The sequence below is a fragment of the Anas acuta genome, chromosome 11, assembly GCF_963932015.1.
Source record: "Anas acuta chromosome 11, bAnaAcu1.1, whole genome shotgun sequence".
NCBI lineage: Eukaryota > Metazoa > Chordata > Aves > Anseriformes > Anatidae > Anas > Anas acuta.
The window spans coordinates 15,973,193-16,043,374 of NC_088989.1; the positions used below are offsets into that span (position 1 = coordinate 15,973,193).

General features: G+C 49.7%; 1 protein-coding gene, 1 long non-coding RNA gene and 2 pseudogenes across 2 annotated transcripts; 3 read left to right on the forward strand and 1 right to left on the reverse strand.

Annotated features, from left to right (window-relative positions):
- Window positions 1-2,405: 2,405 nt before the first annotated feature.
- LOC137862598 (maestro heat-like repeat-containing protein family member 6) lies at window positions 2,406-4,461 on the forward strand. Its single transcript, XM_068694833.1, has 7 exons — window positions 2,406-2,540; window positions 2,758-2,936; window positions 3,019-3,156; window positions 3,342-3,456; window positions 3,601-3,738; window positions 3,923-4,099; window positions 4,273-4,461. The coding sequence occupies exons 1-7, from the start codon at window positions 2,406-2,408 to the stop codon at window positions 4,459-4,461; spliced, it is 1,071 nt and encodes a 356-aa protein (XP_068550934.1).
- A 304-nt stretch (window positions 4,462-4,765) lies between these two features.
- LOC137862259 (uncharacterized) lies at window positions 4,766-5,378 on the forward strand. The gene is made up of 3 exons (XR_011100151.1): window positions 4,766-4,910; window positions 5,002-5,061; window positions 5,202-5,378. It is a non-coding gene; the product is annotated as an uncharacterized lncRNA (long non-coding RNA).
- A 10,146-nt stretch (window positions 5,379-15,524) lies between these two features.
- LOC137862423 (zinc finger CCCH domain-containing protein 11A-like) lies at window positions 15,525-29,229 on the forward strand (annotated as a pseudogene).
- Window positions 29,230-48,395: 19,166 nt separating this feature from the next.
- On the reverse strand, window positions 48,396-67,220 carry LOC137862377 (zinc finger CCCH domain-containing protein 11A-like; annotated as a pseudogene).
- Window positions 67,221-70,182: the final 2,962 nt, after the last annotated feature.

The following is a 70,182-nucleotide window of genomic DNA, read 5'->3' on the forward strand; positions in this document are numbered from 1 at the left end:
CTAGTGGCCTGCCCACTTTTCCAAAGATTATAAACCCTCTTTTTTCTCCTAAGCTCAAGCCACAATTCTCTGTTCAGCCAGGCTGGTCTTCTTCCCTGCCAGCTCGTCTTTGGGCACGTGGGGACAGACCGTTCCTGCACCATTAAGATTTCCCTCTTGAAGAGCTCCCAGCCTTCCTGGACCCCTCTGCCCTTCAGAACCGCCTCCCAAGGGACTGTACCAACCAGGGTCCTGAGAAGCTCAAAGTCAGCCCTCCGGAAGTCCAATACAGCGGTCTTACTGGTCCCCTTCCTGGCCTCGCCAAGAATAGAGAACTCCACCATTTCGTGGTCACTCTGCCCAAGACAGCTCCCGACAATCACATCCTCCACCAGTCCTTCTCTGTTTGTGAAGAGAAGGTCTAGCGGGGCGCCACCCTTGGTAGGTTCACTAACCAGCTGTGTCAGGAAGCTATCTTCCACGCTCTCCAGAAACCTAGACTGCTTTCTCTGGGCTGTGTTGTGCTTCCAGGATATGTCAGGGAAGTTGAAGTCCCCCACGAGAACAAGCTCTGAAGATTTCGCAACTTCTGTCAGCTGCCTGTAGAACTCCTCATCCGTCTCCTCATCCTGGTTTGGTGGTCTATAACAGACCCCGACCAGGACGCTAGCCTTGTTGTCCCTGCCGATCCTAACCCAAAGGGACTCGATCTTGTCATTCCCAGCCTCGAGTTCTACAACATCGAAAGACTCTCTAATATAGAGAGCCACACCGCCACCCCTTCTGTGCTGCCTGTCCCTTCTGAAGAGCTTATAGCCAGGCATTGCAGCACTCCAGTCGTGAGACTGGTCCCACCACGTCTCCGTGATGGCAACCAAGTCGTAGCCTGCCTGCTGCACGATGGCTTCCAGCTCCTCCTGTTTGTTACCCATGCTGCGTGCATTGGTGTAGATGCACTTCAGCTGGGCCATTGCCTTATCCCCCGGCCTTGCTATTGTTCCCCCTGGCACAGCTCCAACAATCCTTGCTTCAGCCCCATCCCCCTTCTTACCTAGTTTAAATCCCTCTCAATGAGCCCTGCCAGCTCCTGGCCCAGGATCCGTTTTCCCCTAAAAGATAGGGAACTGTGCTCTCTTCTGAAGTCCTTACTCTTCTCCTCTAGGTACAGTGCACCCTTCCTCTTCTAAGTACCCTCTCTTCAAGATGGGCCAGGAGGGACATAACCAAGTAGAAGGCATATAGGAACCAAAACATACACAATTTTCACATTTGTCTGTTGGAATATCTCAGAGCCCAGGTCTGTACATTTTCTTCACCCCATCATCTACCAGCATGCACACTTGCAATATTCATCTGAAATATTACCAGATTTGGGGGCTATTTCTCCATCCCTAACTCCTCCATTTCACCTTGTTTTATTGGCTTTGTATCAGGCCCACGAGTACTGTCATGACTAGCGCAATGCTATGGGTAGGTGTGAGGCAGATTAATATGGCAAAGCACAACAGCCCCCCCGCCGACAGACACTGTGTCCGCTTTTCTCCAGGCACAAGGCTGTGCGACCAGGATGCCGAGCAGCCGCAGGGCTGGCAGAGCTGGCGAGCTCGCCTGTCCTTGCGGCTCTCCGAAGACAGCAACAGCAACAGGATGTTCATGGTGAGAAGCGCCAGCCCCGAGCCCTGAGCCCTGAGCCCTGAGCCCCGGAGGAGAGCCCGGCCCTGCGACGGCAGCAAGAGGACCGGCGCTGTCCCCGACAAAGCCCGGTCCCCACGGGGCCCGCATGCGGCCGCACCCCAGCCGTCGCCCAGCCCCTGCTCCCAGCTCTCCTGGGGCGCTGGGAGCAGCAGGGCTGAGCAGGGCCGTCGCAGCCCTCGCGGTGGCTGACGTGCTGCCCTTCCTCCCACAGATCTTCATGAAGTACCTGCAGCCCTCGGAACGCCTGGGCGTCTTCCTCGCCGCCGTGCAGAGCATGAGAGCCCCGAGTCCCCACAGCACCGAGCTGGCTGCCCACATGGTGGACGTGCTGGCGGCAGAGACCGACTTCCATTCGGGACAGGTGGGTGCCCGCCAGCACCCCCGGCCACGGCCACGGCTCCAGCCTCCAGAGCTCCTCGGGGCTCTGTTCCTGCCCTGGTGCCGGCCCAGTCTCAGCCGTGTCCCACCGGCAGGTGCTCCACATCGTGTGGGCCATCTACAGAAGCCTGCCGTCCGTCAGAGCCGCGCTGGCCCTTCAGAGCCTGGACAGGGCCCTGCTGCTGCTGGCCAGCAAGCGCCCCAGGGAGACAGTTGCCAGCCTGCTGCAGTGCTCGCTGACCTGCACCAGGTACGGGGCCCAGCAGGGCTCCTCTCGCACACCCCCAAAGCCGTCAGCCGGGCCGGGGGCGGCCGTGCTGACAGCCCGGGGGTCCCGCAGCGTCGCCGTCACCATGTGGAGGGCGATGGTGTCTGAGCCCCCAGCCACAGAGAGGGTGCTGCGCGAGCTGCTCCGCATCCTCATGAACCAGTCTGGCTGCAAGACATCCACCTCCACCAAGGACCACCCGCGCATCCTGGCCCTGGCCGTGAGTTCCTCGCTTGCCCGTCTGCATCTCCGTCGGGCAGGGGCAGGGGCAGGGGCAGGGGCAGGGGCAGGGGCAGGGGCAGGGGCAGGGGCAGGGGCCCCGCTCCCCTCCCCTGGCCCCTGCCAGCCTTCTCCGCACCCTGGGGCACCAGCCTGGGGGGCTGCGTCCTCCTCTGTCCCTCCCTGCCCACGCCTCCGCCTCCGGGTGCTTCCTGCAGGCAGCAAGGCCCCTCCACGAGATCCTCCTGCTGCCTACCAGCCGGGGGGAGGCGAAGGCCATTTTCCCCCAGCTCTTCCTGGCCCTCCTCTTCCAAGTGTCCTTCACCACGGAGCTGAAGCTGCAGGAGGTGCAGGTCTTCTGGGAGAAGCACCGGCAGGACCTGCTCACTCCCGTCAGGTGCCACATCCCCGGCCCCTGCTGCTCAGAGGAGCCCAGGGCTGGGGCTCCCGGCGTGACCCGGGCCCTTCTCTGCCTGCAGGTCCACGGTGCAGGCCCTGAAAGCGCTGCTCTGCAGCGTGGGCCTGGGGAGCCAGGTGCTGGCCATCGAGGCGCAGGGCGGCTGGGCCGCGCTTCTCAGCGCCGAGAGCCACCTCTGGGGCGTGCAGGTGGTGGCCAGGTGAGAGCCCCTCGTCGGCACCATCCCAGCCCTGGAGGTGACAGGGGCTTCTCGGAGGAAGTGCTGCCACAGCATGGGTGCCCGTGGCCGCTGGGCTGGTGGCAAAAGAGAGCGCTGCAAAGCCAGGAGAGCTGGGCCCGCCCGGCTCGGGGCTGACGGCGCCTGCTTGCCGTTCTCCCTGCCAGGGAAATGAAGGAGTTGCCCAGGAGCCTGCGCGCCACCATCATCCACCAGCTGGTTGAGCTGCTCCGCACGGAGGCCTCCTCCTGGCAGACGGTGGCCATGGTCATCCTCAGCAAGGTGAGCAGGGGCAGCAGGAGCAGCGAGCCCACGTGGGGCTCTGCACAAGCCCTGCTGCCTCGGGGCCAGGCTTGGCCGTGCCCTGGCATTCCTGCCCTGGCATTCTTGCTGCTGAGCCGGCACTGCGCCCCACGTCCTTTTCAGCTGCTGGAGTGCACAGAGCTCGGCGACGAGCTGGACTGCGTCGTGAGCCTCTTTGCCAGCTACCTGCGGAGCCCGTGCCTGGGCATGCAGAGCCTGGTGCTCAGGGCGATCCTGGGGCTCACCGAGAGGCCGGCCACGGTGAGCGGGGGCAGCCGGCAACGCCACGAGTGCCGCGGCTTGGGCTGGGCTGGCCCCGGGCTCTTGTGGCTCGGCACCTTGCCAGGCAGCGGGGAGGGCAAGGGGCGTTGGGCGGGCTGGGAGAGTGTTTTCGCCCAGGGGGCAGTCCTTGCTTTCCCCAAAGGAAGGTGTTTTGTTCACACAGGCGAGGCAAACGCTCGTCCTGCTGCCGAGCATCACGGAGCAGCTGCAGGCTGCAGACAGCGACACCCGCGCTGTCGCTCTGCCCGTGCTCAGCACCATGCTGCGGCTCCTGGAGGGGAGGACGCTCAGCCTCGCGGCTCTGGAGCTGGCCGGCAAGCTCCCAGCCCTCTTTGGCGACGTAAGGCTGCGTCCCCATGGCTGCGTCCCTGGGACAGCCCGCTGGGGGCTCTCCCTGCCCGCTTCCCAGCCCTGGGCGCCGCGAGCCCTTGGGCAGGCTCGTTTGGGAACGCTTTTGGGGGCTCGGGGACTTTGCCCCCAGCGGGACCGACGTCCCCCTCTCGCCCTCCCCAGGACTCAAGTACGGTGCGGCTTCTCTCTATTCGCCTCTTCCTCGACACGCTGGGCTTTGTGGAGGGCAGCCAAGAGAAGCTGCAGCAGGTAGCACACAGGAGCCTGCTCCCGCTGTCCTTCCACCTGCACGACCAGGACGAGAGCGTGGCCGAGGTGGGCATTTTGCTCCTTGGGGGAGGGCGATGCTGACTGCCCTGCCCTGCCCTGCCCTGCCTTGGGGGCCCCCGAGCACCAGGGGTGCTGCAGCTGCTGGCAGCGTTAGTCTCCACTGAGGCCCCCTCCCTGCGGAGGGGCTGCGGGGGGGGGGAGCAGGGTCTTCTGCCCAGGCTCTGCTGCCATCTCAGCTGTTCTGCAGGCCTCCCGGGAAGCCCTCCTTGGTGTCGCGCGCTTCCTGCGCTGGAGGCAGCTGGCGCACCTGGCCGAGACGCTGCAGAGCTGGAAGATCGGCGAGTGCCTGGTACGCACAGTTCTGCACCCGGGACCGGGGCCGGGGCCGGGGCCGCCCTGCGCTGAGCCCGCGCCCTTCCCTCTGCAGCTGGCCCGGAGGAGCAGCGCAGCAGAGGAGTACCTGGCCCAGAGCCTGCCCTACCTGCAGAGCCTGCAGGAGCCCCTGCGGCGGGAGGCTGTGAGGTTCACTGGTGAGCCGCGAGCCTGGGGTCCCCCGTCCCTGTGCCTTCGTGTTGCGCCCCGGGGAGCAGCCGGGGGCGCTGACAGGCCGTGTGTCCCCAGGGCTCGTGGGGAGGCACCTGCTGGATCAGCACCAGAGCAAGAGCCAGGACATCTGCCAAGGTGAGCCAGGGAGGGGGATGGCAGGAGCCTGTCCCCTGCTCCCTCCTGGCTGTGCGGAGAGCTGGGGGCAACGTCTGCGGGGGGCCGGGCGCTCTGTGGTACAGGGCCGTCACCTCGCCTCTCCTTCTCTGTTCTCTCAGTCCTGCGAGGCTTGGCAAACGACCCCTGCGAGTCGGTCTCGTCGCTGGCGATTCAGACGGTGCAGATCCTGCAAGCACCAAGGCCACGCTCGCGCTTCAGCTTTCGGCAGCTGTGCTCCAGGCTGCAGAAGGCGTGGAGGAGGCGACGCTCTTCCCCGGCAGGCAGCTGAGCGTGCTGGAAAGCTCCTGGCATCTCCTCCTGCCTGCAGCGCAGCCCCGCTCCCCGGGCACGTTCCCTCCACTTCTCCGGCCTTCTGCATGCCGGGGGCACGCCCGAAGCAGCTCCTGAAGCCCATGAACAACAGGGCTTCAGCCGGCGCCTCTCCAGCAGCGAGCCTGCTCCAAGACCCCCGCTTCGGCCTGGGACACTGCCAGGGATGGCACAGCCGCAGCTCCACTGGGCCACCCGCCCTCAGCGCGGAAAGTGGCCTCCTCCTCCTCCTCGTTGCCATCAGAGCTGGCCAGCAGCATCCTCAGCTACACGCAGGCTGTGCCTCCCCAGCCCCGGGGGCACTGTGCAGCCCTCCCTGGAGCGCAGCTCTGCGCACACGCCCCACGCCTGGGGGCCTCGCTCTTTTGCCCTCTCTCTGGCCTTTCGTGCGGTCTCCCCCATTTTCTTCCCTTCCCTTCCCTGCCCTGCCGTGCCCTACCCTTCCTGCCCTGCCCTGCCCTTCCTGCCCTGCCCATCCCTTCATTTTTTTCCTCCCTCTCCCTTTTCCCTTTAATTAAACTTTTTGTATCTCAAACCACAAGCTCCATGTGTCTGTCGTATTTTCTCCCCCTGCCTCTTGGAGGAGGGGCAGGGAGAGAGCGGCCGTGCTGGAACTCGGCTGCCCACCTGAGGAAAACCAGCACCCTGTTGGGACAGCAGGGGCGTGCTGGAGTGCTGCCTTTCTCCACTTCACCATTTGCCCGGAGGAAGGATCTGCCCCCTCTGACTCTGGCCAGCACTGAGCGTCCTTTTGGGATGCTGCCAGGCTGCACGAGGACAACCAGGCGCTGTAGCACTGGGGAGAGAGTCTCCAAGTGTCTTCCCTCCAGAGGCCAGCTCTTCTGAAGACAGCAGTTTCCCCCAGCAGGGGGAAACCAAAACCAGTGCTTTGTGCCCCAAAGAAGAGGCTCTGAGCACAGAACCAGAGGCCTTGGGTCTGAACAATTCAAAATAAATAAATAAATAGAAAAAAATAAACGAAACAAAGAAGAGGAAAAAAGAAAGAGAAAAATGGTGTTGGATCCTAAAAGGCTTCTTTGGTCCCTCAAAGCCTCTGGGCTGCATGGTCCAAAACCTGTTTTAAAGTCCAAAGCCTCACTACTTTGAGGACCACCCCTTGGTTAGGATCCAAAGGATCTTCATTAGTAGGTCCCCGTGTTTCCTTGTTTGCCTGCCACAGCCTTCTTTTCAGGGTCCAGCACCTCCACTTGGGATCCAAAGTCGTCTTTTGATCTCCTAACCCCTCAGAACTGAGCCCCAGGCTCTACGTTCTAGTGAACAAATCTTGCTTTTCAGGGCCCTGCAACTCCATGCTGATCCAAAGGGGACTTTTTATGGCTTACCTCCTCAGTTTTCAAGCCCACGCCATCATTTTTAGGGCACAATGCCTTACTTTGGTGTCTCACAGTTTCATTTGAGGCTGCAAAGCTGCCTTTATAGGGTGCAATACCTTAGCTGACAGGAACCCTCTTTCATTTGCAGTTTCAAAATGTTCATTCAAATAGCCAAGGCCTGAGGCTTTGGGCCCAAAGCCTCCTTTTCGGGTCCAAACACCCACCTGGAGGGAGCAAAGCATCGCTCTTGGATCTACACAGAGGAGGGCAGGCTGTGCTGTCTGACATTTTTAGGCCCCGGCCTCACATAGTAGGGCAAAAGCCTCTTCCTTGGGCTCAAAAGCCTTGATTGAAAGGATAACCTCTCCTGGTTTTTTGTTGCTTACACATCAACCTTAGAGACCAGGCTGCCATTTCCAAGGAACAATTCCCTATTTTTAGGATCCACAATTCTATTATAAGATGCAACGCGGCCTTCTTAGATGGCCAGGCCTCCCCCTTAACCTAGCTTCTGGATCCAATGTCAGATTTTTCTTGCTTCCAGCCACACTCTTACGGACCAGGCTGTCCGTTTTTGGGCAACATGCCCAATTTCTAGGGTCCACACTTTGATCGTAAGGTGCAAAGCGGCCCTTTTAGATGCCGAGGCCTTATTTGAGAGGAAAACCCCTCATTCCATATTCCCAAATCCTCATGCTGGGAGCTGAGGCCTGAACTTTAGGGTCCAAAGCCTCCTCTTTCGGTCCAAACACCTAGATGGAGGAAAGAAGCACTTCAGGATCCAGACCCTGAGCCGCAGAGTCCAAAGGCCCAGCTTTCAGCTCCAAAGCCTGACTTGGAGATACAAGACACGCCCTCTCCTCCTCCTCACTGCCTCTTGCCTCCTCCCCTCCTGATATTTTAACACCCCATCTAGGAAGGACGCGTTGCATCTTATAATAAAATTGTGGACCCTAAAAATAGGGAATTGCCCCTTGGAAATGGCAGCCTGCTCTGTAGGATTGACGTGTAAGCAAGAACAATCCTGTCAAAAGGAGGGTTTATCCTTCCAATCAAGGCTTTGGAGCCCAAGGAAGAGGCTTTCTGCCTCAATATGTGACTCTGGGGCCTAAAAAGGATGCTTTGGGCCCTAAAAGTGAGATCCTGTGTCCAAAAACAGAGGGTGTAGGCGATAAAGGCGGCTTTGGATCCCAACTATAGGCTCTCTTGTCCTGAAAACATCCTGAAAGTTGGGTGCTTAAGAACAAGGCTGTGATCTATAAAGAGGAGCCTTGGTGCCATGCCTGTATGCTTCTCAGCTGCAAAGAAAGGGTGAGAAAAAGGTTTTGGATCTGCAAAAGATGCTCTTAGCCCTGAAGAGAAGAGGTAATAGGGTGAAAATGAGACATTTAGCCTTAATGAGGAAGGCCCCAAGAAGGCGGCTCTGAATTCAAGAGGTGGGTGTCCAGGCCCTAATATTAAGGCTTTGGTCACCAAAAGGGAGACTCTGGGCCCTACAAGGGAGTAGGTAGGCAATCAGCAGGGGAATTAGGATCCCAAAGCAGCCACTGGGCCCTGAAAATCAGGGTTTGGAGCCTGAGCATGAGACGTCAGCCATGAAGAATGAAGTTTTAGAGCCTAGCATGGGGGTCTCTGGACACTAAAATGGGGCTTTGAACCCAGAAAATGAGCCTTTGTACCCCAACCTGAGGCTTTGAGTCCCAAGGAGAAGGCTCTGGGTGCTAAAAAAGAGGCTTTGGGCTCTCAGGTTGAGCCTTTGGGATGTGACAGTCAGGCCTTGACTCAGCAAATGATGATCCTGGCACTGAAAAGGAGGGTTCGTTCTCTAAAAAGGGCTTTGAGCCCAAGGAGGATGCTTTTTGCCATAATATGTGATGCTGGGGCCTAAAAATCATGGACAGCACAGCCCACTTCCTCTGTCTGGATCCTAAAGTGATGCTTTGATCCCTCCAGATGGGTGTTTGGACCCAAAGAGGAGCCTTTGGACTCTAACATTCAGGCCTCATCTCCTAGCATGAGGATTTGAGAATTTGAAAGGAGGGCTGTTCCTCTCCAATAAGGCCTCGCCATCTAAGAAGTCCGCATTGCAGGGAACCAGGTCCGTTGTGTCCGTTGGGACAGGACTTGCCATAGAGGCCCTGCTCCCAGTTCCAGAGATGGTCCCTGGGCCCTGATGTGGCAGTAATATGGTTTTAATAAAATTGTGACCCTAAAAATAGGGGTTTGTTCCTTGTAAGTGGCAGCCTGGTCTGTAAGATTAATGTGTAAGCAAGAAAAAGCCTCTAAAAAGGAGGGGTTACCCTTTCAGACAAGGCTTTCAAGCCCAAGGAAGAGGCTTTCTGCCCTAATATGTGATGCTGGGGCCTAAAAATGCTGGACAGTGCGGCCCGCCCTCCACTCTCTGCTTCCTCGAAATGGATGTTTGGACCCCAAAATTCAGGCCTCAGCTCCTAGCATGAAGATTTGCGAATTTAAAAGGAGGGGTGCCCTTCTGATTGCCTTGGATAAGGCAATCAGAAGAAGATTTCAGATACCAAAAACGGAGGGTGTAGGTGATAAAAAGCCTGTTGCATCCCCACTGGCTGCACTGCGCCTTGTCCAAACCAAGGGGTCCCGTGTGGCCTGGTCACAGGCAGGCGGTGCAGCAGGCTGTCACCGTGACAGGGAGCGCGGCCTGCCCTGCGCTGTCTGGATCTTGAAGTGATGCTTTACTCCCTCTGGATGGGTGTTTGGACCCGAAAAGGAGGCTTTGGAACCTAAAATTCAGGCCTCAGCTCCTAGCATATGGATTTGGGAATTTGAAAGCAGGGGTGTTCCTCTCAAAGAAAGCCTCGCCATTTATAAAGGCCGCTTTGCACCTTGCATTGAAAATGTGGACCCTAAAAATCGGGCATTGTGCCCTAAAAATGGCAGCCTGGTTAGTAAGAGTGTGGCTGGAAGCAAGGAAAATCTAGCTTTGGATCCAGAAGCAAGTGTCAGGGCCCTGACCCAAAGCACTCGGTCACTTTAAAGGAGCATCCTGTCTCTTAAATGGAAGGTTAAGGCAATCAGAAGAAGAGTTCAGATACCAAGTGGAGGTTGTGGACCCTGAACATAGGGATTTGGGGTGAAATAAGGAAGCATGGGGCCCTAATAACAAGGTTTGAGACGGTTAAAATTTGAGGAGGGGAGGAGGCAAGAGGCAGTGAGGAGGAGGAGAGGGCGTGTCTTGTATCTCCAAGTCAGGCTTTAGAGCTGAAAGCTGGGCCTTTGGACTCTGCAGCTCAGGGTCTGGATTCAAAAGTGTTGTTTTGCACCCTCCATCTAGATGTTTGGACCCAAAGAGGAGGGTAAAAAACAAGGGGTAAGCATCTTAATATCTTCATTATCTTTTTTATAATATCTTTTTTATAATATCTTTATTATAAATGGAAGGCACAAAACAGGCCAGCAACAGAGACTGTCCCAGAGAAATACTTGGTGCTTTATAAACAAACAAGGAAGTACCCTTAGGTGGGTGTGATAATCCTCCTCTAATGCGTTTTTGGAGTGCAAAAATAGATTTGTTCCTTTCTTGCTCTTCTCTCCAGGACAAAGGCAGAATAGGCAATGGCAAAGTTAGACCAGGGAGGTCCGTTTGTTCCATACTGAGAAAGACAAGCCTGTAAAACAAACTAGACAGATTTTCTTGGTACTATTCATCTTCCTTCAGCAAAGGCAAAGCTTATGACACTTGTTGGTGTGTGTATATATATTTATCCAGTGCTCTCACAACAAAATTTTGATTTGAAGAGGGCACACAGATCTAATTTTTTTTTTCTTTTCCAGTAACTAGTATAATAAGCACTGGTATTTTTGTATAAAAACAGAAAAATACAAAACAGAAGACTGAATATTATGTGGTATGCATGACATTAAAAAAAAAAGGTGGTTTCAAAGCAATATGTACCCTGGTGTGTTTGCCATATCCTAGAGTCCAGCTTAAAGTGCACCTGATCTGTATTGCATTTTGATATTAATCTCTGTGTACAATGTTTTGCATGTAATTTATATGGTTCTTGGGAGAAAAAAAAAATGAATGAATTGTCCCACTTCCTGGGGAGATGGGTTCGTTGGGAGGTTAACTGCAACGTTACAGTGAGGATGAGGAATCCTCTTTAGTCCCGTAGGTATTTGCTGCCAGGCGGCAGCGTTGATTTCAGAAATTGTATTTCAAAAAGGAAAAAGAAAGGAAATCTGTATTCTTTGACATACTCTCTTTTCTCGGAGAGTAGATGTAGGAGCTTCAGCAGTGCCCTTCCTCCGGAAACGATTCCCAGTGTCTGCTCAGACACTGAGGAGGAAAATGGAGGAGAGCCACCCGCTATAAATAAAGGAAAGAAGGGCTCATGGATTAAGGGAGAACCACTCCTTCAAAAATTGGTGCTCTCTACAAACCGGTTAAGGGTTTGGGACCTGCAGGTGCTGCCTACACCTGTGTGCGTTGCAGTCGTGCCTGTTGCCACTGAGCAAAACGGGGAGAGCTGCTTTGTCGAACACAGCGTGTTAAAGCACGTGCCGCTGCCTGGAAGAAAAGCACGGGCTTCCCTCGTGTGGGACTTCTTCCCTAGCGATCTGTGGTTTACCTGATGGTTTCCCATAAGCTGTGAATGTTTAAAAGAAAAAAAAAAACAAAACCAAAACCCAACCCCAGCGTTGAGAGTGGTGAGGCAGATCCTCACCTGGGGACTCAGAGTCAGCGGTGACATCACCATGCGAAGCATTGTGTGCGCTTCGGGTCGGGGCTGCTGCGAGCCTCGCAGCGGGGTGGGAGAGCAGATCCGGGGTGCCTCTGTGTCAGCCCTGTGCCCTGGTGGCTTCGTGAGCACTGAGAGTTTGACTCCTGTGTTCCCAGCTTTCGCTTGCGCACCTGCGGTGTGGCAGAGCCAGCGAGCTGCTTCCTCAGCTGGAGGAGGAAGAGGAGTGACCTCAACATTGCCGAGGTAAAGCACAATTATTGAAAAGATTTGGCAAAGATGTGGGTTGTAGCAGCGCGGCTGCTGCAGCTGCAGCAGATCCTGGAGCATTGGAGAAGATAGAGAGGGGTTTCTTGGTGAAAAGAATGCTGTTAAAAGCGTTTTCATGCCAGAAATTAGGAGAAACGCCTCTGTTGTTTGACATCCTCTATTGACCTGGCACATTGGCATTACAGCGTACCTGGCACGCTGTTTGTATGAAAAAAAAAGGTCTTTTAGTCAGGGCAGGCCAGAAACCTGCCTTGGCACTTCCACATGGCAGCAATGCTTACAGAGCCTGCATCCTGGCTGCCAGGCCAGGATCTAAATCCGATGGTGTTGTTGGTAAACTGAAGCTCAGGAAGCGCTTCTGGGTTTTTCTGTACTTCCATGTGAATTTTTACCCTGTGAAGATGGTGTATTAAGCTATTTTTGTAACAACAACTAGGTTTAAAAGCAGTTTCAGTTTAACATCTACATGCTTGGGTGTTATTAACAGAGCTTTGTATACTGAGCTGGTGCTTGGTAGGAGAAAAACCATAAATCTTCCCTGGGAAACTTGGACCCCCTCAGCTACATACTGTTATGAGGAAACTCAGATGAAAGAACACACTTAAATAACACATCAGCAGAGCTGCTGTGCTCCTGACCACCAAAGGCACCTTTTTCCAACACCGTCGTACTGGAAGTTGATGCAGCTGGTTCCATCCGTAACGTGGGACTGTACAGTGCTGTAAAAGAAATATTTTTTCACAGCTTTGGAGAAAGTGAAGCAGAGAAAACCCCACCTAACCACTGATACCTGGACCCCAAACTGCCACAGACTGACAGTGATGCCCACTGGATATCTCCTGCTGCCCTGCTGCCTTCTGACTGCTCCAGCAGAAGTGCCGTTTGAATTAGCCAGCAAGTCCCTCTGAGTGGCTTTGCTGAAACTCCTGCCGTAGGAAGTATCCTACGGGAGCCAAGTTGCTAAACTGATGTGTGGTTTTCCCTTAACCCCCTCAGCCCTGACTTTGCAGCTCCTGATGACACTGCCAACGTGTGCAGTGTCACCGTGTGCCAGCTAGGTGCCAGCTGCCATGGTTTATAGATTGTAAAATGAGTGATTTGGGACTCGTGAGCACTGAGAACAGGTTAGCAATTGCTTAAGAGCTTTACCTGTGTCGCTCTGGGGCAGGGAGATGGGTGAAACATCTTAGGCTTGAAAGTGATTCCCTGCAGAGGGACGTGCTCAGATCTGCACAACAGATCTGTCGTTTTGGTCACCTTATTAGATCCCTGCTTGAGAGGTTGCTTGCAAGAATCGATTCCTCTTCACCTTGATGTGTCAAGCTAAAGACAAATCTGTGCCGAAGCACTGTCTGATCAGACGAGTGCCTCAGTTCAGGATTGTTCTTGGACAGCTCCAGAAACACCAGGACGATCAGCGCCTTCAGGAACAGATTAATTGGATCTTGAGGCTGTCATAAAACAGGTCCCTGACGTTTGAAGACTCTTCCAATAGTTTGGGCCAGCAAGGAGCAGCTGTAGCTGGCGGCTGCGGTAACTCGGGGCTCAGAGTCTCAGAGAGCGTGCTGAAAGGTGCCCCCCAGCTGGCTGCTGGAGGAAGCTGAGGCAGCGTTCAGCTCTAACCTTTGCCTTCTTGGCTGGCATCTTTGCACTCCTGCTGTCAGTGGGTGTTGAGTGTCCTTCCCCCCAGCCTCAGCACGTGCCCTCAGATGTAGGCAGCGTTTAGCAGCTAGAATTCACTCCAATATAAAGAGTACAAGTCATGCGTTTTCTGCTTTTGCTTTGGAACTCTTAGCTTGAGGTTTTCCTGCAGGCCATGAGGTTTCTTGCAGCAGCAGGGATGAGTTCTGTTAGCAAGAGGCTTTTCTGTGCTGGGTGATTAAAAAGCAGGGGCAGAACAAGGAGTTTCTAGTGTCTGTTTTTGCTTGTCATCCGACTCTCCACTTCCACTGTTCTTTACAAAAAAAAACAAAAACAAAAACAAACAAAAAAAAAAAGAAACAAGGGGTAAGCAAATTAGTATCTTTACTGTAAATGGAAGGCACAAAACAGACCAGCAACAGAGACTGTCCCAGAGAAATACTTGGTGCTTTATAAACAAACAGGGAAGTACCCTTAGGTGGGTGTGATAATCCTCCTCTAATGCGTTTTTGGAGTGCAAAAATAGATTTGTTCTTGCTCTTCTTTCCAGGACAAAGGCAGAATAGGCAACTGCAAAGTTAGACCAGGGAGGTCCATTTGTTCCATACTGAGAAAGACAAGCCTGTAAAACAAACTAGACAGATTTTCTTGGTACTATTCATCTTCCTTCAGCAAAGGCAAAGCTTATGACACTTGTTGGTGTGTATTTCCAGACCCCCAGCTACTGGCACTGTAGCGCATCTCTAATTCTTTGGTACAAAAGGTTCAAAATCTCTTAATGCAAAAATTTTACAGGCACCCTGGAGCAAAAAAAAAAAAAAAAAGAAATCTAAAAGATCATCCCGTAAGAAATCTAAGATCACCCGTATGGTAGACCAAGGGAAACCAGCTGATGTGATTTTTTTTGGACTTCAGCAAGGCTTTTGACACGGTTTCCCATAGGATCCTACTGGACAAAATGTCCACCATACAGCTAAATAAAAACATCATACGATGGGTGAGCAATTGGCTAACGGGCAGGGCCCAAAGGGTTATGGTGAATGGCGCTGCGTCAGGCTGGCGGGCGGTCACCAGTGGGGTCCCTCAAGGCTCCATTTTAGGGCCGGTACTTTTCAATATTTTTATAAACGATCTGGATGTAGGAATAGAAGGCATTTTGAGCAAGTTTGCTGATGACACCAAACTTGGAGGAGTTGTGGACTCGAATGAGGGTGGAAAGGCCTTGCAGAGGGATCTGGATAGGTTGGAGAGCTGGGCGATCGCCAACCGCATGAAGTTCAATAAGAGCAAGTGCCGGGTCCTGCACCTGGGACGGGGAAACCCTGGCTGCACATACAGACTGGGCAATGAGACGCTGGAGAGCAGCCTAGAAGAGAGGGATCTGGGGGTCGTGGTAGACAGCAAGTTGAATATGAGCCGGCAGTGTGCCCTGGCAGCCAGGAGGGCCAACCGTGTCCTGGGGTGCATCAAGCACGGCATCGCTAGTAGGTCAAGGGAGGTGATTGTCCCGCTCTACTCTGCGCTGGTGCGGCCTCACCTCGAGTACTGTGTGCAGTTCTGGGCACCACAGTATAAAAAGGACATGAAACTGTTGGAGAGTGTCCAGAGGAGGGCTACGAAGATGGTGAAAGGCCTGGAGGGGAAGACGTACGAGGAACGGCTGAGGGCACTGGGCCTGTTCAGCCTGGAGAAGAGGAGGCTGAGGGGAGACCTCATCGCAGTCTACAACTTCCTCGTAAGGGGGTGTCGAGAGGCAGGAGACCTTTTCTCCATTAACACCAGCGACAGGACCCGCGGGAATGGAGTTAAGCTGAGGCAGGGGAAGTTTAGGCTGGACATCAGGAAGGGGTTCTTCACAGAGAGAGTGGTTGCACACTGGAACAGGCTCCCCAGGGAAGTGGTCACTGCACCGAGCCTGACTGAATTTAAGAAGAGATTGGACTGTGCACTTAGTCACATGGTCTGAACTTTTGGGTAGACCTGTGCGGTGTCAAGAGTTGGACTTGATGATCCTTAAGGGTCCCTTCCAACTCAGGATATTCTATGATTCTATTCTATGATAAAAATCTTACCAACTTCTATTACAGACCTGCTGAGTGCACCAGAGTTACTAATTTTTATTCAGGCTTTCAGGGGCAACTTCAGTTGGTTTAGCGCTTGGATTGCTATGTTAAAAAAAAAAAGCTTTTGAGGTCCTTTTTAAAATGAGACTGCTTTTTTGGAATTTAGGGCTGCGAGGTATCCTTGGTTTTGCTTTCTTCCCATTCCTTAGACCAGATTCATTCAGATTCTGAACAGCGTTCCCGGTCTGTTCAGGAAACTGGAAGGCAACAAGCAAAATGATGAGCTCCTTGGGCAGTCAAAAGAGCTAAATCTGGAGAGTGTTTTGAGTCAAACTTCCATGCTAAGGAGCACCAGTAATTGTTAGAAGTAGATGCAGAGGAACCTGCATGGCACTGGGTGTGTTTCTGAAGGTGCTAAAGGTGCGAAGTGACGATTCCTATCCATAGTAAAGAAGAGAAGGAAAGCTTGCACTTAACTACTGTTTTTATTCCCTTTGTCCAGCAGTCAAAAGCAGTAACTAATATGAGAAGCCAACTTTTCCTCTCTTTATTTTAGATTTGGGAAAATTCCCTGCCAAAAAAACATTTCCTGGAAAATTCACTAGTGTTTGTGTGAGTAAAAGGTTCCAACCTTTGATTATTAATTTGTAAGAACTATTTCATCCACTTTTGTCCAGAAGAGTCAGAAATAATTTGCACAGAAATGTGCAGCGTTTTCATGAAAGGATTCAGAATCACTCTAATTTGAACTTTATCTGGTCTGGTTGCATGTTTTGTGACATTTAGTGTCTTTAAAAAAAAAAAAAAATTAAAATTTCTGACTTCATCTCAGAAAAAAGAAAAACAAAATGCTTGTGGCTAAATAAAATCTGTTGCAGCTCTGCTCATCGAAAAATCATTGGCTGTTAAATTGAAGAAGACCTAAGTCGTCTTCTCTAACCTTTCATGATCCTGCAGCAATGGATGAGGATGGAGATATGGATTAGGGAACAGCACGTGATGGCAAACCTGTGGTATTTGCTACAGCGCAGAAAGAAAAACCCAATTGCTTCCAAAAAATCCAACTAATTCAAAATCCTTGGTATCATGCAGCCATGCCACTGGCAAAGTGAGCATTCCCCTGCCTCTCAAAGCTTGCTGTACCCTTGATCTGCTGTCTTCCTGCTCTTAATTGATTGCAACTCTACGTGTCTGATCAGGGCTACGAGTTGTTCTCGCTATGGAGATCATACAACATACACTGTGCACGCTTGTGTGTATAGATCTGTTTATCCTGTATGCATGTACATACGTATGCATATTTGTGTGCTGGCCCCCAGATCACTCATGTTACAAAGCATCGGCCTCGAAGGCATACTCATCAAAATCTTTTGTAGAGCCTCCATTTTTTTCTAGTTCCCTCAAAATGAGAGAATTTTTACGCGCTCTCTGTGTCGAAAAGGCAAAAATTCTGATTTTCACTGTCGCTCTCGCTAACTTTCTCTCACTCCCTCCTCGTGTGTGTATCAACACAGATGTGTGTATGCATATGCACATCTGTGGATTTATATGCACTGGTATGTTTTTTGCTGTACAGGTAATAAAGACAGGGAAAGGTTTTTGTGTTTTCTTAATAGGTGAAGAAATCTTGAAGACCAGAAATTGGAACATACTGAATTTTAAATTAAAAAAAAAAAAAAGTTAGATTGACCGGCTGTAGAACATGGAGCCTCATTTTTGCAGCCACTTTGAATCACGAGTTCATCTCTAAATGCGCTGGGTTTTTTGTTTTTGTTTTGTTTTGTTTTTTGGTTTATGTTGTTTTGAAGAGCTAACTAACCCTGGCTGTCTCCAGTCTGAGAGAGCATTCAAATGGACTTGCTTCCTCTATTAGTTATAAGCTGTTTAAAAGCGCATGCTATGTTTGAATTGTGGATGAGAGGTTCCCTTGGCAAAGTGAGGGGGAAAATTCTTCCTACCCCTTTATTATTAATTCACGGATTCAGTCTTGGTTCGGCCTCCAGGAGAAGTTAACTGGAAGTCTTTGAAGATCTGTAACTTTGCTGAGGTTGTCCAGGTAGGTGAAATGGAAGACCCACAGTGCCTGCAACGTGCTGTTTAATGCGTCCTAACTGTGTTCTAGAGAAGTTATTTGTAGCCAGAGTTGATTATTGACTTGCATGTATGATCAGGTGGATTTTTAAGGAGTGACTCCGTTTTCAGGCTTCCAGATGTGCTCCAAGTCATCTTATTGAGGATGTGGAAGAGAACGCTTGCTTAGGGAACTTTCATATTTAGTTAGTTCATGTAACAGCTGATTTCAAGGCTTTGCTCTCTTCGAGAGACTGATAACTTGATTTGATGAACTGAAGAAAGCTGGAAAAATGTTGGTTCCTCATTATTTTTCACTTGTTACTTTCTTCAGGAGGGTTACTTTTCAAAAGAAGATTTCCCTGCTCACAAGCCAGTAGAAGACTTTCAGCCCAAGCAAGGGTGAAGACAGCTCTCTCCAAGAGCAGAGGAAGTCCCTGTGGAGAGAAGCCGAGCTTGTTAGCAGAACTCGTCGGCATGTCTAAACAAGGAGACGATTGCTACTTCTATTTCTATTCTACCTGTACCAAGGTATGGCTGGCTTTCCTTTGCTTTGCTTTTTTTCCCCATTTTTTTCAGGAAGGAGTAGATGAGGAGGAGGAAGCACACTGGTCTTTGGTTAACTTGAGAACCAGATAGATTCTGAATTCAGTTGTAGCAACCTTAGGCAGCAGCATGGCCATTTTTGAGGCTGTACTCTATTTTCCTTGTTGGTTTCCTTTTGGTTCCAGGGAGACAAATGTGCCTACCGCCACTGCGAAGCTGCTCTGGGCAATGAGACGGTCTGCAAGCTGTGGCAGGAGGGTCGTTGTCTCAGGAACGTCTGCCGATTCAGACACATGGAAATTGACGTGAGTGCCTAACGATGTGTTCTCAAAATCAATCAACAAAAGCATTTTTCAGTGCCGTAGGTGTACTGATTGTGCTTGTGCAGGATAGATTCGTTTGCTTCAAAACCATACTGGTTTCTGTTACCAAGAGAGGGGGTGGGAGGAAGCAGAGGGAAATAAAATCCTTCAGATAACGCTGTTCTAGCTGCCTGGGGTAGGAAGTGGGGAAAGTTAAAGGTGCAGAAGAACTAAGTGTCCAAGAAGTAGTTCTAGACAGGGTTAACCTAGGCAATTTCAGATGTTCTTTTTCCCTCTGAATAATGCTAGTATAATCCTAGGTGTATTAGTTTAAGCCACCCTCAACTGATGTCTGAGAGTGCCTGTCTTCTCAAACTGAATGATGACAAATCTAAATGTGCATAGTGGTTCCAGCTTATGCAAACTTTGTGAATATGCCCAGAAATACTCCACTGAACTGAGAAACTGACCTTTGGAATGATGTTTCAGCACTGGGTTGTGACAGCTGTCATGATCTGGAGCTGCGCATCTCTTTGCAAGCCTCAGGTGCATGTTATCACGAGCTTTTCTTTCTTTCTGTCTTCAGAAAAAGCGCAGTGAGATTCCTTGCTACTGGGAGGAGCAGCCGGGAGGCTGTCAGAAAGCCAACTGTGCTTTTCATCATGCAAAGGGACGTGACATCGATGGACAATTCTTCCCACCAAGCAAGAGTGAGTTTAGGTCCTTTTTCTTGAAGCGCTGAAGACTTAATTTGGAGTATTACTTAGTGGGTGCCAATCCTGTAGGGGGCATCAGGTAACTGTTCATTTGTGAGTGCAGGAAAAGGTCTGCAGCCATAGGTGTACTGCACCGAGTGTACTGCTGGTGTTTGTTTTCTGCTTTCGCGCTCAGCTTCTCTTGGCTTTGTGTGATGTTTGCCTTGCAGTTTGCTTCCTGTTGTTTCATCTTTTGCTGGGTGGCAGGGAGATGTGTTGTTGTTCGAAGGGAAGTCATTGTTGACGGTGTAAACAGTGATGGGATGGGCAAAAGGAGATGCTGAATTCGTTGTCTGTGCGGGTTATCTGCCTTTCCTACCACCTCTTTGCCAAATTGTGGTCAAAGTTTTAAACTGCCATATTACCGATGATCCTCCTCTTCCTCTAGCTACACTGCCAAGTCCGCCTGAGTCCGCGGACGATGCTTTGAAAGTGGCTCAGATGTCACTGCAGCAAAACAAACTTTCTGTCCAGTCAAATCCCTCTCCACAGCTAAGGGGGTGATGAAAGTGGAAAACTCTGAAAATGTCCCAAGCCCTACACACCCTCCAGTTGTAATCAATGGTGCAGATGATGATGAAGATGATGATGGTGAGCATGTTTTGGTTCTTGGAAGGAATTTGTGCTGTAAATGGTTGTGTAAATCTTTGGTTCTTGAAGGAATCTGTGCTGTAAATGAATGTATAAATCACAGATGACCTGAGGTCTGACTAGCGATAGGGCAGGCAGTGTGGCCAGGTCACTGGTGGCTTTGTCTGGCAGTCAGTGGACAGAACCTGAAACGTTGGAGGAAAGCTTAGAACCACTCCTGGCTTTAGCTGGTCTGTTGTGTAAAGTTCTATGTGAAACTAGGAAGGAAATTTCTTTTTTCTGTCTGAAGAGCAATGTGTTGTGTAGTAGTTAAAGCTGCAGAGAGAATCTAGAGTCCTAGATGTTTTGTCCTAGTGTATTCTACTTAGGAGTTCATCAGGTCAGTGTAGCTGTTTTAAAAAAAAAATAAATAAAAAAAACAGCAACAAAGTTTTTTATATGAAGCATGGGCTGAAGTGTCACTGCATGAGCTACGTAATCATGAACAATCTGGTCTATGCATAACTGAATAGATTTTTCCCCTTCAGACCAACTTTCTGAGGAAGGAGAAGAAACTAAAACTCCCGTCCAGCAACCAGCTGCGGAAGGCAAAAATGGATTACGGGTGATTTCCACTCGCAAAGGCAGTTCTACTGCTACTAAACAAGGTATTCCAGCACCTTAGTAGGATAAATCAGAAGAACTTGACAGTTAACTCAAAAGCAGTGTGGTGTAAAAACACAACAGAATGTAGGGGTGCTGAATGGACTCGGTTATTTCCATGATCTCATTTCTGCCATTCATACCATCATGTGCCCATTGGGTCAGAAAGGTGAACTCCTTTTCTTTACTTTTGGAGAACAAAACAGGGCCACAGCGTGGAGTTGAAATGGCTGCACGTGCAGCCTTGCAACCACTGTTGATAAGCCATATCTAACGACAGAGGGATCTAATATCGTGTAAATGGATTAAAATTAAAACTACATTTTTAAGCCTGAAGGATGAAAGGAGGGGCAAAATGCCCTTGGTTCTCTGGCTCTTTCACTTGTGAGGAGTGTTGACAGGCTTTATTCTAAATACTTCAGAAAGTTGCTGAGCGCTAAGAAGCCTGAGGAGCTGTGGTCCTCAGTGAGTGCCTCTAAGCCTGTCTCATGAACTGTTTCCTGTTTTCAGAGGGCAATCTGAATTTTGGAATAAAAACACTTGAGGAAATCAAATCGCAGAAGATGAAGGAAAAACATAAGAGACACGGTGGTGAGTTAATATTCCCTACTTTCCTATCCTGTTCACGGCAGGTGATGGTGCCTGGGAGCTGCTTGAGGGACAGACTTCCATTTTTAGCGGGGGGCATCAAGCAACCTGATTCTCAGCCAGCTGGTATTCTAAATGGGAGTTCAAAGGGCAACCAGAGGCAAATTAGTCACCTCTCTTATTTACATGCTCTGCTTGCTGTATTTTGGACAGTAACAAATAATTTAAAGTTTTTTGTTCTTTCTGATAGTTTTTTATGTTGGGTAAACTTCCTTATGTTTTGGTTGCTCTGAACAGAAGGTTCTTCAAGATCTTCTCTTCGTCCCATTGATTCTATGATTTTTTCTGCTCTAGAAAAGGAAAACGTCCAGACAGTGGTGAGAACTGTGACACTGTCTTCCAGGAAAGGTAATAGTGAATGCTTTTGTTTTGATTTCATTACTCCTAAACTGGAGGGTTAAGCAATAATTAAAACAATTCACCCATGTTAGCCTTCTGGTGCTGCCTTCTGTTCAAAACGTGCTTTTATGCTTAAAGTCCCTGGTTGTACTGGCAAGATTTGGTGCTCAGGTTAAGTGCAGTGGCAGGAGAAAAAAAAAAGTGTCAGTATGCAAATAGGGGGGTAACTGAAAAACAGAAGAGTAAGGAGAAGAAAGAGCTGTAGAAGACAGTGCTGTATAAGAAGCAATTTCGGAGGCATTAAAGAGGCTGCCAGTGGCAGGTGTGGACACAGTATGACAGGAGTTTGTGTATAAATTGTTTAGAGCTGTGCAAATGCTTTTGAAAGGGAAAAAAGTGTGGAAGTACTTTTACTCGTAGACATTCACCTTCGAAAGGACTATTTGTCAGCATTTGTACCTAATAATATTCTGCTTGCTTATGCAGCTTTGTTCTGCACAAAGTATAGCTGTCAAGCAGACTCAGATTCACTCTCTACTGTCTCAGCTGGAATTTGAAGCAAGCACTGAGACTATTAATATTTTTTTCCTATGTTAATTATAGTTAAAATATGAGTTTATGTGGTTTAGCTGTCAAAACAGTGTCTGACTGGGGTTTTTTTGGACATGGGCTAACAGGATAATATTTCTGTTGGCTACTGGTTTCTGTGAAATAGAAAAAGAAAATCCCTTTTGTTTTAGGGGAGGAACCTGTGGTTCGACTAGATCTTGCTGCTAGACAAGGAAAACGGAAAGCCTCCGCGGGTAAGAACTTTTTATGAGCTGTTACGTAGGTGCTGCCTTCTATATATGACTGCATTAAAGAGTATTTTTGATGTGTGAAAGGAAAATACGTTGCAGTGGAGATCTGTGTTGACTGCAGAAATGGTCAAAAAAAAAAAAAAATCATTTATCAGCTGAAAGGCAATTCTATGAAAATATGCTTGAAAAATAGAAGCTTATTGTTGACTGTTCTCAAAGCTTCCTGCAAAGAAAAGTTCTTACAATATTCCTTGTTTTCTCTGAAGATGATGTAAGCACCCTTCCAGTGAAGCGCCGCCTTGCTGAAAGGCTGGGGAAGAAGGTAGAGGCTCCGGGAAATGCTGACAAAGCACCCAAGAGAGATCCAGGTACTAACCGGGCATCTGGATTGGATTCCTGGGTTTTGTATTTAGTCTTTCTGTTTGTCCTTTTCCAGTGATGTTTCTTTTTGCATGTTGGCTGAGGTGGTAATCACTGGGGTTCAAAGTTCCCTTTCCTGTCTTGTTTTGCAATGTGAACCTGAAGTTGACATTCTGCAGCCTCCCTAATTCGTTCTTTTTCTGTTTTGCAGTTCAAGTTGCCAAGTCTCTGAAGGACAGGCTGGGATTACCTCCGAAACAGACCAGTACTGAGAGAGGTAACAGCTAGATATTAAATATGCTTTCTCCTCCTTCCTTTCCATGAACTTGGACTGCTTTCATCCATCCCTAAAAACTAATTGAAACGAAAACAAAGAACTGATGCCTCTTGCTTGAGTGCTGAAGCTCTTCTGACAGCCACTATCAGAAATCTGGCTCTAGGTGTGTGTTTCTTTTCTACTTGTGCCTCGTCAAGGTTTTTGGCTGCTTCTGTGAACCGTTCCGTACAATTAGAACAGAACCACTGCCAGGAGCAGGAATTTGAAATGCAGTCTGAAAAAGTACTAAAGTAAAGCAGCATTTCTGTGTAGCAGTTCTCTCTGGGTAGGGCTGGTCTTCAAAATACAAGTGGCTCAGCGGAGGAGGAGAATGTTGTTCTAAGGATATTGTTCTAAGATGCATTATTGGGAACACTCAAGATTAGTTTTCCTTAGTGCTCTGACAAATGTTGGAGACTGAAACTATTGCTGGACTCTCTTTAAATGTTGGTGCTTCTCCTCATTTCTTGATGATGACAGGGAAGGCTGCTAAGCCGATGGGAGAGATCCATGTGAAAACACTGGAGGAAATCCGTCGTGAGAAAGCTCTTCAGAGACGCGAAACTCAAGCCAAAGCCGAGGCTGAAGGGCATGGTAAAACTGAAGATTCCAGCGCAGGGGCAAGACCTGCTCGTGCAGCTCCCTCAGCACAACCCGGACCTGCCCCAGCAGAGCAGAAATCTTTATGGAGCACAAAACTAACAGGTGCTCCATAAACAGATGCTTTAATGCCTGCCCCAGTGAGGTGCTTCCCATCTTGAGCAAGTTCAGTTTGCTCAGGATCTGCTTCATGGATAATTGCTGAATGGATTGCACATTGTAGCCTGTCTCTCTCTCTCTCATGGGGCACAAGGAAATAAATGCACAAAGGAAACAAGTACCCAGCTTTCTTTATTTCTGCCGTTGACCAAACTTTTTTTTCTCTTCTTTTTCAGGTGCTTTAAAAAAAGAAAAGAAGGCAGTGGAATTGAACCGGCCTTTTCCTAAACTTTCCTCTGTGCCTGATGTACAGGTGAGTCCTCTGTGAAGACACACATACATTCGTACAATTTCTGATCATTCTGACAAGTTTGGTTACTCACCATGTGCCACCCTCTTGAGTGTGTTCTTACCCTTCAGCACCTGGTAGGAGCTGCAGTGCAGTCTAAAGCCTATCGCCAGCAGCATTTCCAGACAACTCTGTACTCCTCAAACTTGGAATCAGTCTGTTTATACCACAGCAACAAAGAAACCCTGTTAGCACCAGCTGAAATCTACACAGTTAACGTGGAGGGAATTCTTTTTGTTCTTACTGACTTGATCTGTCAGACATGAAGGATTTAATACAGAAGGCCAGAGTTCTGTGTTCAAGGAAATCAATCTGTCAGTGGATACTGTCTAGGGGAACTTGTATGACTTTCTGCTGCTTAAAAAGAATGGGATAAATAGATGTACAGCAGAACACCCTAGCTGTTTAAAGAAGCTTGCCATAGTGGATATTGCAGATATGTCAGACTGTGTCCATAGTAAAGCATGGCTCTTGTTACAGGCAGAATTTTAGGGGAAAAAAAAAAAAACACAACAGTAACCTGAACGATATTAATACGCTGTTCCACATCAAGACCATTTTGGAGGGATTGCTGATCAGATTTTCTTAACGAAATCTCCACGGATTTATTTTTTTTTTTTGTCCTATTCATGCACTGCTTTTCTTTCCTTCTAGCCCACTCAGCAGAGTGGAAGTCTTAAATGTCCAGAGAAGAGCTTTGAAGAGAGACGGTGGGAGAAGTGGCAACAGAGAGAACAACAAGAGAAGCTTGGGAAGGAGGAAGCTGCTGTCAAATCTACTGCTGGCTTCTTTCATACCGAACCAGCAGGGAAAGTGGCAGCTCAATTTCAGGGCCGGGAAGCTAAAAGTAAGTGTTGAAGGTTAAGAGTTCCTTAGGTTGTCTTCTGAAATACAGACAGAAGATGACAATTCTCATGCTGTAACTCTGGCTGGGTGCATTTTGCCACGCAATGCTACGAAGCGAAGTGTGTACTTTCTTTTTCTTAGTTTGTTTCTTTTCCTGCCAGCCAGATGTTAGGTAAGGAACGGGAGAGTAGAAAATGACACTACAAATTTGGACTTTGTAGAACAACTTAACTGTGGGACATTACTGCAAGGGTGAGGCAGCTGGTACAACAGTTGCATACACTCTTGTCCTACTCTAACTGCTGCTTTTTCCTTTCCTAGAGGGAGCAGGACTTGAAATATAAAAGCTGTCTATATTTGTGAACCTAGCTTGCACTTAGGATTGCTATGTGTCTGAGGTTTCCCTTGTCCTGGATTCTTATTTACTGTAGCTATTCGGTTTCTGTGTTCCTTTGTATGGATTGTTGGTAGACAGAGTTTACTATGTGGAAAACATTCCTGAGAATCCAGGCAATGGCGGTGCAATTCTGCTGGCCAAATGCATTTAACTGTGTAGAAGGACTGTGGAAATGATGAAGAGAACCTGGATTTTTCCTGAGGCAGAGCAAGACTGTATCAGTTCTCTCTTCCTTTTACTCTAGCCAACTTGATGACATCTGCGAAGCCTTCGGGTGGGAAAGTGACTTTCCCCAAGAAGAAGGCACTGAAACGTAAGGCACCTGGGAGTTATCCCTCTGCCATAGGAGCTGTGGAACTCCGGACTGCGTTGGATGCTGACATGATGGGACCTCCAGCCAAAAAAGCAGCCATGGTAAGGCCAGGGGCTAATGCAGAGATGGATCCCTTGTTAAATTTCTACCCTCCTCTAGGAGAAAAGGTGGAAAAGGCAAACGTTCTGCAGGCCTTCTGTTTCCTTTGAAATCCAGTAGCTGTCTACAGGATGCTTGTAGAACCCTTCTGTATTTATGAGCTGAATGGCACTCTTTAACCGGTACTCTGATGCTGTGATTTCTCTGGTGGGGGGGATTTTGTCCATGAATGCCATGTTCTTAAAAGACACAAGATCATGAGCAACCTCCAGGTGAATGTGAACTTTCTTCAGGAGCACCTTGGTTTTGTATTTTGGCCACGGCTCCGCAATGCCAGAGGAGAAGCAGTGTGGAGGAAAAAGCTATTAAGGAATCTTTTACCCATGTGTCATAAATACTGTTTTGCTGCTTTCTAGGGTGTTTCAGACGTGCCGGAGCACATCCCAGCCATCAGACTTGAAGAAAATGCCCAAAACAGGTGACAACCCCAACTTGTTCTTTTTCTTAATCAGTGTATATCCCCAGGGAAACATAAATTCTGTCACATGTGGGAAAAAAGGAGGGTTCTGAGATCATTAAAGCCCAAATCCATCAAAGGAATAAGTCACCTGAAACCACTTTCTAGCAGCTAGCAGGATTGCTTAATTAGGCTTTCTTTAAATGCTGCAAGTCAGCACAGCTTTCCAGTGACTTCTTGGGTTGTCTGAATACCTGAACGAGAAGGAGGTGAAGTTCTACTTCCTCATGAGGTGATAGATGAGGAGTAGTGTCCTCTGCCTTTTGGTCCTCAAGAATGCCACCTCAACTCCAGGTGCCCTGGCTTCACAGATAAAGCCCCAGACTGAAAAATGTAGCTGGTAACACATCGGGCTCTAAATGTAGCCCTGGGTTGATTGATAACAATCCCTGTATAAGATTGAAGCGTAGGAGGGCTTGCCTACAGTTTTAAGAGCCGGTTTGCAGAAAAGGGATTTCCCGTTAAGAAATGGCATATCCTGATTGTTCTTTCTTGCTCTCCCAAGACCTGAAGTGCGTCTTGGAAGCCCGGCAAGATTAGAGGAGCAGATGGAGACCTCGACCTCAGCTTCTTCCCAGCTAGAAGAGGCACGGACACGCCGGCTGAGTTCCACAGGGAACGCGCCCTTATCTGTGGATGACGATTTGGAGAAGCTACTTTGGGAAATCTCAGGAGGCAGACTGGAAGCCGAAATCGACTTAGACCTAGGGAAGGACGACGATGAGCTCCTCCTTGAACTCTCCGAGATGACTGACAGTTGAACTGCATAGTCCTATGGTATATTAAAAAAAAAAAACAAAAAAAAAAACTGTTCTTCTTGTTGGATACCCCGAGGTGATCCTTTTTCTAACTGAGGCTTTGCAATGAGACTTAAAGCACAGTCTGAACTGGTAGAAATTGGCAGGATCTGCACTCAGTTGTCCTAAATTTTCCTGCTGCTCAGAGTTAAGGGCTTGTGCATCCGTTCTGTAACTATAGGTGGCTACCTTCGCTATTGAGAGGACAAAGCACTTCTTTTGGCACAGAAAGATCTCCATTGGCACGCCATGGTGGCTGCAAATCGATCTTCTGGTGGAGCAATGCCCTGAAGGCTTAAACATAAAGCTTCTTCCTTCCTCCCCCCTTGGCACAACTCGATGTTGGGCACATTGTAAAGCTTCGGTGTTCTGATTTCTCGGACAGTTGATAGCCAAATCCTGGAGTTACTATGTCAACTCTTGACTTTTACTCGTGTATGCCATTGTTTTGACTGTACCCGTGTCAGATGATGAAGCTGTAGGGGTGGGAGGGAGCAGAATCGTTATTCCAGTGTGTTGTGGACTGAGCTTGCTGCCAGGAGTGGGGGTGGGGGTCAGCCCACCCAGCCTTACTTTCAGTTATCAGGGATGATCAAATGGTGAAAAGCAGCAGCTCTGCCATGCGGCTCCGCTACCCCCACTCCCTTCTCTTGTGCTGTACCAAAGTTCCCCCAGGCTTTGGTTGGTGCTTTTTGCTGGTGTGAGGACTCCGGGGCGAGCAGTCGGGACTCTGCCGCAGTCATGGGGTCGATGAAGGGTTGTTTAAGTGCCTCTTGGTTTTCAAAATTGCTCCCCTGAGCTGCTGGCTCTGCTGCCTGCTACAGCAAATGTTCGGGTGCCATCAGCATCGCGCTTGGGCGTGGGCACTGACCCTGCGGAGGACAGAGCTGAGATTCGGGTGTATTGTGTACCCTGCCACCAGCCAGCATTTTTTTTCCCCTAGCAGATCAATTTTGAATTATTTTCCGACCTTTTCGCGGCACGGTAGGCTCTTCCCGCTATGATTTGTGAAGCTGTGGGGGCCCTCAGGCATTTGCTGCTGGTAGAGGAAAAGCGCTTGTCGAATTTGTTGTAAATACTTAATGTTTGGACAAAAACACGCTTCTGTGTGTGTGTGTGTGTGTGTGTGTGTGTGTGTGTGTGTGTGTGCTGTGACACCCCGGCCCCACCAGGGAAAACCTCTGCTGACGAAACTGCTGCTGGAGCTCACGCAGGCCTTCATCGTGCCGAAGGACTTCACGGGGACTTCTGCCCTATTACCCCTTCACTTCAGGGCTAAGAGCATCTTTTGTGGATCCAAAGCCTTTTTCTCACCCTTTCTTTGCAGCTGAGAAGCATACAGGCATGGCACCAAGGCTCCTCTGTATAGACCACAGCCTTGTTCTTAAGCACCCAGCTTTCAGGACGTTTTCAGGACAAGAGAGCCTATAGTTGGGATCCAAAGCCGCCTTTATCACCTACACCCTCCGTTTTTGGACCCAGGCTCTCACTTTTAGGGCCCAAAGCATTCTTTTTAGGCCCTAGAGTCACATATTAAGGCAGAAAGCCTCTTCCTTGGGCTCCAAAGCCTTGATTGAAAGGATAAACCCTCCTTTTGACAGGATTGTTCTTGCTTACACGTCAATCCCACAGAGCAGGCTGCCATTTCCAAGGGGCAATTCCCTATTTTTAGGGTCCACAATTTTATTATAAGATGCACCATGGCCTTCTTAGATGGCAAAGCCGTATGTGAGAGGAAGAGCCCTGCTTTCAAATCCCCAAATCCTCATGCTAGGAGCCGAGGCCTGAATTTTAGGGTCCAAACATCCATTCTGAGGAAGCAGAGAGTGGAGTGTGCACCACGCTGCCCTGACATTTTTTGGCCCCAGCATCACATATTAGGGCAGAAAGCCTCTTCCTGGGGCTCCAAAGCCTTGTTTGAAAGGATAATTCCTCCTTTTTAGTGGCTAACGATTTCTTGTATCCCCCTAACTCCCTCTCTCAGCCATCCAACCCGCAGGGCTCAGGACTTGTTGATGCTCTAAGGAAAAGCCTGAGGAGACAGAGAGCTGTGTGTCCAGCCCACAGGGCGCCGGACAACAGGCTGGCCAGGACAAGGAGACAAAGAACAGGCAGGCAAACAGCGCGAAAGAAGCAGGAAAGCTGGAGGAAGAGGTTCTGCCTCTGTTCTGCCGCTGGCTGGAAAGCGGATCTGAGAAGGGACAGCCTCGTTCGCAGCTGCTCGGAAGAGAGCCCCAGCTCGTGTCTGGAATGCTCTGGTGTCCCCAAGGCTGCCAGCACTGGGAACAGCCTGTTGATGGCGGTGCCTCCCCTTTCCTGGTGTCGCAGAGAAAGGGAAGCCCATGCAGGACCCCGTTGGGAAGGCCTGCAATGCCATGGGAGGGCCTGCGTGCTGGAGCAGGGCAAGAGAGCGGGGACAAGCGGCAGAAGAGGCTGGAGAGGGGGGAAAGGTGTCCGCAGGTTGCTTGTAGCTTCTCCCTCCCCTGGCCACTTAGCGCGAGGCGAAGCACAGCCTGGACACTGGCGATTCGGGTGCAGAGCTTTATTCGGACAAGCTGCCGGCCGGCTGCCAGTCCTCACCCCCCCGCTGCCCCGCACGCCGGGGGGGCCGCCCCCAGCCCTGGCAGGAGGGCCGGGACGGTGGTGGGGGCCGGGGGGGTGGTATCCACGGGGGCTGGAGGGCGCTGGGCCGGTCGCGCTGCAGCCGGCTGGGGTGCGCTCGTCCAGGCCCGGGTGGCGGCCGCTGGCGCTGGGCCCGTCTCGGTGCCCGGGCTTCCGAGGCTGCGGAGAGGCGCCTGCGGAGAGAGGAGGCTGGGCAGCACCCGGCGGCCGCGCCGCAGCACCTCACCGGCGGTGCTGCAAGGCCAGCGGCAGCCGGCCGACGGGGAGCTGGGGCGAGAGACGGCCGCTCACTGCTGTCTTCTCCTGCGCAGCCGGATGACCCCGCAGCACAGAAGCGTGCCGAAGAGCAGGGAGCCCACGATTGCCGCCGCGCTCACGAGGCAGTGCTTGCGCACGGCGGCACCGGCCGAGGCACTCGCGCTCCTCTCGCCAGCCGCACCTGGAGGAACAGCTCTGGGCCTTAGCGCGTCCTCGCGCTGCTGGGCAGCCTGCGGGAGCTCTGGCAGTGCCGAGACGGTCGCTCTCCCGCTGCCAGCCTCTCCGGGAAGAAGCTGCCTTGCTAGCAGCAGAAGGCGCCGCCGCCATGCTCGCGGCTCCCGCTTACGGGCTGCTCAGTACCTGGATTCTCTTGAAAAAACTGGAACACCCCGGTGTGGCGGGCTTCTCCGGGCTCCGAGAGCACTGCCAAGAAGGAGAGAAAGGGAAAGCCTCAGCACGGCTTAGGCACAGAGGATGCCGAAGGACAGGCGGACGGCCGGGCGGACGGAGAGGCTCCCTCTGCGAGTCCGTGCAGCCCCCTGGGCCGCAGGTCGCAGGAGGGGTCCCACTCGCTGCTGCGGTGCTGCTTTGGGCCCCTGGGGACTTGGGCAAGCTGCGGGGCTCAGGTGCTGCGGGAGGTACGCTCCGGTACGGGTCACGGGCTGCAACTGGCTGCTGTGGGAGGCAGGCGATCCCCAGCCACAGGCACAGAGGCCCGCCAGCATCTCTGGCACACTGCTGGCGCTGAGCTCCGCGCGCCAGAGCCCACAGCCCTCCTCCAGAGCGCTTCCAGGCTCCTTTGGCAGCACCTGCTCTGTGCTAAGCGTGCCACCGGACGGCAGTTACCTGGCGGGACGGTCGCTGGCGCTGCCTCTGGCGCTCCCTCCGAGCCTGGCAGCGTGTTTCCCCTGGGAAGCGCCTCCTTCTGCACAGCCTCTCCGTCCGCCCCTTCGGCAAGAAAGCGGCACAGTTGCACTGGGAGCGACCGCTCCTCAGCAGGAGGATGCTTCTAGCTGCAGCAGGCGATGCTTCTCAGCATGCACACGGCTGTAGCCAGCCCCTCAGGCTTCCCCGTGCTGCACACCCACCCTGTGCTCCCTCCAGTTCCTGCAGGATTTCCTGCAGGATTGCCGAGGTCCTCTGGGAGCTTTGGCCTCTTCTCGCTTGATGCCTTGCTCTTCGAGGACCCAGCGCGGAAGCTGGAGAGCCGTCGCCTACAGCCACACCTGCAAGCAAACACAGAACAGAGCAGCTCCCACCAAACAGGGCGGGATGCTTCTTCCCATCGCGCAGCTCCCACAGGGGATTGCTGCACGGCCCTGGGCTCTCCCTCCCGCCCAGGAGCCTCTTGCAAACAGGCAGCAGGGGCCTGCAGTGCCAGCGTGCCGGGACAAGACGAACGAAGCGTGCGTGCAGCTGCCCAGAGAAGGGCCTCCCCAGAGCTCAGCCCAGGCTCGAAACTCAAGCCCACCATACCCGCTGGCTCTGCAGCACGAATGGGGGCGGAGCGGCTGGCAAAGACAGCTTGGCAAGGCAAAGCGCCCCAGGCGTGTCACGGAGCCTGAGCCCTTCCCTCTCTGCTCTCCTGCGCGGCTGACGCCAAGGAAGGCTGAAGGTCCGTTGCACGCGGGCAGCAAACAACAAGGGCAATGCTCGCTCCTCCCTCCCGCTGACTTACTTGGGGGATCGCCCTGGGGCACGAGGACAGGACCATGCTCGGACGTCCCGGACAAATCACCTACAGGCACAGAGCAAAACCGTTGCCAGTGCGTGCTGGGAGCTCCTTCTGCCCCAGCGCCCTGCGGTGGCTGACAGAGGGGCCGGGGCACGGCGCAGGGCCCGGGAGCAGGGCGAGCTGGGGGAAAAACACTCGTCCCCGCTTCTTGTGGAGAAGAGCCCACTGGCCAGGGAGAGGCTGCAGCACTGCTCAGCTGGCGCAGAAAGCCACCAACAAACCCCAAGGAAAGCAAGAGCCACACCGTAGCCCACGTACCTGTGGGGTGCCACCCAGGCTCAGGAGCGGGATTCCACAGAGCAGCTGGAACAGCACGGCCTGCGGGCACAGATGGGGGCCAGCACAGGTGAGGAGGGCTTCCACTGCTGCCCTCGGGAAGCCCCCCCAGGGAGCGGACGACCCCTCGGAAGGGGGTGGTCTGCCTGCGCAGGACCTCCACTCGCCCGCGGACCAGTGCTGCTGCTTTGGAGGCAGGGGACGGTGACAACTTACCGCTGGGCTGCCCCTGGAGCTCCACTCCAGGACCCAGCTGAGGAGCTGGGGAAGCGCTGCCGAGCGCATCGTCACCTGGAAGCAAGCAGAGAGCAGACACGTTCCCCTTGCCCGCTGTGCCCCCGAGCACCCTGCAGTGACGGAGGGGCCGGGGCACGGGGCGAGATGCCCGAGGCTGCGGCGGGGCTCAGGGACCTCCCGACGGAGGGGAAGGCTGGAGCCGGGGCAGCGCGGCGCATGGCTCGGCTCACAGGAGCCCCGGGGGGGCTCAGCCCAGGCTTCGGCCCCCAGCCCCTCCGGCGACTCGCCCGCATCCGGCCCTGCCGCTGCCCCCAGCGCTGGCGCCCACCTGCTCCCAGCGCTCGCCTTGGCATAGCCCAGGCATCCCGGGCACACAGCACGAGGAGGAGGAGGAGGAGGCGGGTGGGGGCCGCAGCCCCCCACATCCGCCCCATGCTGCCACCGCCGCGTGAGTGCCGCCGTTGGGGCCGGCGCAGAGAGGTGCCCGTGGCCTGGCACAGCGTCACAGCGCGGCGCTGTGACCTCATGGCCGCACCCTGCTGGCACAGGGGCTGCATGCATGGGGCTGGGGCTGTGTGGCATCAGCCACAGCCGCAGCTCCACTGGGCCACCCGCCCTCAGCGCGGAAAGTGGCCTCCTCCTCCTCGTTGCCATCAGAGCTGGCCAGCAGCATCCTCAGCATCCTAGAGGCCTTGGGTCTGAACAATTCAAAATAAATACATAAATAAATAAATAGAAAACAAATAAAAACAGAAAAGGAAAAAAGAAAGAGAAAAATGGTGTTGGATCCTAAAAGGCTTCTTTGGTCCCTCAAAGCCTCTGGGCTGCATGGTCCCAAACCTGTTTTATAGTCCAAAGCCTCACTACTTTGAGGACCACCCCTTGGTTAGGATCCAAAGGATCTTCATTAGTAGGCCCCCGTGTTTCCTTGTTTGCCTGCCACAGCCTTCTTTTCAGGGTCCAGCACCTCCACTTGGGATCCAAAGTCGTCTTTTGATCTCCTAACCCCTCAGAATTGAGCCCCAGGCTCTACGCTCTAGTGAACAAATCTTGCTTTTCAGGGCCCTGCAACTCCATGCTGATCCAAAGGGGACTTTTTATGGCTTACCTCCTCAGTTTTTCAAGCCCACGCCATCATTTTTAGGGCACAATGCCTTACTTTGGTGTCTCACAGTTTCATTTGAGGCTGCAAAGCTGCCTTTATAGGGGGCAATACCTTAGCTGACAGGAACCCTCTTTCATTTTTAGTTTCAAAATGTTCATTCGAAGATCCAAGGCCTGAGGCTTTGGGCCCAAAGCCTCCTTTTCGGGTCCAAACACCCATCTGGAGGGAGCAAAGCATCGCTCTTGGATCTAGACAGAGGAGGGCAGGCTGTGCTGTCTGACATTTTTAGGCCCCGGCCTCACATAGTAGGGCAAAAGCCTATTCCTTGGGCTCAAAAGCCTTGATTGAAAGGATAACCTCTCCTGGTTTTTTGTTGCTTACACATCAATCTTAGAGACCAGGCTGCCATTTCCAAGGAGCAATTCCCTATTTTTAGGATCCACAATTCTATTATAAGATGCAACGCGACCTTCTTAGATGGCCAGGCCTCCCCCTTAACCTAGCTTCTGGATCCAATGTCAGATTTTTCTTGCTTCCAGCCACACTCTTACGGACCAGGCTGCCCGTTTTTGGGCAACATGCCCAATTTCTAGGGTCCACACTTTGATCGTAAGGTGTAAAGCGGCCCTTTTAGATGCTGAGGCCTTGTTTGAGAGGAAAACCCCTCATTCCATATTCCCAAATCCTCATGCTGGGAGCTGAGGCCTGAACTTTAGGGTCCAAAGCCTCCTCTTTCGGTCCAAACACCTAGATGGAGGAAACAAAGCAGCAGTTCAGGATCCAGACCCTGAGCTGCAGAGTCCAAAGGCCCAGCTTTCAGCTCCAAAGCCTGACTTGGAGATACAAGACACGCCCTCTCCTCCTCCTCACTGCCTCTTGCCTCCTCCCCTCCTCAAATTTTAACCTTCTCAAACCTCATTATTAGGGCCCCATGCTTCCTTATTTCACCCCAAATCCCTATGTTCAGGGTCCACAACCTCCACTTGGTATCTGAACTCTTCTTCTGAGTGCCTTATCCAAGGCAATCAGAAGGGCACCCCTCCTTTTAAATTCGCAAATCCTCATGCTAGGAGCAGAGGCCTGAATTTTGGGGTCCAAACATCCATTTTGAGGAAGCAGAGAGTGGAGGGCGGGCCGCACTGTCCAGCATTTTTAGGCCCCAGCATCACATATTAGGGCAGAAAGCCTCTTCCTTGGGCTTGAAAGCCTTGTCTGAAAGGGTAACCCCTCCTTTTTAGTGGCTATTTCTTGCTTACACATTAATCTTACAGACCAGGCTGCCACTTACAAGGAACAAACCCCTATTTTTAGGGTCACAATTTTATTATAACCTTATTATTGCCACATCAGGGCCCAGGGACCATCTCTGGAACTGGGAACAGGGCTTCTGTGGCAGGTCCTGTCCCAACGGACACAACGGACCTGGTTCCCTTCAATGCGGACTTCCTGGATGGCGAGGCCTTATTGGAGAGGAACAGCCCTCCTTTCAAATTCCCAAATCCTCATGCTAGGAGATGAGGCCTGAATTTGAGTCCAAAGCCTCCTCTTTGGGTCCAAACACCCATCTGGAGGGAGCAAAGCATCACTTTAGGATCCAGACAGAGGAAGCGGGCTGCGCTGTCCATGATTTTTAGGCCCCAGCATCACATATTAGGGCAGAAAGCCTCTTCCTTGGGCTCAAAAGCCCTTTTTAGAGAACGAACCCTCCTTTTCAGTGCCAGGATCATCATTTGCTGAGTCAAGGCCTGACTGTCACATCCCAAAGGCTCAACCTGAGAGCCCAAAGCCTCTCTTTTAGCACCCAGAGCCTTCTCCTTGGGACTCAAAGCCTCAGGTTGGGGTACAAAGGCTCATTTTCTGGGTTCAAAGCCCCATTTTAGTGTCCAGAGACCCCCATGCTAGGCTCTAAAACTTCATTCTTCATGGCTGACGTCTCATGCTCAGGCTCCAAACCCTGATTTTCAGGGCCCAGTGGCTGCTTTGGGATCCTAATTCCCCTCCTGATTGCCTACCAACTCCTTTGTAGGCCAAGAGTCTAATTTTTGGTGATCAAAGCCTTAATATTAGGGCTTGGAGACCCACCTCTTGAATTCAGAGACGCCTTCTTGGGGCCTTCCTCATTAGGGCCAAATGTCTCATTTTCACCCTATAACCCGTTCACTTCAGAGCTAAGAGCACCTATGCGGATCCAAACCCTTTTTCTCACCCTTTCTTTGCAGCTGAGAAGCATACAGGCATGGCACCAAGGCTCCTCTTTATAGACCACAGCCTTATTCTTCAGCACCCAGCTTTCAGGATGTTTTCAGGACAAGAGAGCCTATAGTTGGGATCCAAAGCCGCCTTTATCACCTACACCCTCCGTTTTTGGACCCAGGCTCTCACTTTTAGGGCCCAAAGCATTCTTTTTAGGCCCCAGAGTCACATATTGAGGCAGAAAGCCTCTTCCTTGGGCTCCAAAGCCTTGATTGAAAGGATAAACCCTCCTTTTGACAGGATTGTTCTTGCTTACACGTCAATCCTACAGAGCAGGCTGCCATTTCCAAGGGGCAATTCCCTATTTTTAGGGTCCACAATTTTATTATAAGATGCAACGCATCCTTCCTAGATGGGGTGTTAAAATATCAGGAGGGGAGCAGGCAAGAGGCAGTGAGGAGGAGGAGAGGGCGTGTCTTGTATCTCCAAGTCAGGCTTTGGAGCTGAAAGCTGGGCCTTTGGACTCTGCAGCTCAGGGTCTGGATCCTGAACTGCTGCTTTGTTTCCTCCATCTAGATGTTTGGACCCGCAAAGGAGGATTTGGACCCTAAAATTCAGGCCTTGGCTCCCAGCATGAGGATTTGGGAAATTGGAATGGGGTGAGGCCTCTCAAAGAAGGCCTCAGCATCTAAGAAGGCCGCTTGTCAACTTGTAATGAACGTGTGGACCCTAAAAACAAGGATTTCTTCCTTGAAAATGGCAGCCTGGTCCTTAAGATTGTGGGTGTAAACAAGAAAAAGCCACTAAAAAGGACAGTTTCTCCTTTCAAACAAGGCTTTGGAGCCCAAGGAAGAGGCTTTCTGCCCTAATATGTGACGCTGAGGACTAAAACAAAAATGTTTTGGTCCCTAAAAAGGAGGGCCTGCGTCCAAAAACGGAGGGTGTAGGTGATAAAAAGCCTGTTGCATCCCCAGTGGCTGCACTGCGCTGTGGAGGGCGCCTTGTCCAAACCGAGGTGTCCCGTGTGGCCTGGTCACAGGCAGGCGGTGCAGCAGGCTGTCACCGTGACAGGGAGCGCGGCCCGCCCTGCTCTGTCTGGATCTTGAAGTGATGCTTTGCTCCCTCCGGATGGGTGTTTGGACCCGAAAAGGAGGCTTTGGAACCTAAAATTCAGGCCTCAGCTCCTAGCATAAGGATTTGGGAATTTGAAAGCAGGGGTGTTCCTCTCAAAGAAAGCCTCGCCATTTAAAAAGGCCACTTTGCACCTTGCATTGAAAATGTGGACCCTAAAAATCGGGCATTGTGCCCTAAAAATGGCAGCCTGGTTAGTAAGAGTGATTCAAAGATCGAAGCCGAAATTCCTTTAAGTGGTATATTCTTTATTGCAGCGCTGGATGCACGGGGGATCTCTCCACCTATCGTGCATACCCAAAGCGGAAAGCAGTCTTGAATTTATACAATCAATCTATCAATATTCTACAAGCGCCTATACATATGCATTACCTATCCCCGCCTTCCCTCGCTTCTCATGCTAATTAGCCTTTTGGCACCTTGCGCCTGCGTAGAGCCTCCCAAGAATTGTGGGCAGGGGTCTTTGGGATGTGGGCAGGGGTCTTTGGGAGGAAGACCCCGAGTCTTCCTCACAGTGTACTTTTCACCTTTGGTCAGGAATCTGCTGAATTGGCACGTTTCTTAATTGCGAGAGCTGGTTGTTGCCAATTCTTCCGTTTGTTGTATCTTTATAATGAATTCCAATGTCCAATTTTGAGATTTATAGTCCTTACATTTGTTTCTCTGTCCGTCTGCCGCTTCCTTATCATGAGTTCCAGTGTCTTGTTTCGAGATATACAGTCCATGTCTGGGGATTGTCCTTGCCTCCCCAGTGCCTCCCCAATACCTCCTTAATCAATCCCCCCTTTTCTTTTCCCATGCAAATTCTTTTGCATCAGATACTTTCATTATTTACAGTAACACAACAAAGCAGGCATCTAAACAACATGCACACAAATATTCCTAACACTACTAATGTGATTAGAGCAATGAACACTTGTTTCAACCATTGGAAATTGGGCAACCAGGAAGTTAACTTATTCCATATTTCACTAAAACTCCATGAAAGATCATCTTTACTGATCTCATGTAGGACCCTTGTCTGCTTCCATATTTCTTCCAGGTCGGTAGAGATCCTTCCACTCTGATCTACATACATACAACAACTTGTATTTATTACTGTACAGACTCCCCCTTGAGCGGCCAGTAACAAGTCTAGGGCCATCCGATTTTGTAATACTACCTGTGATAAACTAGATATCTCTTCTTGTTGAGCCTTTATAGCATCCAGAGTTTTGTTTTCTAACTTCTCTATAATTGCAGAAATATTAACTATCGCCTTTTCCTGATTAACGATACACCCTTATTCCCATGCTGTGGCAGATGGGTGCATACCCAACAGTTCGTCTTATTAATCACTTGAGATACAGTTTGTATTAAGGTCAGGTGTAAGTTCTCGTCCCAAGTTGCCCATCCCAAATCTGACAACCACACCCCCACAATCATTAGGATCTGGAAAAACGCAATTTTGCTGGTCCAATTGGGGTCGTGGTCCATATCCTCGCCGGGGCCTTTTTCACCTTTGAATCGTGGATCCAAGCTGCTTGCTCCTTAATCTTAATGGCGGTATGTGTTGTCAGTAATACCTGGTATGGTCCCATCCACTTTCCTTCCGTTTTTCCTCTAGGGGTTGTCCTGAAAAAGTCTTTATATATATAATCCCTGAGCTTAAAAGGGTGGATTGGTTGATCCAACCATCTAGCCCAGGTCCTGAGAACAAATTTATGTACTTTATTTAATTATTTCTGAAGTTCAGTTATATATGCATATAAATATTCTAATCCTAACTGCGTTCGATCCTCTCCACTAAATAGAAATGGATACGGCCTTCCATATAAGATTTCAAAGGGACTCGAATTCCCTTTTATTCTAGGTTTAACTCAAATTCTAAGTAATGAGAATATCTTTAGAATCTTACTTATCTGTTGTACCACTTGCACACAAAAATGTGAAACTCTATCAGAAGACATTGCTACTAGAATCCCAAAGCATGGTATTATTTCATTTAACAAAACTTTAACCACTTCTTCTTGCTTTGTTTGTTCGACAGGGAAAGGCTTCAGGCCTTCCTGAAATCATGTCAGTCAGAACCAGTAAATTACAATACCCCCATTTTCTAGGGAGTTCTGAAAAATCAATTTGCCACAGTTGCCCCAAATAATTTCCTTTACTGATTACTCCAAATTTTATTCTATTCTTGGTATTGGGGTTATTGTGTAAGCAAATGCTACATTGTTGAGTTACTTGTTTTATTGTTGTATATAAATTTTGTTCCACTAATGTCTGACTCAGGCTCTTATGCAATGTGTCAGCTCCCCGATGTGTTTTATTGTGTTCTGTAAGAACTATGGGCCATATCAAATTAGAGGGTATTATTACACAGTTATCTTTTAAATATACTCATCTCTCTGGTTTCATTTTACCTTTCAAATCTTCAATTAATTTTAAGTCTTCTTTTGTATAATTTGGCTTTTTGGTTCATATATATAGTTTGGATTTTACCGTCTGGTATTAAAGACAATGCCTTCACCTCAGTTATTTCAGCTGCCTGTTTAGCCTCCTGATCTGCCAATCGATTTCCAATTTCAAAATCAGAGTTTCCCTTTTGGTGTCCTTGACAATGCATCATAGCTACCTTTTCTGATTGTTTTACAGCCTGTAACAATTTTAAAATTTCTTCAGCATGTTTTCTTTTTGTTTTCCCTGAGCAGTCAGCAATCCACGTTCTTTCCAAATCGCTCCATGAGCATGTACCACGCCGAATGCATATTTAGAATCTGTCCAAATATTTACCCTTTTTCCAGCTGCCAGTTCCAATGCTCTTGTGAGAGCAACTATCTCCGCCTTTTGAGCTGATGTTCCAGGGGGTAAAGGCTTAGACTCAATTACCTGCTGAGTAGTTGTTATAGCATATCCAGCTTTACGTTGTCCTTGTGTAACAAAACTGCTCCCATCCGTGAACCAAGTTTCTTCTGCATCTTCTATGGGCTCCTCCTTAAGGTCTGGTCGGCTGAAATACACAGTCTCCATAGTTTCTAAGCAATCGTGAATCACAGGTTCCGCCGGAGCATCACTAAGAAAAGAGGCTGGATTCACAATATTAGTTATCACAATTTCCACATCGTCCTGTTCTACCAATATTGCTTGATATTTTAAAATCATCAATTCTTGTTTAAGTTGTTTAAAGACTTTTTGTGCTTCTCCAGTCCAGACTAACTTTGACTGGTTAATCTTTATCAATTCACATAGAGGCTTTACCAATCGTCCATAATTATAAATCCAAAGGCGACACCAACCTGTCATTCCTAAAAAGGTTTGTAGCTCCTTTACCGTTTGAGGTTCTGGAGTCCGGCAAATGACTTCCTTATGTTCAGTTCCTAGTTCTCGTTGTCCTCCCGAAATTTCAAATCCCAGATAGGTCACACTTTGTTGAGCCAGCTGGACTTTCTGTCAAGAGACTTGATATCCACTTTAAACCCAGAAAATTAAGAAAACTTATAGTCCATTGAATACAGCTCCCTTTAGTCTCGGTAGCTATTAAGAGATCATCTACATATTGTAACAAAGCACCTTCAGTGTCCGGAGGCATCCATGTTTCGAGTTCCCTTGCTAATTGGTTTCCAAAAATAGTGGGGCTATTCTTGAATCCTTGAGGTAGTAATGTCCACGTAAGCTGCGTCTTTCTGCCTGAATTGGGATTTTCCCATTCAAAGGCAAATAGGTTTTGGCTTTCTGTGGCTAAGCCTAGGCAGAAGAAGGCGTCTTTTAAATCCAGTACGGTAAACCAGACTTGACTATCCCTTAATTTAGTCAGCAAAGTATAAGGGTTTGCCACTACTGGATGTATATCCTCAGTGATCTTATTTATGGCCCTCAAATCCTGAACTAACCTATAGCTTTTTTCATCTGCCTTTTTAATTGGCAATATGGGTGTATTGTATTCTGATTCACATTCAATCAATAATCCATACTGTAAAAATTTATCAATTATCTCTTTAATTCCTTTCCTATCTTCTATCCTCAAAGGATATTACTTAACCTTAACGGGTTTCTCTCCTGGCTTTAATTTAATAATTATTGGGGTCACATTTTTAGCTCTTCCAGAGACTTCAGTGGCTCAAACTCCTGGATATACTTGATTTATGATCTCTAAGGGTATTTCACTTTTAGGGTCGGTTTGTATTAGTGCCAGGCTTAACACATTTATTAGTTGTTTTTTTTTTTTTCCTTTTTTTCGAAGATAATTTCTGCTTCTAATTGTTCTAACAGATCTCAACCTAATAGAGATTTTGGAGATCCAGATAGATATAAAAACCTATGTATCCCCATTTGTTTCCTGTTATAAATGAGGTCTGAATTTTGTAATATTTATAAAACAAATATTTCTAAAAGGTATATAAAAGGCAAGTAAACAGCGCTGGGTGTGCAGGGAGTCTACGCTCCACCAACACGCACACACAAACATCAAACGTTCTAAATACATGTATACAGAACATTGCTTTACATAATAACCCGAGTATGCCTATACATACATACAATCAGGATAGGTAACAAGCAATCCTTTGAGTTCCATAACTTAACAGTCCCCATTCTGCCAGCCTGTTCCTCTTCACTTCTTTTTCCTGCTTCTGTACCGATGTAACTTCATAGTGTTGCTTTTTTTTTTTTTTTTTTTTTTTTTTTTTTTTTAAAAAGCAGGCTCCCCTCTAATACCCTTCTCTCCACAGCAGTTCTTTTCAAAACAACTGTTTAATTAGTCAAACAACTTTGAATGTAACAACAACAGCAAACACCCAGAAACATCCATGCCTTAACGGCTGGAGAACAAGAAACCCCAGACTGCATGGAGTCTCCTGAATCACCCTTCTTTGTTAATATCAACCATTTTCTCGACACGAATTACCACTCCATATATAACATTTCCCCAACTTGTATTTCAAAGGTTCACAAAAATAAGCCTTTTCGGTTACACCCTTTTACGTTAACATAATCATTCCGTAAAAGGCATTAATGCTTGATTTAGAACTGAATATGTTGCCCCATATCAATACGAAATTTCACTTCCATTCCTCCCCTATCTTCATTATAATCAGTGGAGGATCCGCTAGGGTAGATTCCCCAGGTCCCCGTTATTCCTGTTGAAATCAGGGACCAATGATTACCCTAGAAAAAGGCTAGTCAATTTGTCCTCCGAAGCCAGGTCCAAACCGTTTTGTTTTATTTATTTATTTATTTATTTTCATTACATTTCAGAGTTGGTCCAAAAATTCCATAGGGGTTTCTTTTAGACCTTGTTGGAAGCATATTCTCAATTCCCAATTCATCCATATTTTAGTATTTACTTAGCCGTTCATAATTTTAGGGATGATTAGGGTCTCAGTGGGGTCGGTCAGGGGAATGCAGTTGTTCACAGTTCCCTGAGCGGTCCCATCGGTAATCTGAGCTCGCACATGAACTCAGGTTGTTTTAAGAGTTAACTGCTTTTCTGTTTCCATAACAACTCTCTCTCGGACCCATCATGATCCATTTGCCCCAAAGGGCTAACACCCATGATTTTAAGATCTCTGCCTAGAGCAGAGGCAGAACTATTAACATTCCTACATCCTCTTTCCCTGCTCATTCAACTTCAAACACCTTTAACACTTTCAACAACCCCTTTAACACTTCCTTTATCTTTCTCCAGCCTGTACTTCTCTAATGCCAACATCAAAGGCTCAGTCAGGGGCCAACTTAATTCCGTACCTTTTCCCACCAAGATGCTGAAACAACATCAGTATACAACATTTCATCCTATTCTCCTTCTCAAAACCAACATTAACTGTAGCAAAACATTAGAGTTTAAAGTTCCATTTAGGGGCCGCTTTTCTCCACATTCCAGCTTATAACGCGGCCACCATTGATTACAATATTTTATCAATGTTTTCCTGTTCACACTTTCACCGGCAGATCCTCCAATATCCTTCCAGTGACTCAAAACACATCCTAACGCACTTTTCTTTAAAATTTCACTGCTTATGTGCCCCCCCATTTTCCAGTTCACACTTTCAGAATACACATATCACTTACAAAAATGTATCACAAAAACGTATCACTCACAAAATTACAGGCACGCAATATCTTTCAGTAGCGATGTCACAAAGCTACTATTACCAGCAATATTGCTAAAATCACAATAACAATAGTCAGAGTCAAATTCCACATGCGATAAGTCAGAAAACCGAACTGTGTAACACCGTAACGATATCTTTCTTGTAACAATGCCACGAACCTACTATTACCACCAGAAAAATAGCCAAAATCACAGTAACAATAACCAGAGTTAAATACCATACTCCATGAGTCGGAAAACCGAAATAAACAACACAATTCCAGATGGACCTTAAAGCGAGCTCTTTCCTTAAGGTCCCCAAATATACTTATGGTGCTTACCACAAAGTATATACCAAACGCTGCCTCGCAGAAGATCACCTTCTGACTTACAGACAGTTCCAGATACAGATGGACCCCAAGGTCCCCAGATATACTTGTGGTACTAACCACAAAGTATATACCAAACACTGCCTCGCAGAAGATCACCTTCTGACTTACAGACAGTTCCAGATACAGATGGACCCCAAGGTCCCCAGATATACTTGTGGTACTAACCACAAAGTATATACCCAATACTGTCCTGCAGAAGTCACCTTCCGACTTACTGGACAGTCCCAGACGACCGGTCTACCAGAAAACCAAACCAGAATAAAGAATATACTCACTTACAATGATGGGGTCCTTGTCTGCCTCCGCAGTGATCCGGTGAGTCGAGGAGTCCCTCCGGGAAATCCCGGGGGTACCCTAGGGAGTCCTGTCCCCAGCGGGTCCTGCGGACCGGCAGAGAGGTTGTCCCATCTGGGGTGCCAGATTGATTCAAAGATCGAAGCCGAAATTCCTTTAAGTGGTATATTCTTTATTGCAGCGCTGGATGCACGGGGGATCTCTCCACCTATCGTGCATACCCAAAGCGGAAAGCAGTCTTGAATTTATACAATCAATCTATCAATATTCTACAAGCGCCTATACATATGCATTACCTATCCCCGCCTTCCCTCGCTTCTCATGCTAATTAGCCTTTTGGCACCTTGCGCCTGCGTAGAGCCTCCCAAGAATTGTGGGCAGGGGTCTTTGGGATGTGGGCAGGGGTCTTTGGGAGGAAGACCCCGAGTCTTCCTCACAGTGTACTTTTCACCTTTGGTCAGGAATCTGCTGAATTGGCACGTTTCTTAATTGCGAGAGCTGGTTGTTGCCAATTCTTCCGTTTGTTGTATCTTTATAATGAATTCCAATGTCCAATTTTGAGATTTATAGTCCTTACATTTGTTTCTCTGTCCGTCTGCCGCTTCCTTATCATGAGTTCCAGTGTCTTGTTTCGAGATATACAGTCCATGTCTGGGGATTGTCCTTGCCTCCCCAGTGCCTCCCCAATACCTCCTTAATCAGAGTGTGGCTGGAAGCAAGGAAAATCTAGCTTTGGATCCAGAAGCAGGTGTCAGGGCCCTGACTAAGAGCACTTGGTCACTTTAAAGGAGCACCCAGTCTCTTAAATGGAAGGTTAAGGCAATCAGAAGAAGAGTTCAGATACCAAGTGGAGGTTGTGGACCCTGAACATAGGGATTTGGGGTGAAATAAGGAAGCATGGGGCCCTAATAATGAGGTTTGAGAAGGTTAAAATTTGAGGAGGGGAGGAGGCAAGAGGCAGTGAGGAGGAGGAGAGGGCGTGTCTTGTATCTCCAAGTCAGGCTTTGGAGCTGAAAGCTGGGCCTTTGGACTCTGCAGCTCAGGGTCTGGATCCTGAACTGCTGCTTTATTTCCTCCATCTAGGTGTTTGGACCGAAAGAGGAGGCTTTGGACCCTAAAGTTCAGGCCTCAGCTCCCAGCATGAGGATTTGGGAATATGGAATGAGGGGTTTTCCTCTCAAACAAGGCCTCAGCATCTAAAAGGGCCGCTTTACACCTTACGATCAAAGTGTGGACCCTAGAAATTGGGCATGTTGCCCAAAAACGGGCAGCCTGGTCCGTAAGAGTGTGGCTGGAAGCAAGAAAAATCTGACATTGGATCCAGAAGCTAGGTTAAGGGGGAGGCCTGGCCATCTAAGAAGGCCGCGTTGCATCTTATAATAGAATTGTGGATCCTAAAAATAGGGAATTGCTCCTTGGAAATGGCAGCCTGGTCTCTAAGATTGATGTGTAAGCAACAAAAAACCAGGAGAGGTTATCCTTTCAATCAAGGCTTTTGAGCCCAAGGAAGAGGCTTTTGCCCTACTATGTGAGGCCGGGGCCTAAAAATGTCAGACAGCACAGCCTGCCCTCCTCTGTCTAGATCCAAGAGCGATGCTTTGCTCCCTCCAGATGGGTGTTTGGACCCGAAAAGGAGGCTTTGGGCCCAAAGCCTCAGGCCTTGGATCTTCGAATGAACATTTTGAAACTAAAAATGAAAGAGGGTTCCTGTCAGCTAAGGTATTGCCCCCTATAAAGGCAGCTTTGCAGCCTCAAATGAAACTGTGAGACACCAAAGTAAGGCATTGTGCCCTAAAAATGATGGCGTGGGCTTGAAAAACTGAGGAGGTAAGCCATAAAAAGTCCCCTTTGGATCAGCATGGAGTTGCAGGGCCCTGAAAAGCAAGATTTGTTCACTAGAGCGTAGAGCCTGGGGCTCAATTCTGAGGGGTTAGGAGATCAAAAGACGACTTTGGATCCCAAGTGGAGGTGCTGGACCCTGAAAAGAAGGCTGTGGCAGGCAAACAAGGAAACACGGGGGCCTACTAATGAAGATCCTTTGGATCCTAACCAAGGGGTGGTCCTCAAAGTAGTGAGGCTTTGGACTATAAAACAGGTTTGGGACCATGCAGCCCAGAGGCTTTGAGGGACCAAAGAAGCCTTTTAGGATCCAACACCATTTTTCTCTTTCTTTTTTCCTTTTCTGTTTTTATTTGTTTTCTATTTATTTATTTATGTATTTATTTTGAATTGTTCAGACCCAAGGCCTCTAGGATGCTGAGGATGCTGCTGGCCAGCTCTGATGGCAACGAGGAGGAGGAGGCCACTTTCCGCGCTGAGGGCGGGTGGCCCAGTGGAGCTGCGGCTGTGGCTGATGCCACACAGCCCCAGCCCCATGCATGCAGCCCCTGTGCCAGCAGGGTGCGGCCATGAGGTCACAGCGCCGCGCTGTGACGCTGTGCCAGGCCACGGGCACCTCTCTGCGCCGGCCCCAACGGCGGCACTCACGCGGCGGTGGCAGCATGGGGCGGATGTGGGGGGCTGCGGCCCCCACCCGCCTCCTCCTCCTCCTCCTCGTGCTGTGTGCCCGGGATGCCTGGGCTATGCCAAGGCGAGCGCTGGGAGCAGGTGGGCGCCAGCGCCGGGGGCAGCGGCAGGGCCGGATGCGGGCGAGTCGCCGGAGGGGCTGGGGGCCGAAGCCTGGGCTGAGCCCCCCCGGGGCTCCTGTGAGCCGAGCCATGCGCCGCGCTGCCCCGGCTCCAGCCTTCCCCTCCGTCGGGAGGTCCCTGAGCCCCGCCGCAGCCTCGGGCATCTCGCCCCGTGCCCCGGCCCCTCCGTCACTGCAGGGTGCTCGGGGGCACAGCGGGCAAGGGGAACGTGTCTGCTCTCTGCTTGCTTCCAGGTGACGATGCGCTCGGCAGCGCTTCCCCAGCTCCTCAGCTGGGTCCTGGAGTGGAGCTCCAGGGGCAGCCCAGCGGTAAGTTGTCACCGTCCCCTGCCTCCAAAGCAGCAGCACTGGTCCGCGGGCGAGTGGAGGTCCTGCGCAGGCAGACCACCCCCTTCCGAGGGGTCGTCCGCTCCCTGGGGGGGCTTCCCGAGGGCAGCAGTGGAAGCCCTCCTCACCTGTGCTGGCCCCCATCTGTGCCCGCAGGCCGTGCTGTTCCAGCTGCTCTGTGGAATCCCGCTCCTGAGCCTGGGTGGCACCCCACAGGTACGTGGGCTACGGTGTGGCTCTTGCTTTCCTTGGGGTTTGTTGGTGGCTTTCTGCGCCAGCTGAGCAGTGCTGCAGCCTCTCCCTGGCCAGTGGGCTCTTCTCCACAAGAAGCGGGGACGAGTGTTTTTCCCCCAGCTCGCCCTGCTCCCGGGCCCTGCGCCGTGCCCCGGCCCCTCTGTCAGCCACCGCAGGGCGCTGGGGCAGAAGGAGCTCCCAGCACGCACTGGCAACGGTTTTGCTCTGTGCCTGTAGGTGATTTGTCCGGGACGTCCGAGCATGGTCCTGTCCTCGTGCCCCAGGGCGATCCCCCAAGTAAGTCAGCGGGAGGGAGGAGCGAGCATTGCCCTTGTTGTTTGCTGCCCGCGTGCAATGGACCTTCAGCCTTCCTTGGCGTCAGCCGCGCAGGAGAGCAGAGAGGGAAGGGCTCAGGCTCCGTGACACGCCTGGGGCGCTTTGCCTTGCCAAGCTGTCTTTGCCAGCCGCTCCGCCCCCATTCGTGCTGCAGAGCCAGCGGGTATGGTGGGCTTGAGTTTCGAGCCTGGGCTGAGCTCTGGGGAGGCCCTTCTCTGGGCAGCTGCACGCACGCTTCGTTCGTCTTGTCCCGGCACGCTGGCACTGCAGGCCCCTGCTGCCTGTTTGCAAGAGGCTCCTGGGCGGGAGGGAGAGCCCAGGGCCGTGCAGCAATCCCCTGTGGGAGCTGCGCGATGGGAAGAAGCATCCCGCCCTGTTTGGTGGGAGCTGCTCTGTTCTGTGTTTGCTTGCAGGTGTGGCTGTAGGCGACGGCTCTCCAGCTTCCGCGCTGGGTCCTCGAAGAGCAAGGCATCAAGCGAGAAGAGGCCAAAGCTCCCAGAGGACCTCGGCAATCCTGCAGGAAATCCTGCAGGAACTGGAGGGAGCACAGGGTGGGTGTGCAGCACGGGGAAGCCTGAGGGGCTGGCTACAGCCGTGTGCATGCTGAGAAGCATCGCCTGCTGCAGCTAGAAGCATCCTCCTGCTGAGGAGCGGTCGCTCCCAGTGCAACTGTGCCGCTTTCTTGCCGAAGGGGCGGACGGAGAGGCTGTGCAGAAGGAGGCGCTTCCCAGGGGAAACACGCTGCCAGGCTCGGAGGGAGCGCCAGAGGCAGCGCCAGCGACCGTCCCGCCAGGTAATTGCCGTCCGGTGGCACGCTTAGCACAGAGCAGGTGCTGCCAAAGGAGCCTGGAAGCGCTCTGGAGGAGGGCTGTGGGCTCTGGCGCGCGGAGCTCAGCGCCAGCAGTGTGCCAGAGATGCTGGCGGGCCTCTGTGCCTGTGGCTGGGGATCGCCTGCCTCCCACAGCAGCCAGTTGCAGCCCGTGACCCGTACCGGAGCGTACCTCCCGCAGCACCTGAGCCCCGCAGCTTGCCCAAGTCCCCAGGGGCCCAAAGCAGCACCGCAGCAGCGAGTGGGACCCCTCCTGCGACCTGCGGCCCAGGGGGCTGCACGGACTCGCAGAGGGAGCCTCTCCGTCCGCCCGGCCGTCCGCCTGTCCTTCGGCATCCTCTGTGCCTAAGCCGTGCTGAGGCTTTCCCTTTCTCTCCTTCTTGGCAGTGCTCTCGGAGCCCGGAGAAGCCCGCCACACCGGGGTGTTCCAGTTTTTTCAAGAGAATCCAGGTACTGAGCAGCCCGTAAGCGGGAGCCGCGAGCATGGCGGCGGCGCCTTCTGCTGCTAGCAAGGCAGCTTCTTCCCGGAGAGGCTGGCAGCGGGAGAGCGACCGTCTCGGCACTGCCAGAGCTCCCGCAGGCTGCCCAGCAGCGCGAGGACGCGCTAAGGCCCAGAGCTGTTCCTCCAGGTGCGGCTGGCGAGAGGAGCGCGAGTGCCTCGGCCGGTGCCGCCGTGCGCAAGCACTGCCTCGTGAGCGCGGCGGCAATCGTGGGCTCCCTGCTCTTCGGCACGCTTCTGTGCTGCGGGGTCATCCGGCTGCGCAGGAGAAGACAGCAGTGAGCGGCCGTCTCTCGCCCCAGCTCCCCGTCGGCCGGCTGCCGCTGGCCTTGCAGCACCGCCGGTGAGGTGCTGCAGCGCGGCCGCCGGGTGCTGCCCAGCCTCCTCTCTCCGCAGGCGCCTCTCCGCAGCCTCGGAAGCCCGGGCACCGAGACGGGCCCAGCGCCAGCGGCCGCCACCCGGGCCTGGACGAGCGCACCCCAGCCGGCTGCAGCGCGACCGGCCCAGCGCCCTCCAGCCCCCGTGGATACCACCCCCCCGGCCCCCACCACCGTCCCGGCCCTCCTGCCAGGGCTGGGGGCGGCCCCCCCGGCGTGCGGGGCAGCGGGGGGGTGAGGACTGGCAGCCGGCCGGCAGCTTGTCCGAATAAAGCTCTGCACCCGAATCGCCAGTGTCCAGGCTGTGCTTCGCCTCGCGCTAAGTGGCCAGGGGAGGGAGAAGCTACAAGCAACCTGCGGACACCTTTCCCCCCTCTCCAGCCTCTTCTGCCGCTTGTCCCCGCTCTCTTGCCCTGCTCCAGCACGCAGGCCCTCCCATGGCATTGCAGGCCTTCCCAACGGGGTCCTGCATGGGCTTCCCTTTCTCTGCGACACCAGGAAAGGGGAGGCACCGCCATCAACAGGCTGTTCCCAGTGCTGGCAGCCTTGGGGACACCAGAGCATTCCAGACACGAGCTGGGGCTCTCTTCCGAGCAGCTGCGAACGAGGCTGTCCCTTCTCAGATCCGCTTTCCAGCCAGCGGCAGAACAGAGGCAGAACCTCTTCCTCCAGCTTTCCTGCTTCTTTCGCGCTGTTTGCCTGCCTGTTCTTTGTCTCCTTGTCCTGGCCAGCCTGTTGTCCGGCGCCCTGTGGGCTGGACACACAGCTCTCTGTCTCCTCAGGCTTTTCCTTAGAGCATCAACAAGTCCTGAGCCCTGCGGGTTGGATGGCTGAGAGAGGGAGTTAGGGGGATACAAGAAATCGTTAGCCACTAAAAAGGAGGAATTATCCTTTCAAACAAGGCTTTGGAGCCCCAGGAAGAGGCTTTCTGCCCTAATATGTGATGCTGGGGCCAAAAAATGTCAGGGCAGCGTGGTGCACACTCCACTCTCTGCTTCCTCAGAATGGATGTTTGGACCCTAAAATTCAGGCCTCGGCTCCTAGCATGAGGATTTGGGGATTTGAAAGCAGGGCTCTTCCTCTCACATACGGCTTTGCCATCTAAGAAGGCCATGGTGCATCTTATAATAAAATTGTGGACCCTAAAAATAGGGAATTGCCCCTTGGAAATGGCAGCCTGCTCTGTGGGATTGACGTGTAAGCAAGAACAATCCTGTCAAAAGGAGGGTTTATCCTTTCAATCAAGGCTTTGGAGCCCAAGGAAGAGGCTTTCTGCCTTAATATGTGACTCTAGGGCCTAAAAAGAATGCTTTGGGCCCTAAAAGTGAGAGCCTGGGTCCAAAAACGGAGGGTGTAGGTGATAAAGGCGGCTTTGGATCCCAACTATAGGCTCTCTTGTCCTGAAAACGTCCTGAAAGCTGGGTGCTTAAGAACAAGGCTGTGGTCTATACAGAGGAGCCTTGGTGCCATGCCTGTATGCTTCTCAGCTGCAAAGAAAGGGTGAGAAAAAGGCTTTGGATCCACAAAAGATGCTCTTAGCCCTGAAGTGAAGGGGTAATAGGGCAGAAGTCCCCGTGAAGTCCTTCGGCACGATGAAGGCCTGCGTGAGCTCCAGCAGCAGTTTCGTCAGCAGAGGTTTTCCCTGGTGGGGCCGGGGTGTCACAGCACACACACACACACACACACACACACACACACACACAGAAGCGTGTTTTTGTCCAAACATTAAGTATTTACAACAAATTCGACAAGCGCTTTTCCTCTACCAGCAGCAAATGCCTGAGGGCCCCCACAGCTTCACAAATCATAGCGGGAAGAGCCTACCGTGCCGCGAAAAGGTCGGAAAATAATTCAAAATTGATCTGCTAGGGGAAAAAAAATGCTGGCTGGTGGCAGGGTACACAATACACCCGAATCTCAGCTCTGTCCTCCGCAGGGTCAGTGCCCACGCCCAAGCGCGATGCTGATGGCACCCGAACATTTGCTGTAGCAGGCAGCAGAGCCAGCAGCTCAGGGGAGCAATTTTGAAAACCAAGAGGCACTTAAACAACCCTTCATCGACCCCATGACTGCGGCAGAGTCCCGACTGCTCGCCCCGGAGTCCTCACACCAGCAAAAAGCACCAACCAAAGCCTGGGGGAACTTTGGTACAGCACAAGAGAAGGGAGTGGGGGTAGCGGAGCCGCATGGCAGAGCTGCTGCTTTTCACCATTTGATCATCCCTGATAACTGAAAGTAAGGCTGGGTGGGCTGACCCCCACCCCCACTCCTGGCAGCAAGCTCAGTCCACAACACACTGGAATAACGATTCTGCTCCCTCCCACCCCTACAGCTTCATCATCTGACACGGGTACAGTCAAAACAATGGCATACACGAGTAAAAGTCAAGAGTTGACATAGTAACTCCAGGATTTGGCTATCAACTGTCCGAGAAATCAGAACACCGAAGCTTTACAATGTGCCCAACATCGAGTTGTGCCAAGGGGGGAGGAAGGAAGAAGCTTTATGTTTAAGCCTTCAGGGCATTGCTCCACCAGAAGATCGATTTGCAGCCACCATGGCGTGCCAATGGAGATCTTTCTGTGCCAAAAGAAGTGCTTTGTCCTCTCAATAGCGAAGGTAGCCACCTATAGTTACAGAACGGATGCACAAGCCCTTAACTCTGAGCAGCAGGAAAATTTAGGACAACTGAGTGCAGATCCTGCCAATTTCTACCAGTTCAGACTGTGCTTTAAGTCTCATTGCAAAGCCTCAGTTAGAAAAAGGATCACCTCGGGGTATCCAACAAGAAGAACAGTTTTTTTTTTTGTTTTTTTTTTTTAATATACCATAGGACTATGCAGTTCAACTGTCAGTCATCTCGGAGAGTTCAAGGAGGAGCTCATCGTCGTCCTTCCCTAGGTCTAAGTCGATTTCGGCTTCCAGTCTGCCTCCTGAGATTTCCCAAAGTAGCTTCTCCAAATCGTCATCCACAGATAAGGGCGCGTTCCCTGTGGAACTCAGCCGGCGTGTCCGTGCCTCTTCTAGCTGGGAAGAAGCTGAGGTCGAGGTCTCCATCTGCTCCTCTAATCTTGCCGGGCTTCCAAGACGCACTTCAGGTCTTGGGAGAGCAAGAAAGAACAATCAGGATATGCCATTTCTTAACGGGAAATCCCTTTTCTGCAAACCGGCTCTTAAAACTGTAGGCAAGCCCTCCTACGCTTCAATCTTATACAGGGATTGTTATCAATCAACCCAGGGCTACATTTAGAGCCCGATGTGTTACCAGCTACATTTTTCAGTCTGGGGCTTTATCTGTGAAGCCAGGGCACCTGGAGTTGAGGTGGCATTCTTGAGGACCAAAAGGCAGAGGACACTACTCCTCATCTATCACCTCATGAGGAAGTAGAACTTCACCTCCTTCTCGTTCAGGTATTCAGACAACCCAAGAAGTCACTGGAAAGCTGTGCTGACTTGCAGCATTTAAAGAAAGCCTAATTAAGCAATCCTGCTAGCTGCTAGAAAGTGGTTTCAGGTGACTTATTCCTTTGATGGATTTGGGCTTTAATGATCTCAGAACCCTCCTTTTTTCCCACATGTGACAGAATTTATGTTTCCCTGGGGATATACACTGATTAAGAAAAAGAACAAGTTGGGGTTGTCACCTGTTTTGGGCATTTTCTTCAAGTCTGATGGCTGGGATGTGCTCCGGCACGTCTGAAACACCCTAGAAAGCAGCAAAACAGTATTTATGACACATGGGTAAAAGATTCCTTAATAGCTTTTTCCTCCACACTGCTTCTCCTCTGGCATTGCGGAGCCGTGGCCAAAATACAAAACCAAGGTGCTCCTGAAGAAAGTTCACATTCACCTGGAGGTTGCTCATGATCTTGTGTCTTTTAAGAACATGGCATTCATGGACAAAATCCCCCCCACCAGAGAAATCACAGCATCAGAGTACCGGTTAAAGAGTGCCATTCAGCTCATAAATACAGAAGGGTTCTACAAGCATCCTGTAGACAGCTACTGGATTTCAAAGGAAACAGAAGGCCTGCAGAACGTTTGCCTTTTCCACCTTTTCTCCTAGAGGAGGGTAGAAATTTAACAAGGGATCCATCTCTGCATTAGCCCCTGGCCTTACCATGGCTGCTTTTTTGGCTGGAGGTCCCATCATGTCAGCATCCAAGGCAGTCCGGAGTTCCACAGCTCCTATGGCAGAGGGATAACTCCCAGGTGCCTTACGTTTCAGTGCCTTCTTCTTGGGGAAAGTCACTTTCCCACCCGAAGGCTTCGCAGATGTCATCAAGTTGGCTAGAGTAAAAGGAAGAGAGAACTGATACAGTCTTGCTCTGCCTCAGGAAAAATCCAGGTTCTCTTCATCATTTCCACAGTCCTTCTACACAGTTAAATGCATTTGGCCAGCAGAATTGCACCGCCATTGCCTGGATTCTCAGGAATGTTTTCCACATAGTAAACTCTGTCTACCAACAATCCATACAAAGGAACACAGAAACCGAATAGCTACAGTAAATAAGAATCCAGGACAAGGGAAACCTCAGACACATAGCAATCCTAAGTGCAAGCTAGGTTCACAAATATAGACAGCTTTTATATTTCAAGTCCTGCTCCCTCTAGGAAAGGAAAAAGCAGCAGTTAGAGTAGGACAAGAGTGTATGCAACTGTTGTACCAGCTGCCTCACCCTTGCAGTAATGTCCCACAGTTAAGTTGTTCTACAAAGTCCAAATTTGTAGTGTCATTTTCTACTCTCCCGTTCCTTACCTAACATCTGGCTGGCAGGAAAAGAAACAAACTAAGAAAAAGAAAGTACACACTTCACTTCGTAGCATTGCGTGGCAAAATGCACCCAGCCAGAGTTACAGCATGAGAATTGTCATCTTCTGTCTGTATTTCAGAAGACAACCTAAGGAACTCTTAACCTTCAACACTTACTTTTAGCTTCCCGGCCCTGAAATTGAGCTGCCACTTTCCCTGCTGGTTCGGTATGAAAGAAGCCAGCAGTAGATTTGACAGCAGCTTCCTCCTTCCCAAGCTTCTCTTGTTGTTCTCTCTGTTGCCACTTCTCCCACCGTCTCTCTTCAAAGCTCTTCTCTGGACATTTAAGACTTCCACTCTGCTGAGTGGGCTAGAAGGAAAGAAAAGCAGTGCATGAATAGGACAAAAAAAAAAAAAAATCCGTGGAGATTTCGTTAAGAAAATCTGATCAGCAATCCCTCCAAAATGGTCTTGATGTGGAACAGCGTATTAATATCGTTCAGGTTACTGTTGTGTTTTTTTTTTTTTCCCCCTAAAATTCTGCCTGTAACAAGAGCCATGCTTTACTATGGACACAGTCTCACATATCTGCAATATCCACTATGGCAAGCTTCTTTAAACAGCTAGGGTGTTCTGCTGTACATCTATTTATCCCATTCTTTTTAAGCAGCAGAAAGTCATACAAGTTCCCCTAGACAGTATCCACTGACAGATTGATTTCCTTGAACACAGAACTCTGGCCTTCTGTATTAAATCCTTCATGTCTGACAGATCAAGTCAGTAAGAACAAAAAGAATTCCCTCCACGTTAACTGTGTAGATTTCAGCTGGTGCTAACAGGGTTTCTTTGTTGCTGTGGTATAAACAGACTGATTCCAAGTTTGAGGAGTACAGAGTTGTCTGGAAATGCTGCTGGCGATAGGCTTTAGACTGCACTGCAGCTCCTACCAGGTGCTGAAGGGTAAGAACACGCTCAAGACGGTGGCACACGGTGAGTAACCAAACTTGTCAGAATGATCAGAAATTGTACGAATGTATGTGTGTCTTCACAGAGGACTCACCTGTACATCAGGTACAGAGGAAAGTTTAGGAAAAGGCCGGTTCAATTCCACTGCCTTCTTTTCTTTTTTTAAAGCACCTGAAAAAGAAGAGAAAAAAAAGTTTGGTCAACGGCAGAAATAAAGAAAGCTGGGTACTTGTTTCCTTTGTGCATTTATTTCCTTGTGCCCCATGAGAGAGAGAGAGACAGGCTACAATGTGCAATCCATTCAGCAATTATCCATGAAGCAGATCCTGAGCAAACTGAACTTGCTCAAGATGGGAAGCACCTCACTGGGGCAGGCATTAAAGCATCTGTTTATGGAGCACCTGTTAGTTTTGTGCTCCATAAAGATTTCTGCTCTGCTGGGGCAGGTCCGGGTTGTGCTGAGGGAGCTGCACGAGCAGGTCTTGCCCCTGCGCTGGAATCTTCAGTTTTACCATGCCCTTCAGCCTCGGCTTTGGCTTGAGTTTCGCGTCTCTGAAGAGCTTTCTCACGACGGATTTCCTCCAGTGTTTTCACATGGATCTCTCCCATTGGCTTAGCAGCCTTCCCTGTCATCATCAAGAAATGAGGAGAAGCACCAACATTTAAAGAGAGTCCAGCAATAGTTTCAGTCTCCAACATTTGTCAGAGCACTAAGGAAAACTAATCTTGAGTGTTCCCAATAATGCATCTTAGAACAATATCCTTAGAACAACATTCTCCTCCTCCGCTGAGCCACTTGTATTTTGAAGACCAGCCCTATCCAGAGAGAACTGCTACACAGAAATGCTGCTTTAGTACTTTTTCAGACTGCGTTTCAAATTCCTGCTCCTGGCAGTGGTTCTGTTCTAATCGTACGGAACGGTTCACAGAAGCAGCTAAAAACCTTGACAAGGCACAAGTAGAAAAGAAACACACACCTAGAGCCAGATTTCTGATAGTGGCTGTCAGAAGAGCTTCAGCACTCAAGCAAGAGGCATCAGTTCTTTGTTTTTGTTTCAATTAGTTTTTAGGGATGGATGAAAGCAGTCCAAGTTCATGGAAAGGAAGGAGGAGAAAGCATATTTAATATCTAGCTGTTACCTCTCTCAGTACTGGTCTGTTTCGGAGGTAATCCCAGCCTGTCCTTCAGAGACTTGGCAACTTGAACTGCAAAACAGAAAAAGAACGAATTAGGGAGGCTGCAGAATGTCAACTTCAGGTTCACATTGCAAAACAAGACAGGAAAGGGAACTTTGAACCCCAGTGATTACCACCTCAGCCAACATGCAAAAAGAAACATCACTGGAAAAGGACAAACAGAAAGACTAAATACAAAACCCAGGAATCCAATCCAGATGCCCGGTTAGTACCTGGATCTCTCTTGGGTGCTTTGTCAGCATTTCCCGGAGCCTCTACCTTCTTCCCCAGCCTTTCAGCAAGGCGGCGCTTCACTGGAAGGGTGCTTACATCATCTTCAGAGAAAACAAGGAATATTGTAAGAACTTTTCTTTGCAGGAAGCTTTGAGAACAGTCAACAATAAGCTTCTATTTTTCAAGCATATTTTCATAGAATTGCCTTTCAGCTGATAAATGATTTTTTTTTTTTTTTTGACCATTTCTGCAGTCAACACAGATCTCCACTGCAACATATTTTCCTTTCATACATCAAAAATACTCTTTAATGCAGTCATATATAGAAGGCAGCACCTACGTAACAGCTCATAAAAAGTTCTTACCCGCGGAGGCTTTCCGTTTTCCTTGTCTAGCAGCAAGATCTAGTCGAACCACAGGTTCCTCCCCTAAAACAAAAGGGATTTTCTTTTTCTATTTCACAGAAACCAGTAGCCAACAGAAATATTATCCTGTTAGGCCATCTCCAACATGTCAGACACTGTTTTGACAGCTAAACCACATAAACTCATATTTTAACTATAATTAACATAGGAAAAAAATATTAATAGTCTCAGTGCTTGCTTCAAATTCCAGCTGAGATAGTAGAGAGTGAATCTGAGTCTGCTTGACAGCTATACTTTGTGCAGAACAAAGCTGCATAAGCAAGCAGAATATTATTAGGTACAAATGCTGACAAATAGTCCTTTCGAAGGTGAATGTCTACGAGTAAAAGTACTTCCACACTTTTTTCCCTTTCAAAGGCATTTGCACAGCTCTAAACAATTTATACACAAACTCCTGTCATACTGTGTCCACACCTGCCACTGGCAGCCTCTTTAATGCCTCCGAAATTGCTTCTTATACAGCACTGTCTTCTACAGCTCTTTCTTCTCCTTACTCTTCTGTTTTTCAGTTACCCCCCTATTTGCATACTGACACTTTTTTTTTTCTCCTGCCACTGCACTTAACCTGAGCACCAAATCTTGCCAGTACAACCAGGGACTTTAAGCATAAAAGCACGTTTTGAACAGAAGGCAGCACCAGAAGGCTAACATGGGTGAATTGTTTTAATTATTGCTTAACCCTCCAGTTTAGGAGTAATGAAATCAAAACAAAAGCATTCACTATTACCTTTCCTGGAAGACAGTGTCACAGTTCTCACCACTGTCTGGACGTTTTCCTTTTCTAGAGCAGAAAAAATCATAGAATCAATGGGACGAAGAGAAGATCTTGAAGAACCTTCTGTTCAGAGCAACCAAAACATAAGGAAGTTTACCCAACATAAAAAACTATCAGAAAGAACAAAAAACTTTAAATTATTTGTTACTGTCCAAAATACAGCAAGCAGAGCATGTAAATAAGAGAGGTGACTAATTTGCCTCTGGTTGCCCTTTGAACTCCCATTTAGAATACCAGCTGGCTGAGAATCAGGTTGCTTGATGCCCCCCGCTAAAAATGGAAGTCTGTCCCTCAAGCAGCTCCCAGGCACCATCACCTGCCGTGAACAGGATAGGAAAGTAGGGAATATTAACTCACCACCGTGTCTCTTATGTTTTTCCTTCATCTTCTGCGATTTGATTTCCTCAAGTGTTTTTATTCCAAAATTCAGATTGCCCTCTGAAAACAGGAAACAGTTCATGAGACAGGCTTAGAGGCACTCACTGAGGACCACAGCTCCTCAGGCTTCTTAGCGCTCAGCAACTTTCTGAAGTATTTAGAATAAAGCCTGTCAACACTCCTCACAAGTGAAAGAGCCAGAGAACCAAGGGCATTTTGCCCCTCCTTTCATCCTTCAGGCTTAAAAATGTAGTTTTAATTTTAATCCATTTACACGATATTAGATCCCTCTGTCGTTAGATATGGCTTATCAACAGTGGTTGCAAGGCTGCACGTGCAGCCATTTCAACTCCACGCTGTGGCCCTGTTTTGTTCTCCAAAAGTAAAGAAAAGGAGTTCACCTTTCTGACCCAATGGGCACATGATGGTATGAATGGCAGAAATGAGATCATGGAAATAACCGAGTCCATTCAGCACCCCTACATTCTGTTGTGTTTTTACACCACACTGCTTTTGAGTTAACTGTCAAGTTCTTCTGATTTATCCTACTAAGGTGCTGGAATACCTTGTTTAGTAGCAGTAGAACTGCCTTTGCGAGTGGAAATCACCCGTAATCCATTTTTGCCTTCCGCAGCTGGTTGCTGGACGGGAGTTTTAGTTTCTTCTCCTTCCTCAGAAAGTTGGTCTGAAGGGGAAAAATCTATTCAGTTATGCATAGACCAGATTGTTCATGATTACGTAGCTCATGCAGTGACACTTCAGCCCATGCTTCATATAAAAAACTTTGTTGCTCTTTTGTTTTGTTTTGTTTTTTAAACAGCTACACTGACCTGATGAACTCCTAAGTAGAATACACTAGGACAAAACATCTAGGACTCTAGATTCTCTCTGCAGCTTTAACTACTACACAACACATTGCTCTTCAGACAGAAAAAAGAAATTTCCTTCCTAGTTTCACATAGAACTTTACACAACAGACCAGCTAAAGCCAGGAGTGGTTCTAAGCTTTCCTCCAACGTTTCAGGTTCTGTCCACTGACTGCCAGACAAAGCCACCAGTGACCTGGCCACACTGCCTGCCCTATCGCTAGTCAGACCTCAGGTCATCTGTGATTTATACATTCATTTACAGCACAGATTCCTTCAAGAACCAAAGATTTACACAACCATTTACAGCACAAATTCCTTCCAAGAACCAAAACATGCTCACCATCATCATCTTCATCATCATCTGCACCATTGATTACAACTGGAGGGTGTGTAGGGCTTGAGACATTTTCAGAGTTTTCCACTTTCATCACCCCCTTAGCTGTGGAGAGGGATTTGACTGGACAGAAAGTTTGTTTTGCTGCAGTGACATCTGAGCCACTTTCAAAGCATCGTCCGCGGACTCAGGCGGACTTGGCAGTGTAGCTAGAGGAAGAGGAGGATCATCGGTAATATGGCAGTTTAAAACTTTGACCACAATTTGGCAAAGAGATGGTAGGAAAGGCAGATAACCCGCACAGACAACGAATTCAGCATCTCCTTTTGCCCATCCCATCACTGTTTACACCGTCAACAATGACTTCCCTTCGAACAACAACACATCTCCCTGCCACCCAGCAAAAGATGAAACAACAGGAAGCAAACTGCAAGGCAAACATCACACAAAGCCAAGAGAAGCTGAGCACGAAAGCAGAAAACAAACACCAGCAGTACACTCGGTGCAGTACACCTATGGCTGCAGACCTTTTCCTGCACTCACAAATGAACAGTTACCTGATGCCCCCTACAGGATTGGCACCCACTAAGTAATACTCCAAATTAAGTCTTCAGCGCTTCAAGAAAAAGGACCTAAACTCACTCTTGCTTGGTGGGAAGAATTGTCCATCGATGTCACGTCCCTTTGCATGATGAAAAGCACAGTTGGCTTTCTGACAGCCTCCCGGCTGCTTCTCCCAGTAGCAAGGAATCTCACTGCGCTTTTTCTGAAGACAGAAAGAAAGAAAAGCTCGTGATAACATGCACCTGAGGCTTGCAAAGAGATGCGCAGCTCCAGATCATGACAGCTGTCACAACCCAGTGCTGAAACATCATTCCAAAGGTCAGTTTCTCAGTTCAGTGGAGTATTTCTGGGCATATTCACAAAGTTTGCATAAGCTGGAACCACTATGCACATTTAGATTTGTCATCATTCAGTTTGAGAAGACAGGCACTCTCAGACATCAGTTGAGGGTGGCTTAAACTAATACACCTAGGATTATACTAGCATTATTCAGAGGGAAAAAGAACATCTGAAATTGCCTAGGTTAACCCTGTCTAGAACTACTTCTTGGACACTTAGTTCTTCTGCACCTTTAACTTTCCCCACTTCCTACCCCAGGCAGCTAGAACAGCGTTATCTGAAGGATTTTATTTCCCTCTGCTTCCTCCCACCCCCTCTCTTGGTAACAGAAACCAGTATGGTTTTGAAGCAAACGAATCTATCCTGCACAAGCACAATCAGTACACCTACGGCACTGAAAAATGCTTTTGTTGATTGATTTTGAGAACACATCGTTAGGCACTCACGTCAATTTCCATGTGTCTGAATCGGCAGACGTTCCTGAGACAACGACCCTCCTGCCACAGCTTGCAGACCGTCTCATTGCCCAGAGCAGCTTCGCAGTGGCGGTAGGCACATTTGTCTCCCTGGAACCAAAAGGAAACCAACGAGGAAAATAGAGTACAGCCTCAAAAATGGCCATGCTGCTGCCTAAGGTTGCTACAACTGAATTCAGAATCTATCTGGTTCTCAAGTTAACCAAAGACCAGTGTGCTTCCTCCTCCTCATCTACTCCTTCCTGAAAAAAATGGGGAAAAAAAGCAAAGCAAAGGAAAGCCAGCCATACCTTGGTACAGGTAGAATAGAAATAGAAGTAGCAATCGTCTCCTTGTTTAGACATGCCGACGAGTTCTGCTAACAAGCTCGGCTTCTCTCCACAGGGACTTCCTCTGCTCTTGGAGAGAGCTGTCTTCACCCTTGCTTGGGCTGAAAGTCTTCTACTGGCTTGTGAGCAGGGAAATCTTCTTTTGAAAAGTAACCCTCCTGAAGAAAGTAACAAGTGAAAAATAATGAGGAACCAACATTTTTCCAGCTTTCTTCAGTTCATCAAATCAAGTTATCAGTCTCTCGAAGAGAGCAAAGCCTTGAAATCAGCTGTTACATGAACTAACTAAATATGAAAGTTCCCTAAAGCTGCCAGGAGCTTTGTCAGCAAGCGTTCTCTTCCACATCCTCAATAAGATGACTTGGAGCACATCTGGAAGCCTGAAAACGGAGTCACTCCTTAAAAATCCACCTGATCATACATGCAAGTCAATAATCAACTCTGGCTACAAATAACTTCTCTAGAACACAGTTAGGACGCATTAAACAGCACGTTGCAGGCACTGTGGGTCTTCCATTTCACCTACCTGGACAACCTCAGCAAAGTTACAGATCTTCAAAGACTTCCAGTTAACTTCTCCTGGAGGCCGAACCAAGACTGAATCCGTGAATTATTAATAAAGGGGTAGGAAGAATTTTCCCCCTCACTTTGCCAAGGGAACCTCTCATCCACAATTCAAACATAGCATGCGCTTTTAAACAGCTTATAACTAATAGAGGAAGCAAGTCCATTTGAATGCTCTCTCAGACTGGAGACAGCCAGGGTTAGTTAGCTCTTCAAAACAATATAAACCAAAAAACAAAACAAAACAAAAACAAAAAACCCAGCGCATTTAGAGATGAACTCGTGATTCAAAGTGGCTGCAAAAATGAGGCTCCATGTTCTACAGCCGGTCAATCTAACTTTTTTTTTTTTTTAATTTAAAATTCAGTATGTTCCAATTTCTGGTCTTCAAGATTTCTTCACCTATTAAGAAAACACAAAAACCTTTCCCTGTCTTTATTACCTGTACAGCAAAAAACATACCAGTGCATATAAATCCACAGATGTGCATACGCATACACACATCTGTGTTGATACACACACGAGGAGGGAGTGAGAGAAAGTTAGCGAGAGCGACAGTGAAAATCAGAATTTTTGCCTTTTCGACACAGAGAGCGCGTAAAAATTCTCTCATTTTGAGGGAACTAGAAAAAAATGGAGGCTCTACAAAAGATTTTGATGAGTATGCCTTCGAGGCCGATGCTTTGTAACATGAGTGATCTGGGGGCCAGCACACAAATATGCATACGTATGTACATGCATACAGGATAAACAGATCTATACACACAAGCGTGCACAGTGTATGTTGTATGATCTCCATAGCGAGAACAACTCGTAGCCCTGATCAGACACGTAGAGTTGCAATCAATTAAGAGCAGGAAGACAGCAGATCAAGGGTACAGCAAGCTTTGAGAGGCAGGGGAATGCTCACTTTGCCAGTGGCATGGCTGCATGATACCAAGGATTTTGAATTAGTTGGATTTTTTGGAAGCAATTGGGTTTTTCTTTCTGCGCTGTAGCAAATACCACAGGTTTGCCATCACGTGCTGTTCCCTAATCCATATCTCCATCCTCATCCATTGCTGCAGGATCATGAAAGGTTAGAGAAGACGACTTAGGTCTTCTTCAATTTAACAGCCAATGATTTTTCGATGAGCAGAGCTGCAACAGATTTTATTTAGCCACAAGCATTTTGTTTTTCTTTTTTCTGAGATGAAGTCAGAAATTTTAATTTTTTTTTTTTTTTAAAGACACTAAATGTCACAAAACATGCAACCAGACCAGATAAAGTTCAAATTAGAGTGATTCTGAATCCTTTCATGAAAACGCTGCACATTTCTGTGCAAATTATTTCTGACTCTTCTGGACAAAAGTGGATGAAATAGTTCTTACAAATTAATAATCAAAGGTTGGAACCTTTTACTCACACAAACACTAGTGAATTTTCCAGGAAATGTTTTTTTGGCAGGGAATTTTCCCAAATCTAAAATAAAGAGAGGAAAAGTTGGCTTCTCATATTAGTTACTGCTTTTGACTGCTGGACAAAGGGAATAAAAACAGTAGTTAAGTGCAAGCTTTCCTTCTCTTCTTTACTATGGATAGGAATCGTCACTTCGCACCTTTAGCAACTTCAGAAACACACCCAGTGCCATGCAGGTTCCTCTGCATCTACTTCTAACAATTACTGGTGCTCCTTAGCATGGAAGTTTGACTCAAAACACTCTCCAGATTTAGCTCTTTTGACTGCCCAAGGAGCTCATCATTTTGCTTGTTGCCTTCCAGTTTCCTGAACAGACCGGGAGCGCTGTTCAGAATCTGAATGAATCTGGTCTAAGGAATGGGAAGAAAGCAAAACCAAGGATACCTCGCAGCCCTAAATTCCAAAAAAGCAGTCTCATTTTAAAAAGGACCTCAAAAGCTTTTTTTTTTTTTTAAACTGACATCTGCTAACACGGCAATCCAGGCGCTAAACCAACTGAAGTTGCCCCTGAAAGCCTGAATAAAAATTAGTAACTCTGGTGCACTCAGCAGGTCTGTAATAGAAGTTGGTAAGATTTTTAGATTTCTTTTTTTTTTTTTGCTCCAGGGTGCTGGTAAAATTTTTGCATTAAGAGATTTTGAACCTTTTGTACCAAAGAATTAGAGATGCGCTACAGCGCCAGTAGCTGGGGGTCTGGAAATACACACCAACAAGTGTCATAAGCTTTGCCTTTGCTGAAGGAAGATGAATAGTACCAAGAAAATCTGTCTAGTTTGTTTTACAGGCTTGTCTTTCTCAGTATGGAACAAACTGACCTCCCTGGTCTAACTTTGCAGTTGCCTATTCTGCCTTTGTCCTGGAGAGGAGAGCAAGAAAGGAACAAATCTATTTTTGCACTCCAAAAACGCATTAGAGGAGGATTATCACACCCACCTAAGGGTACTTCCTTGTTTGTTTATAAAGCACCAAGTATTTCTCTTGGACAGTCTCTGTTGCTGGTCTGTTTTGTGCCTTCCATTTACAGTAAAGATATTAAGATGCTTACCCCTTGTTTTGTGTTGGTTTTTTTGTTTTTTTTTTTTTTCTAAAGAACAGTGGAAGTGGAGAGTCGGATGACAAGCAAGAACAAACACTAGAAACTCCTTGTTCTGCCCCTGCTTTGTAATCACCCAGCATCACCCCGGCTGCAAAACAGCCTCTGCTGATTTACCTGCTTGTTAAAGCACCCCACAGGCTGCAAGTGCGGTGTGCTAGGTGTCAAGTTCTATTTCGCGGTGCACAGGTAACCATTCATCTTCCCACAGTCGAAGCACAGAACAACCTCTTGCTAACAGAACTCATCCCTGCTGCTGCAAGAAACCTCATGGCCTGCAGGAAAACCTCAAGCTAAGAGTTTCAAAGCAAAAGCAGAAAACGCATGATTTGTACTCTTTATATTGGAGTGAATTCTAGCTGCTAAATGCTGCCTACATCTGAGGGCACGTGCTGAGGCTGGGGGGAAGGACACTCAACACCCACTGACAGCAGGAGTGCAAAGATGCCAGCCAAGAAGGCAAAGGTTAGAGCTGAACGCTGCCTCAGCTTCCTCCAGCAGCCAGCTGGGGGGCACCTTTCAGCACGCTCTCTGAGACTCTGAGCCCCGAGTTACCGCAGCCGCCAGCTACAGCTGCTCCTTGCTGGCCCAAACTATTGGAAGAGTCTTCAAACGTCAGGGACCTGTTTTATGACAGCCTCAAGATCCAATTAATCTGTTCCTGAAGGCGCTGATCGTCCTGGTGTTTCTGGAGCTGTCCAAGAACAATCCTGAACTGAGGCACTCGTCTGATCAGACAGTGCTTCGGCACAGATTTGTCTTTAGCTTGACACATCAAGGTGAAGAGGAATCGACTCTTGCAAGCAACCTCTCAAGCAGGGATCTAATAAGGTGACCAAAACGACAGATCTGTTGTGCAGATCTGAGCACGTCCCTCTGCAGGGAATCACTTTCAAGCCTAAGATGTTTCACCCATCTCCCTGCCCCAGAGCGACACAGGTAAAGCTCTTAAGCAATTGCTAACCTGTTCTCAGTGCTCACGAGTCCCAAATCACTCATTTTACGATCTATAAACCATGGCAGCTGGCACCTAGCTGGCACACGGTGACACTGCACACGTTGGCAGGGTCGTCAGGAGCTGCAAAGTCAGAGCTGAGGGGGTTAAGGGAAAACCACACATCAGTTTAGCAACTTGGCTCCCGTAGGATACTTCCTACGGCAGGAGTTTCAGCAAAGCCACTCAGAGGGACCTGCTGGCTAATTCAAACGGGACTTCTGCTGGAGCAGTCAGAAGGCAGCAGGGTATCAGGAGATATCCAGTGGGCATCACTGTCAGTCTGTGGCATTTTGGGGTCCAGGTATCAGTGGTTAGGTGGGGTTTTCTCTGCTTCACTTTCTCCAAAGCTGTGAAAAAATATTTCTTTTACAGCACTGTACAGTCCCACGTTAAGGATGGAACCAGCTGCATCAACTTCCAGTATGACGGTGTTGGAAAAAGGTGCCTTTGGTGGTCAGGAGCACAGCAGCTCTGCTGATGTGTTAAGTGTGTTCTTTCATCTGAGTTTCCTCATAACAGTATGTAGCTGAGGGGGTCCAAGTTTCCCAGGGAAGATTTATGGTTTTTCTCCTACCAAGCACCAGCTCAGTATACAAAGCTCTGTTAATAACACCCAAGCATGTAGATGTTAAACTGAAACTGCTTTTAAACCTAGTTGTTGTTACAAAAATAGCTTAATACACCATCTTCACAGGGTAAAAATTCACATGGAAGTACAGAAAAACCCAGAAGCGCTTCCTGAGCTTCAGTTTACCAACAGCACCATCGGATTTAGATCCTGGCCTGGCAGCCAGGATGCAGGCTCTGTAAGCATTGCTGCCATGTGGAAGTGCCAAGGCAGGTTTCTGGCCTGCCCTGACTAAAAGACTTTTTTTTTCATACAAACAGCGTGCCAGGTACGCTGTAATGCCAATGTGCCAGGTCAATAGAGGATGTCAAACAACAGAGGCGTTTCTCCTAATTTCTGGCATGAAAACGCTTTTAACAGCATTCTTTTCACCAAGAAACCCCTCTCTATCTTCTCCAATGCTCCAGGATCTGCTGCAGCTGCAGCAGCCGCGCTGCTACAACCCACATCTTTGCCAAATCTTTTCAATAATTGTGCTTTACCTCGGCAATGTTGAGGTCACTCCTCTTCCTCCTCCAGCTGAGGAAGCAGCTCGCTGGCTCTGCCACACCGCAGGTGCGCAAGCGAAAGCTGGGAACACAGGAGTCAAACTCTCAGTGCTCACGAAGCCACCAGGGCACAGGGCTGACACAGAGGCACCCCTGATCTGCTCTCCCACCCCGCTGCGAGGCTCGCAGCAGCCCCGACCCGAAGCGCACACAATGCTTCGCATGGTGATGTCACCGCTGACTCTGAGTCCCCAGGTGAGGATCTGCCTCACCACTCTCAATGCTGGGGTTGGGTTTTGGTTTTGTTTTTTTTTTTCTTTTAAACATTCACAGCTTATGGGAAACCATCAGGTAAACCACAGATCGCTAGGGAAGAAGTCCCACACGAGGGAAGTCCGTGCTTTTCTTCCAGGCAGCGGCACGTGCTTTAACACGCCGCGTTCGACAAAGCAGCTCTCCCTGTTTTGCTCAGTGGCAACAGGCACGACTGCAACGCACACAGGTGTAGGCAGCACCTGCAGGTCCCAAACCCTTAACCGGTTTGTAGAGAGCACCAATTTTTGAAGTAGTGGTTCTCCCTTAATCCATGAGCCCTTCTTTCCTTTATTTATAGCGGGTGGCTCTCCTCCATTTTCCTCCTCAGTGTCTGAGCAGACACTGGGAATCGTTTCCGGAGGAAGGGCACTGCTGAAGCTCCTACATCTACTCTCCGAGAAAAGAGAGTATGTCAAAGAATACAGATTTCCTTTCTTTTTCCTTTTTGAAATACAATTTCTGAAATCAACGCTGCCGCCTGGCAGCAAATACCTACGGGACTAAAGAGGATTCCTCATCCTCACTGTAACGTTGTAGTTAACCTCCCAACGAACCCATCTCCCCAGGAAGCGGCCATTTGAGATGGGAAGGGGCAGAGCAAGAGGAAGCTCTCCTTAGCCTAGCTCTTCCCCCAACACCACCTCGCCACCCAGCACCAAATTCAATTCACCTGCTCCGCCCGACCAGTCGAACGGGCGTCCGACGCTGGCACACGCCACAGCGCTGGTTCTGACGTGGCTTAAATCACCTATCCGCAGAATATCTCGGGTCTGTACGCTCAAATAACGCAGTAGTTGAGAAATAACACCCAGAGCTCACACTCTGAGTGCAGCCCAACAGCACCGAAGCACCGGGAGGCTAAACATTCCCAACCTGGCAACAAGGCTGACCCAAGCAACAGCACGGAACCCTTCTGCACCTTCAGCGTGGACATCAGCGGAAGGAAACACAGATTTTTTTTTTTCTCCTGGGGCTGCACCGCTCAGGCCCAGCAGAGCAGTGCTTCCCCTTCCCTTCTCTGTCTGTGCCAAGATCGTGCCTCGTCTCTCGAGTCCTGCCCGTGATGGTGCCTGGCCTCAGCCCCTTGAGGCGGCCGTTCCTCCACCACCGCAGCTCTCTTGGCAAGCTGCGAGTCATTTTATGTCTTGTCACGGCTTTCCAGAGCCAGGCACACAGGTTCTGGAGAAGGCTGGGGCAGGACAAGCCTGCTTTAAGCCCCAAACTCCTCTCAGGCCAGGCCTACCCTCCGGGACCAGCAGCACTCATCCTGCCTGCCCCAGGACCCGCAGGTTGCGCCCTGTGGTAGCAGCAAAGAGCCCCCCAAATGTCTGTCCTGGGGTACACAGGGGTGAGGCAGCCCCGTCACTGCACAGACACCCACGGGACACGTCACCAGAGCCGCTAGCGGCTTGGCAATTAAGGACGTGGGAGAGGAGCCCACGTCACGCAAGCATTCGTGGCTGCCCTGGACAAAGAAAGAAACAGTGGCTGTTTTTCTCCCCATTTAAATAGCTAAAAGCACCGCTAACAGTTTCTTTCTTTGCGTCCAGCCTGTACTACGTTTAAAGAAAGAAGCAGCTTCTGCTGAGGAGGTGGAAGATGCTGTCAGCAGAAACACCGTGCCTAGAATGCGAGCAGGGAAGACAGCGATGCTGCGAAATAAAGCTTTTACAGCCGCTTCAGATCATAGAATCATAGAATCATAGAATCATAGAATATCCTGAGTTGGAAGGGACCCTTAAGGATCATCAAGTCCAACTCTTGACACCGCACAGGTCTACCCAAAAGTTCAGACCATGTGACTAAGTGCACAGTCCAATCTCTTCTTAAATTCAGTCAGGCTCGGTGCAGTGACCACTTCCCTGGGGAGCCTGTTCCAGTGTGCAACCACTCTCTCTGTGAAGAACCCCCTCCTGATGTCCAGCCTAAACTTCCCCTGCCTCAGCTTAACCCCGTTCCCGCGGGTCCTGTCGCTGGTGTTAATGGAGAAAAGGTCTCCTGCCTCTCGACACCCCCTTACGAGGAAGTTGTAGACTGCGATGAGGTCTCCCCTCAGCCTCCTCTTCTCCAGGCTGAACAGGCCCAGTGCCCTCAGCCGTTCCTCGTATGTCTTCCCCTCCAGGCCTTTCACCATCTTCGTAGCCCTCCTCTGGACACTCTCCAACAGTTTCATGTCCTTTTTATACTGTGGTGCCCAGAACTGCACACAGTACTCGAGGTGAGGCCGCACCAGCGCAGAGTAGAGCGGGACAATCACCTCCCTCGACCTACTAGCGATGCCGTGCTTGATGCACCCCAGGACACGGTTGGCCCTCCTGGCTGCCAGGGCACACTGCCGGCTCATATTCAACTTGCTGTCTACCACGACCCCCAGATCCCTCTCTTCTAGGCTGCTCTCCAGCGTCTCATCGCCCAGTCTGTACGTGCAGCCAGGGTTTCCCCATCCCAGGTGCAGGACCCGGCACTTGCTCTTATTGAACTTCATGCGGTTGGCGATCGCCCAGCTCTCCAACCTATCCAGATCCCTCTGCAAGGCCTTTCCACCCTCATTCGAGTCCACAACTCCTCCAAGTTTGGTGTCATCAGCAAACTTGCTCAAAATGCCTTCTATTCCTACATCCAGATTGTTTATAAAAATATTGAAAAGTACCGGCCCTAAAATGGAGCCTTGAGGGACCCCACTGGTGACCGCCCGCCAGCCTGACGCAGCCCCATTCACCATAACCCTTTGGGCCCTGCCCGTTAGCCAATTGCTCACCCATCGTATGATGTTTTTATTTAGCTGTATGGTGGACATTTTGTCACAGAATCACAGAATTTTCTAGGTTGGAAGAGACCTCCAAGATCATCGAGTCCAACCTCTGACCTAAAACTAACAGTCCCCACTAAACCATATCCCTAAGCTCTACATCTAAACGTCTTTTGAAGACTTCCAGGGATGGTGACTCCACCACCTCCCTGGGCAGCCCGTTCCAATGCCTCACAACCCTTTCAGTAAAGAAATTCTTCCTAACATCTAACCTAAAACTCCCCTGGCGTAACTTCAGCCCATTCCCCCTCGTCCTGTCACCAGGCACATGGGAGAACAGGCCAACCCCCACCTCGCTACAGCCTCCTTTAATGTACTTATACAGAGCAATAAGGTCACCCCTGAGCCTCCTCTTCTCTAGGCTGAACAAGCCCAGCTCCTTCAGCCGCTCCTCGTAGGACTTGCTCTCCAGGCCCCTCACCAGCTTCGTCGCCCTTCTCTGGACCCGCTCAAGCACCTCGATGTCCTTCTTGTAGCGAGGGGCCCAAAACTGAACACAGTACTCGAGGTGCGGCCTCACCAGAGCCGAGTACAGGGGGACGATCACCTCCCTAGCCCTGCTGGTCACAGTGTTTCTGATACAAGCCAGGATGCCGTTGGCCTTCTTGGCCACCAGAGCACACTGCTGGCTCATACTCAGCCGACTGTCCACCATCACTCCCAGGTCCTTCTCTGCCTGGCAGCTCTCCAACCATTCCTCTCCCAGCCTGTAGTTCTGCTTGGGGTTATTGCGCCCCAGGTGCAGGACCCGGCACTTGGCCTTATTGAACTTCATACAGTTGACCTCAGCCCATCGGTGCAGCCTATCCAGATCCTCCTGCAGAGCCTTCCTACCCTCGAGCAGATCGACACACGCACCTAGCTTGGTGTCATCTGCAAACTTACTGAGGGTGCACTCGATGCCGTCATCCAGATCATTGATGAAGATGTTAAAGAGGACCGGTCCCAGCACCGAGCCCTGGGGGACGCCACTAGTGACTGGCCTCCAACTGGACTTGGCTCCATTCACCACAACTCTTTGGGCCCGGCTATCCAGCCAGTTTCTAACCCAACGAAGCGTGCGCCAGTCCAAGCCAAGAGCAGCCAGTTTCTTGAGGAGAATGCTGTAGTTGCATTCTCTCTTGAGGAGAGTGCCAGTTTCTTGAGGAGAATCCAGTAGGATCCTATGGGAAACCGTGTCAAAAGCCTTGCTGAAGTCCAAAAAAATTACATCAGCTGGTTTCCCTTGGTCCACCATATGGGTGATCTTATCATAAAAGGAAATCAGGTTTGTTAGGCAGGACCTACCCTTCACAAACCCATGCTGGCTGGGACCAATGACTGCATTGTCCCCCAGGTGCGCCTCAATACGTTCGAGAACCATCTTCTCCATGATTTTACCAGGCACTGACGTGAGATTGATAGGCCTGTAATTGCTAGGGTCTTCTTTCTGACCCTTCTTGAAAATCGGCACAACATTTGCCAGCTTCCAGTCTACCGGGACCTCTCCAGACTCCCAGGATCGTTGAAAAATAATTGAGAGAGGTTCCGCGATGACGTCCGCCAGCTCCTTCAGCACCCGGGGATGAATCCCATCCGGACCCATGGACTTGTAGGGATCCAGGTGGAGTAGCAAATCCCGCACACGTTCAGGGTCGGTTGGGAGTTTGTCATCCCCACCGTCCCGGTCCTCCAGCTCAGGGCACCCTGGGTCCCGAAGCCCATCATCGGCATTGAAGACAGAGGCAAAGAAGGCGTTAAGTGTCTCTGCTTTGCCTATGTCATCGTCTGTGAGAAGACCTTCCCTATCAAGGAGCGGCCCTATGTATTCTTTCGTTCTCCTTTTTCCATT

Bases quoted from the DNA above. Each gene is read 5' to 3' on its own strand.
- LOC137862598 (XM_068694833.1), top strand. From the start codon at position 2,406: ATGTGGAGGGCGATGGTGTCTGAGCCCCCAGCCACAGAGAGGGTGCTG. The intron at 2,937-3,018 runs GTGCCACATCCC...CTCTGCCTGCAG, and splicing joins GACCTGCTCACTCCCGTCAG to GTCCACGGTGCAGGCCCTGA. The intron at 3,457-3,600 runs GTGAGCAGGGGC...CGTCCTTTTCAG, and splicing joins CCATGGTCATCCTCAGCAAG to CTGCTGGAGTGCACAGAGCT.